This window comes from Chenopodium quinoa, unplaced genomic scaffold (assembly GCF_001683475.1).
Source record: "Chenopodium quinoa cultivar QQ74 unplaced genomic scaffold, ASM168347v1, whole genome shotgun sequence".
In the NCBI taxonomy this organism is placed as follows: Eukaryota; Viridiplantae; Streptophyta; class Magnoliopsida; order Caryophyllales; family Amaranthaceae; genus Chenopodium; species Chenopodium quinoa.
The window spans coordinates 2,129,911-2,201,999 of NW_018742904.1; the positions used below are offsets into that span (position 1 = coordinate 2,129,911).

Consider the following 72,089-nt stretch of genomic DNA (forward strand, 5'->3'; position numbering starts at 1 on the left):
AACGAAACTGCTCCAACTCCTCCTGTTCACGGTCGGCCGTTTGAGTGTCTGCATGCTCACCAATAACAAGCGTCCTCCAGAATGAATGGACCTGATCAACATGTAACGACGCCCTTTCTTCTGTAATAACGCGGTGAATGGTGCATGCGCAAGGTAATCCATGAGTTACTAAAATAGCACACCCACACCGAGCATACACTTCGTCAGCCAAGTCCCTCATCCTGTTCAGCTCAGTGAGAATCAACCCCAAGCAGTAGTGCGACACACGACCATGGAGAATCTTAAATATAAAATGGCTATACATCGTACCATGTCGTCGTCTGGAGTCCTCTAGAGAGTTCCTGATGTCGTTCTTCTGAGTTTCAATTGACTTGTTAAGTCTAGCGAACAGTGTATCCAAAGCAGCGGTCGATGAATCAATCCAGTCCTTGGTAGCTCTATGAGCGCTCTCAACTCTACATGTTGTAATGTTCCCAAAATGAAGTACCTGGTTTGTCCAATATTTGACAAACTTTTCCCTGTGAGGGACCCATTGCTGCATCACATAGTCCACCAGTGTCGGACACCACTGGTACGAATCCCTGAAGTTAGCCAATGCTCGCTCATACGCTTCCTCTGTGGTAGCATGTAGGATCTTCCGCCACTTACCATTCACCAGTCTCTCTGCCATTTCCAAATTCTTCTTGAAAAGGTTGTAGGCTTTCACTTTCACGCAGTTGTTGATGTGCCATGTGCACAATAAGTGGTTCGATTCGGGAAACAGCTCTGCTATGGGGGCAAAGAGACCTCCCTCACAGTCGCTGACGATGGCTGCTGGATGAACATTAGGCCCGATGTAGTTTCTCAGCTTCTCCAACACCCAATAATAACTTGGAGCCGTCTCATCCTTGATGATTGCATGACCAATCAGAAAGTTCTGGTTCGTTGGAGTCATCCCCATGATCTCAACCAGTGGGAACTTGTACTTGTTTGTCTTGTACGTTGAGTCGATCAAAATCACAAATGGCCAAGACTTGATCATATCAGCACAATCAGGATGCACAAGGAAAAGATGAGTCACCTCCGCTGTATCTTCATCAGAATCAAACCAGAACAGGTAACCACGTGATTGTGCCTGGTGTAGCAGCTGCTGTATAGGGTTCCTTCCCTCTGACCGTTCAAACCTGAGTTGCTGTCTGACGTTGTAGACGTGTCTTCGGTTTGGATGGTCTTCTGGAAATTTCTCTAACACAAATGCTAATATTTTAGCAGGCTTGACTTGAGCATCACTCATTTCTTTCACAACTAGTTTCGCAGCAGGACTTAAGCCGCTCAGTTGTCGATGACCCTCTTCATATACTATCATCTCATGGTTGTGATACCCCCATTTAGAGTAACCAATCACTTCCCAACCGTCACGACTCCGTAGTTGTCGAACCTTTACTCTGAACTCACACCCACAACCTTTCCGCTTTGTATCAAACTGAGTGGCTATACGAAAATCTCTTTCTTCTCTTTTGCGATAACGGTCACATCTCAAAATGCGATCCATTCTACCATCCCGTTGAGATTTATGAGTTACTACTACCAAGCAAAATCCACCTGCAATTGCAACCTGTTTTGCCCAATCAATCGCCTGTTGAGCTTCTTCGAATGGACCATCATGTCCAAATATCCCACTGTAATCATTTCCGTCTCCACCATATTCCTGCATCAATTATATATTACAATAAATACATTTAACGGATAATACATTTAATTTCTATATTTACACAGAATTAACACAAAAAAAAGCATAATTATATATAATCAAACTTAATTTTTATAAAAACCCAATTCGAATTTTCAAACTAAATTTAAAAATATACCATTTCGAATTTTCAAACTTAATTTTAAAAAAACCTATTTCGAATTTTCAAAATTAATTTTAAAAAACCCCATTTCGAATTTTTTTAAAAAATCATTTTCGATTTTGTTTTTTTAAAAAAAATTAAATAAAAAACAACAACAAAATCAAAAAAGAAAAAAAAATTAATTTATAAGGGTGGCGTCTGCCAGGGCTGCCACAGCCACTGGACTGGCGCCTGGCAGGGCCACCTCAGCCAGTAGAGTGGCGCCTGGCCAGGACGCCAGTCTGGTGGTCTGGGCGTCTGGGCTGGACGCCACTCTGGTGGTTCTAGCGTCTGGCTTGGACGTCCAGGCTACGGATTGGGCGTCCATCCTAGGCGCCGGAGCCACTTCGACGGTAAACCGTGAATTTTAACGGTGACTTACCTCGTTTTCCGTCGACGACGACGTACCTCCGGCGTCCCCCGCATCTCCGGCCTGCCCTCCGGTCTCCCCCGGCGAGCCAGTACGGCTCCACATTTTTTAAACCGAGATTATTTCAATTTTAGAAAATGGGCATAATGGTCACACCAAATCATATTTGTGGGCTTTATATGGTAATTTGCGGGCGATGTTTAGCGTTTCACAAGCAAAATAACATGTCAAAGTAGGGGACTCTTTAATAAACAAGAAACAGAAGGCAACATCAGGGGATTCCTTTTAAGGGACTGACTAGGCAACAATGAACATGTATAAGACACCAGCCTCATCATTCATCAATTAAGTCCACACAGCCAGCATAGTGTACCCCAAAGAACTACAACACAATGAACATAACCAACAACCCAAGATGCAACCAGATGTACCAACACACACATGCAACCAGCAATTAATCTCCCAGATGTAACATAACCAACAACCCAACATGCTATCAGATCCAGGCCACAGGCCACAAATTCCCACAAAACAGCAGTAAGCTAAATAGCATATCAAAGTAGGGGGCTCTTTAATAAACAAGAAACATAAGGCAACATCAGGGGACTCCTTTTAAGGGACTCACTAGGCAACAATGAACATGCACAAGATCAACACAAAAATACAAATAAACCCTAACATTTAACATAATCAACAACCCAACAATAAACAACAACGAGTCAAAGTTACCCATAACAGCAAACCCTTAGCATCCAGCATAGATCAACACAACCAACAACCCATCATGAAACCACAACCAGTCAAACAATCCCGCAATAAACAGTGAAACCCTAGTTTCAGCCATAGATCAACCGACACAAAAATTAGGACTCTTTTAAAATTTAAAAAATTAAAAAAAAAATTAGGAATAGGAATCGTTACGCAAGGGTCAGTGCTCAGCCTCCTCATCAGAGGACAGCACCACGAGGTCAGACTCCGGCAAATCAGCCAACCCGCGCATACGCCTTAGCGCCACCACCACAGCCTTCCTCTTTCGCCAAAGCTTCGGAGGAGGCCTGGAAACCTTAGATCCGCGCTTGGGGGGGAGGGCGCAACACTGACCTCCACTGAATCAGACTCTAGATCTACATCTGTAACCTCAAAATCAATTTTTTTTTTTGGCATGGGAGTCGCCTTCACCCTCCTCTTTGTTCGTCTTCTCCGCCTCGTCGATATTTTTCAGGACTTCCCCCAAAGCTTTGAAAGTCGTCGGAGAACAGGAACTTGGGCCTTCCTCAGAGTTGTAAAGGCGGCGAGGAAAATCATTGCCCCGGTTGATGTCGTTAATGAGGGACTTGATGAACTTAGCCTCACTCTGTGAATCTGTGCCAATATAGGCGTCAATAAGTGGATCTAGGTCATGTAACGGAATTGTAACGTCTGGATGCCTCTCGAAAGGGGAGGGAAAGGGGGAAGACATAATTGTGGGACTCTGAATTTTTCTGGAAAAAGGCGAAGGAAACGAAGAAGACGAAGAACAGGAACCCTAGAACACGAAGAACATGAAAAGGAAGAAACTGATCTAGGGTTCTATAGAATTCTCTAGATCAGTTTAGAAAAGGTGGTTGGGAAGATGTAGAGTTGTGTCGTTTGGGGGGGGGGGGTAAATTGGAGGGAGTAATTAGGTTAGGTTAATTTAGGTGTGTTAAATTAAGTTAGGGTTATGGGTAATGAGGGGTAAAAGTAAGATGATTAAATTTTTTAAGTGGGGGTAATATAGTAAATTCAAGGGTTTTTATTTACCAAAAATGGAATGAAAAAGGAAAGTTACACATAATAGTGAACGGACTAAAAATGGCAAAAGTTGCACATAAAAAAAAACGGAGGTAGTACTAGAAATTCCATACGAATTCTCAACTAACAATACAAAAGCAAATTAAAATAAAAACAAAGTAAAAAGGTCTGAAAAAAGCTAAAACTAATTTATGAAAATAAACTACTACCTAAAACTAAGAAAACTTGCCTCCCCTCTTACGTAACTACCTAATCCTATTTATAAGAAAGGAAAAGAATTTGTTTTCCAGCCAACTTCTAATCTACTGAAACTAAAGCTGCGTCCAACATCCGCAATCCGTAGGACTTTTTTTTCATCTAAGCCCATTAAAATATAACTGCTAAACACAGCAGTTGCCAAACCTATCGGGTGCTGTGCCGTTCGATCAGGCCTGGTCGACTGGGCAACGTGTTGGGCTGCTTCGATCCTTAGATTTGTAACTTGTACTTTTATATAAATTGGCTCAATTTCCTTCTTCTTGATATCCAAGTATTGGACATTTAAAATTAGCACTCCAAACAAACCGAGCCCCTAATCACCGAATCAAATTTAATTAGCTCAATCTTGGGCTTCAAATATACGGTCAGATCCGACTCCAATATCTTCGTAGTGGTCTAATAAGATCGAAAATTGTCATAACTCTGCAAATTCCTACAAAATAATACCAAGTCTACGAAAACACTAGAAAACGTATATTAGTAATAAAAATAGCTCCGTAGAGCTCAAATAAGCACAAATATGACCATGGGAAGGAGAATAAAATAATACTCCCTCTGATTTTTTTTTAATTGCAACTTTTTCTATTTTAGTCCGATTTTAATTAAATGCAACTTTCTATTTTATTTCTATTTTGGGTAAACAAAAACCCTTAAAATTACTACTTTACCCACTACTTTACCAAGTGGTGGGCCAAACTTTCTCTCTCTACACCCCACTACTTTAAACTATTTTACCCCACTACTTTACCAAGTGGTGGGCCAAACTTTCTCTCTCTACACACTTTAATCAACTTCAATTGACCCCACTTTCACATACCCCTTAACTTTTGCATCGTGAACCGCGTAAGGCCCCAAAGTTGCATTTAAAAAAAAATCGGAGGGAGTATATAAAATAGACTCATCAAGCGACGTTTAACAACCCCTTGCAGGATATCATGAAAGCAATAGAGGATGTCATTTAAGGAATGAGGAAATCATGAATACAATACAGAAAATCAATAAAGTAAAGAAGGAAGTCATTAAAGCAGTATAGGATATCATTATATTAATAAAGGAAATCAATAAAACACTACAAGATATCATTAAAGTAATAGAGGAAATCATAAATTAAATATATAACTAAAGCAATGGAGGAAATAAATAGAACAACAGAAAATACCAAATCCAATTTGTCGAACTTAATTCCTGGAAATCTATCACACCATCTCTTTATGTCATCGATAACCTCTTTGTATAAATGATAAAGATAATTATATCATCATTATCATTATTATTTATTGTTTAGAATATGTAAATCCCTTGATTTACTCCTTATATATGATAGTCAAAGTATATCCCTTATAATTAGCTAACGTACCTAGTCATATATTGTATCTAGTCGTAATTTGGTAGTTCAATGTTCTAATCTTGTACTATATATACTCGTGTATATTCATCAATATAATTAAGCTTTCTAACATACTCTTTCTCATAACTCTATCACTTTGTTGGAAATATTTATTGGTTCAAATGAAGACTTTAGTTTATCCAAGTTCTGCTTTGCATTTAAATAAGCAGCATAATCGGGACCATTACGCAAATCCTCCATTACAGAGTCTGCTTCTTTTACATCCTCACATCTCTTATAACCGCTTCATCTTTTTGTGTTGCCTATCAACTTCATGTTGTTAAACAAAAATATAAAAAAAAATGTGAAAATGTAAAATACATTGTTAAAATTAGTTTAAAACAATATAGTAAATTTACTCACAAAAATACTAAGTGTAAACTAGAATTTTTGGATACGCTTTTGCCCGTCAAGAGAACTGCCACCGTACTGACTCTCAAGTTCGACTTCTTTTAAGTTAAAGAGATAAGCACAACAGTCAACAATGTTACCAGCCACCCAAGTACCTGGGGCCAAAGATAATATATCATGCTTCGTTACGGAAATTTCAGTGAATGTTCTACCAAACTCTGCAAGTGTGTCTGAATCAAGTTCAAAGAAAATATCTTGCTTCTTTTATCTCCCTTCTCCAGTTTCAACTATCTCCAACATACAATTTTCTTCCATAGGATTAAAAAACAAAAATCAAGTAGTTGCTTTCTTCTGGAATAAATTATTTAAAGTCCTGCTTTCTTTCCTGCAATTTCCTAGCCACAGAAAAATCACTGGTGTCTACAGGTATCTCAATTGGTAAAGAATGAATATTAGTGTTCCTCTTTTCAATCCTTCTATCTTTCAATTCCTTCTTCCTTCTACCTCTCTTTTCAAAATCAACAGCAATTCTATTTACAAGTTCTTCACGTTCTGCTTTATCCAAAGGAGTCTCAACACTAACAATAACAACATCCTGAATCAGGTGTTACAGTACTAGTAACAACATGAGCAGAAGAACTTGGTGTACAAACAAAATAGGTTTTGCAGAAGTATAAACAGATTTAGATATTGTAGAAGCAGAAACTTGAAGAATATCACCAACATGAACAACGGGAACAGAAGTTATTGGTGTATGTACAGAAAGAGGTATTGCAGAAACAACAACTTCAGGAGTAGCAAGAACAGAAGCCTTTGGTGGAAGAACAAAACCAGAAGAAGCAGGTAGAAGTGTAGAACAGAACCTTGTGCTGAAGTAGCAGATAACTTCTTTCTCTTATCAATTAACACTTGCAATATTTCACTAGTGCGCCTTAAATTCTTTACCTGTAAAAGATATAATCGAGTAAAAGATAACAGAATAGATGAAATCAAATAATAAATAAAAAGATAGAATCCAGTAAATAGAGGATATTCATACATATAAAGAATATAAAATATCAAGAACATATATAATCAATATACATAATTTCAAAAATAAATAAAATATATTATTATTCTGAAATAAATATCAATTACATAAACAATTCAAAAACACTAGAATATTTTATATTTATGTAAAATATTACAGCATGTTTTTATATTTAAGATACCTTATCAGGGAGGAAGAGAGGTAGCAGGAGGAAGAGTAGTGGTAGGATGATGTTGTGAAGAAACAGGAGGAGGAAGGGGAGGTTCAAAGGTTGATGAAACAAGTTGATTAGTTGGAGGAGGTAGAAAGGATGGTGAAACAGGAGAAGAAGGTTGTCTAGAAATTGGAGGAGGAGAAGGTGTTTCTTGACTATCAATAAGGTTAAAGTTGGGAGATGTAAAATTAACACCTATCTATTTAGATGCAGAATTAAAACCAATTTCTTGAATAACATTCTCATTTGACTCCAAATTTACAGCTGTCAGCAGCAGATTCATCAATTTTCTTTCCCATATCAACCGATGACGACGCTAATGAGCTTGAAATATCACCCTCCAAATTACCTTTAACTGAACCGGTATCCTGTAAATAAAAATCAGGCCGATCCAAATCAATTGATGTCTTGTTCTTATCAACCGTCACAGGATATCCCTTGTTCTTCTCAGCAATCTCTTTTTGTTTCAGAAAATTCTCTTCTACAGAATCATGCATCTGAAAAAACCCTTCATTCATGTCAAATACGAGTCTGGCTGAGAAGCTTCTTGTGATAATTTTTCACCATCTTTCCTAAGGTCCTTAATCAAATAAAGATTAACAGCATCACCAATTTGAATGTTGCGCTGTATAATCAACAATTTCTTTTCAACATCCTGAAAAAGAAACAAAAACAATGGGTTTAGGATATCATTCATAGAATTGAGGATATCATTTAAAAAACATATGATATCAAAATAAGTATACAGGATATAATGAATGAAACTGAGGATATATATAAGAACATAGAAGATATCAAAGTATCAAAACAGGATATGAAACATTAGTTAGTATTATCAAGCCAAACAACAAATAAAGAAATTATTATAACATCTAAGGAAATAAAACAATGGATGTAGGATATCATTAATAAATTGAGGATATCATTGTAAAAACATAAAATATCAAAATAAGTATACAGGATATAATGCATGTAATTGAGGATATAATTAACAATTTAGAGGATATCATTAAATCAATACAGGATATGACAATAAAAATAACATAAATGATAAATAAGACAAAGGATATCATTAACAACATTAAGGATATAATTTATATAATAAAAGATATAAAAAGATTAAAACAATATAAGACATAAATTAAAAACTTACTGGAATATACATAGAACGGATTTATTTATCAGAAGGTAAACCTTTAATAATCTTATATTGTACATACAATTCAAATTCATCTTCACTTAAAACCTAAAGTTCATTATTATATTCAAGACTTAAAGTGACATCCTTCTCAATTTGTCCAAGTTCCTTAGAAGATTGAGCAACCTTAGAAGATTTAGCAAACCCTGTGGTAGAAACAGCAATATATGGTATGGCAATACCAATACCAAATTGAGATGGGCTTTTACTCTGAGCCTTGACTTGAGCATTCAAAGAATCAGAATCTCAGTTGCTTATAAAAGGTAATTTAACTTCTGCATGTTCTCCAAAGTGCACTTTTGCACAAAACCAATAAAAAAAATGCAGGTAAATAGCCACCAATCTGCTTCAAATAATTTCCAAGAGTCTTTTCGTTCAGTTTTTCTCTTCCCAACCAGAAACTTTTGAAAATCCTCAATAAAACTGCACATTTCCCTCATAATATACCCATACCAATCAAAATCTTTGATTTTATTGACATCAATCAAAGATTTAACAACACTAATGTTAAGAGACTTGTCACCATAAGGAGTTAAAAAATTAGTGCATAAACCATAAAGAGTTTCTTCAAATGATCTCCACCATCCTTTAAAGCCTCAAATTTCTCCTTCCAAACTTCCAAATTTACATACTCTTTTTGGCAACAGACTTAGCTCCTGGAGCCTTCTCTTTATTCACAAACTTATCTCCAAAAGACTTCTCCTTATTTCACAGACTTATCTCCAGAAGACTTCTTTTTTGTCCTAGATGTTGAAGGAGCTAGAAAAACAAAAAAGATTACATTAGTTAATATATAGAGGATATTAGTAGCATAATGAAGTATATTAAGAAACCTATCGGAAAATCAATTAAGAACATCATAACAAGGATAAAAAATATACCGAACACAAGAAAGAAATAATAACTACAATAGAGGATATCAGTTAAGAGAATACAAAACATAAATTAAATAATTGAGGATATAATATAACTAGGAGAAATAAAATTAAATAAAAGGCATCAATAATAATTAGGGGATTTTTCCCTACCAATCACCATCTGACAAGTGGACCATTCAGGCTCTGCCAAGTGTCCGCCTACATGGGCCAATGGAAGCCTGCCACGTGTCAGGAGTTGATCTGTCCACCATGGACCAGTTGTGTCACGCCATGTGGCCTCCATATGCCAAATAGGCCAAAGGGCCACCTAGACCCAATTTCCAAGGGAAGCCCAGTCAGCCCTAGGTTAACCCAAACCTAGTGTTTGGCACATTTCCCAAGGTTATAAATACTCTAATTAATCCTCATTAAAGTGATTCAACAATTAATTACTCTCACCTAGAGAAGCCTAAACACATTGATCAATCCTCACTTCGAGGAACCAGATCACCCTTTACTTTCCGCATCTTTTTTACTCCACAAACAAGTACTAACTTGATCGTCGGAGGCGGAACTCCCATCACAAGGAGTCTCCGTTGTTTTGCAGGTACAGACGCACGGATCCAGTCCCGGAATTGTAACTCTCCCGCAGGACATCAAAAAACCCCGAAACATTTTGGCGCCGTCTGTGGGGAGAGTACTTTCGAGATGGCATCAAAGTCTGTACCGAATCCAGAAGAGAGGCGTCCAGTGGACGACCCTCAAGTCTACTCAGACCAAGATACTGAAAATGAGGTCGAGGTTGAAACATACACGGCCTCAGATGGGACCCTAAGGGCCCGACGCACCCGTCACACAGAAAGAAAAGAACGGGTAGATTGCCAAGCTGGACCAAGCAATCCAGCCGGCCCACCGCCTGAGCAACAACAAGCGGCTGAAGGATCCGCTCCCATTACAAGGAACGAACTCATGACTTTCATGAGGGGGTTCAAGGGAGAGATCCAAGAGTTGATTAATAAGAAGACGCCTGCTCCCTCCAAGGAGCAGTCGGCTAGAAAACCTTCTCAGTCAGGAAGAAGGAAGCCTGTACAGGGTCGAGAGGCGACCCCTCACCCTAATTCTAGGAAGTGGGAGCCGCCTGTGATCGACTTAAAAAAGTATCGTTTTCCCTCACCAGGGAAGAGAAAGCCCATTCGTCATGTTCAAGCGGATGGGTCAAAGAAAACTTATGCAGATGCTCGACTGTTGCTAGAGCAAAAGAAGAATGACCGACTGTCAGAGTCGCCCTCTACGTCCGATTTTCAAGACAGTCTTCATAATACCTCCATGAGGTATACTCAATCAAATTATGAGAGTCAGACAGGCGGTATCTACCGTCAGTCTGGATTTCGCAAAGATCAGTCGGTACCGAACATACCATACGTACCGTAACAACAATAATTTTTGCAGCCTCCTTTGTTTGGAGGGCAGGCGGCAAAAAACGTCAAACCGTTGGACTGGCAACTACGGTTGCTAAGACTTGGAGAGCAGCCGACCGCCTTCTCCAAGAAAATTACAGAGGCCGCCCAGCCGGCCAAAGTTAAGAATGTGTTAGTAGGCGCCTACGATGGCACTACTAACCCAGAAGATCATTTAATGGCATTCACCAACCTAATGTACCTCCAAGGGTTGGATGATCCCACTTGGTGCAAGTGCTTCCCGGCCACCCTCAAAGGAATTTCACAACAATGGTTCGGCAACCTGCCGACTGGTTGTGTGAATAATTTCCAGACACTTGCCTACTTGTTCACCTCCAATTTTGCTATGAACATCCCTGCTAAGAAGACGACCCTTGACTTAGGGACCATTCAGCAGGGTGAGAAGGAGGGGCTCCGTTCCTACATCAGGCGGTTTAACCTGATGAGGATTCAAATACAACGGCTGCCGGATGAGGTAGCCTACACTGATTTTTTCAGAGGTCTTAAGGATGGGTCGACCTTCAAGTTTGACTTGGTCCAAAAGAGGGTTGCGACTCTCCAAGAAGAATTGATTGAAGCTGAAGCCTATATACAGGTGACTGATCTCTGCAATACTGGAAAACAGTCGGACGGAAGGAGGTCTGACAAAAAAGAAAGTCGACCAAAGCAGTCGATAAATAAAGATGAGAAAAAGAGAAAAGAAGTCTGGGCGACCGACTCCTCTCAACAGCTGGCCCAGAAAAAGAAGAAAGAGTTCAAACCATACTCTCCCAAGTCTGCGTTTAACAAGGATAGCCAAGCTATCCTCAGAGAAATCAAGAGCCGGATCTCAATTGAGAAGCCGGCCCCCATGAAGGGTTCTGCAAGCAATCAAAACCAGGATAAATTCTATCATTTTCATAAGGATATTGGTCATGAAACCAATGAATGTATTAGCCTCATGCGTTACCTGGACCACCTGGCTGAAAAAGGCGACCTTGATTCCTATGTCAAGAAGTCCAAGGGGAATGCTCCCCCAAAGAACAAGCAGTCGGCCAAGAAGAATCATCGGCCGGCAGACAGTTCTGATATTGATGACGCAGTCGTCTACACTATAGCCGGCGGCTTCTCAGGAGGCGGCCCCACTATTAGGGGAAACAAAGACAATATCAAGCGGTTAGATGTTAATTCCGTTCACCAAGAACGAACCGCCAAGAGTTCATTTCCAGAGATTGTTATCACAGAAGAGGATCTGGGAGGTGTTAAGGGGTCGCATGATGACCCCATTGTCATTGAATGCAAGGTGGCCAACCAAAGAGTTGGCCGCATCCTCATAGATACCGGTAGTTCTTCTGATCTCATCAGTAGCAAGTGCTTGGCAAAGCTCAAGTACAAAACTGACTGCATACATCCGGTATCTCACCCTTTAGTAGGGTTTGGAGGAGGTGTCGTACACCCAGTAGGGCGAGTGGATCTACCCATCCATCTGGGTGAGAAAGGGGAGGGTCGTCACATGGTGGTTCGGTTCTTAATTGTTGAAGAACTGTCGGCCTACAATATGATATTGGGACGACCCACCCTGAACAACTCTAAAGCTGTCTTTATACCTTCTCTTATGCTGCTCAAATTTGAGAAGGATGATGGAACAGTCAGCTCCCTAAGGGGATATCAAAAGATGGCACGAGAGTGTTACCTCTCGGATATCAAACCCACTGTGGCGGCTGCTGGCCCAAGTGGTGAAAGAACTGACCTTGAACTCATCAAGGAGGATGCGCCTGCTCAAATGGCAGGCGGCAAGAAAAGAAAGGCTACCCAATTGGGGGCCGAGAGAAAAGAAAAAAGATAGCAATCACTGGAAAAGGAGCGGTCGGACGAATTCCGCCCTCAGTCGGCTGGCGAGCACACGGATGTTGTCCTGGACGACTCACGTCCTGACCAAACAGTCAAGGTTGGGACGACTGCTCTTGAAGTTTTGGGTGAAGATTTTCACCAACTTTTGAAGGAATTCAAAGATATCTTTGCATTCGAAGTTCATGAAATGTCGGGCATTAGTCCTGACCTGGCTGTACATAAATTAGCTATGGATCCGAAAAAGAAGCCAGTCAGGAAAAAGAACGAAACCATGGTGAAGAAAGAAGTCAAGCGGCTGCTGCCGAGGTTAAAAAGCTACTTGATGCAGGGTTCATTCGGCAATGTAACTTCCCTGACTGGGTTGCAAATGTGGTACTAGTAAAGAAGCCGAATGGTACCTGGCGAATGTGTGTGGACTACACGGATTTGAACAAAGCATGTCCCAAAGATAGCTATCCTTTGCCTAAAATTGACAGTCTGGTCGACTCAACAGCCGGCCATGCTTTAATGAGCTTCATGGACGCCTACTCTGGCTTCCATCAGATTCCTTTGTGGAAGAAAGATCAGGAGAAGACGACTTTCGTCACTAATCAAGGGCTGTATTGCTACACGGTCATGCCGTTTGGTTTAAAGAACGCCCCGGCCACCTTCCAAAGAATGATAAATACGGTCTTCTTTGACCAAATTGGAAGGAATGTCAAGGCATACATAGATGATATGATTGTTAATTCCAAACTTCAGACGGATCATCTAGCGGACCTCCGCGAAACATTCACCACACTCAGGCGGCACCATGTCATGCTCAATCCCAAGAAGTGTGTTTTTTGGGTTGAGTCTGGAAAGTTTCTCGGATTCCTCATTAATCAAAGAGGTATAGAGGCGAACCCTGAGAAAGTGAAAGCGGTCATTGACATGCAGTCGCCTCGCACCGTCCGAGAGGTTCAGAAGTTAACAGGTTGTCTGCCGGCCTTGGGAAGATTTCTCAGCCGGTCAGGCGACAAGTGCTTTTACTTTTTCCAAGCAATAAAGAAGAAGGCAAGGTTTGAATGGGGGCCGGATGCTGAGGCGGCCTTCCAAAAAATGAAAGTTCATCTGCATTCCTTGCCAAGGTTGGTCAGTCCCTTGCCTAAAGAAGTGCTATACATGTATCTCGCAGTGTCTGACCATGCTCTAAGTGCCGTCCTCCTTGCTGAAAGAGACGGCTGCCAGCTCCCGGTCTACTTTGTCAGCCATGTATTGAAAAATGCCGAGTTAAGGTACCCCCTAGTGGAAAAATTTGGTCTTGCTCTCTTCATGGCCGTTAGAAAATTGAAGCCTTATTTCTTGGCACATTCAGTCGTCGTATACACAAATCAGCCAATCAAGCGGCCGCTCACAACCATGGAGTCGTCAGGCCGAATGATCAAATGGGCAATAGAGATTCAGAGCCTTGAAATCACATTCGAGCCAAGAAAAGCATTAAAGGGGCAAGCATTTGCTGATTTTATTGTAGAAATGACTCGGCCCTCTGATTTTCAAATTCCAGACCAAGACTGGAAGGTCTATGTGGACGGGAGCTCCACCTCAAATGGCTGTGGAGCAGGCGTCATATGTCAGTCGCCAGAAGGCGACAAGTATGAGTATGCTCTATGTTTTAACTTCCAAGCCTCGAACAACGAGGCAGAATATGAAGCTTTACTGGCAGGTATCCGCATGTGCAAGGCGGCTGGGGCAAGAAGAATAGACGCCTGATCTGATTCACAATTGATAGTGAGTCGGTATAATGGCAAATACGAAGCAACCCATCCGGCCATGATTAAATATTTGCAGGCGGTACGACAAGCAGTCGAGTCCCTTGAAGAGTTTCACCTAACTCAGGTGCCCAGGTCTGAAAATAACCAAGCGGATGTCCTCTCAAAGTTGGCCTCCTCGACCTCCTGTGATACTCCAAGAACCGTCTTCTGGGAGGTTATGGAGAAAAGAAGTATTGAAGAAGATCCTATTGGAATTCTGGATCGAAGTTCAACCTGGATGGACCCAATCAGGGCATACTTAACAGACGACACCCTGCCAGATGATCATTACCAGGCGGCTTTACTGAAAAAGCGAGCGTCCAGTTTTGAGATACGAAAAGGGGAACTCTTCAAGAAAGGGTACCTTCAACCCCTCTTGAAATGTGTTACCCCAGAAAAAGGACGAGAGGTCTTAGAAGATCTGCACTCTGGATACTGCGCCTCTCATGTAGGCGGTAGATCGCTTGCTCAACGAGCCAGGCGGCAGGGTTACTTTTGACCTACCTTAGAAGCAGACGCCATGGAGATGGTGAAAAAATGTGACAAGTGTCAAAGGTTTGGCAAATTAATACACCGCCCGGCTACTGATCTCATTGCCATCCATAGCCAACTACCGTTTGCTAAGTGGGGTATGGATATCCTTGGTCCCTATACGCCTGCTACAGGCAGTAGGAAATACATACTCGTTGCAGTCGACTACTTCACCAAATGAGTAGAGGCAGAGGCTGTTAAGGGAATCAAGACGAAAGATGTGATCTCATTCATCTGAAAAATTGTCATCACTCGGTTTGGGGTGCCCATGTCTATGGTTTTTTATAATGGTCCCCAATTTGAGACACCTGTTCTCAAAAATTGGCTGGGAGACCAAGGCATCTCACACTGCTTTGCATCAGTCAGCCGACCTCAAGCTAACGGCCAAGTAGAAGCTTTCAATAAGATCATCTCAGATGGACTTAAGAAGAAGATTGAACGAGCAGGCGGTCTATGGGCAGACGAACTACCACATGTTCTCTAGGCCATTAGGACGACTGAAAAAAGGTCGACTGGAGAAACTCCATTCCTCTTAACTTATGGTGCAGAAGTTGTTCTTCCAATTGAACACTACGAGCCGACTCTTCGAGTAATTTTGTATGACGAAGAGGCGAACTAGGAGTCCATGCGCCTAGCATTGGACTCACTTCCAGAAAGAAGGGGCAATGCAGCCCTGCGCCATGAAATCTACCGCCTGAGAATGACAAGGTCATATAACAAAAGAGTGCACAGGCGTCCACTCAAAGTGGGGGACTTTGTACTAAGAAAAATGGAAGCAGTCGGTAGGGCTAACGTGTCAGGCAAATTAACTCTCAACTGGGAAGGACCCTACCGAATCTATGAAGAGGTTCGGGACGGCACCTATTGACTGGAAACACCAGACGGCCAACCTTTGCCTCGGACCAAGAATGTAGATAATCTAAAGAAGTATTATTTTTGAATGATGTAAATTGCCAAGAGCTACTAATAAAAAGTTTTCCATTTTACGTCATCCATTTTATATTATGAGGGGCATGCCGCCTGCTCCATGAGCAACCGGCTACTCTCCGTTTTATTAATCAATTGAGGGGCATGCCAAACTGGTAAAACAGTCGGCTACTCTCCATTTCACTCAAGTATACATTCAATTACGAGGGGCACGCCGCCTGTAGCTATACAGTCGGTTATCCTCCTATACTTAGTTCGCCATGAACTACCTAAGGCCTATGGCCGAATGATCAGACCAGGCGCCCAGCCAACTGATCCAACCTTTAAACTAATACGACTTGTCCCAACATCATAGCAGGCGTCCGGCGACATCCCTCCGGATGAAATTCGTCGCAGAGAGCAGCTCCCTTTTGGGTGGAAAATTGTTCTATAAACTAATTACACGGCACCCATACGACTGTCCCCAAGGACAACCACGTAGCCGTTTTTGAGACAAGGATAACTCTAACACCAAACCAAACCAGCGTTAGCAGTTAACATCCGAGTCGGATAACCGTCTGTATTACTTGGGATAAGTACAGCCGGTGTCTCTTGAGTAAATAGCCAACAAACATTGGTCAATCAAGAGGACCAGCCGACCTCCGCCGCCTGGTGCCTCTACTACTCAAGCATAAAAGGTGACGAATGGGTAACCTCAAAGATTGCCCATAAGTCACTCTCTCATACATAGTCAGGATTCAAAAGGTATGACGAGTCTGCCTGCCTAAAGGCGAACCAGAGCTCTCGTACCTCGACCCTGCTACGATGATTTCTTTTCAAACCAAACACGTTTGAAAATCTGGTTCGTGGGTCGACTGCTTTTTGGTAAGCAAGGACTAAAGTACTATTCCTATCTTAACAAACAGGCGGGCTAGTTAAAAGCTATGTTGCACAGATACCGACACGGACACGGACACGGACACGGGAAAACGGCAATCCTGAAATAGGGGACACGGGTACGGCGTATATCAAGGCATATAATATATCAAAAAAAACGAGAATTTGACAACCTATTCAATAAAACACTAAATAATTAGCCTCAAAACACACAATTTTGTTTAAACAAGTAAATAAACAAAGTGTACAAACATAATCTCATACATATCAAGAAACCATAAAACCAAATACATGTCTTGATAATAGTTTTACAAATCATAAATAAGATAAACATAAGTACTAATAGTTTCATTCTTTACCATCACCAAGTACATCATCAAAAATCATATTTTCCATCTCGGGTTCATCAAGTGAGAGCTCGGCCATCTCGGGTTCATATTTTCCAAAAGTTACATTTCCATTTATAATTTCCTCCACCACCCGATGTTTTATCACCCTTAACCACAAACTTCCACAAGGGTAGGGGTCTTTCATAGACTCAGATGAATTACTACTACCACTGACATTGCATGAAGCAGAGGAACTAGAAGACATTCCTGAGAATTTCAACAAGACAACAATACAATTTCAGTTTTTCATGCTTATATCAAATGCATTAAAGTTTAATTAAACAAGTCCAACAAGTCCAGCAACTAGCCAACTATACAGTATACATCAAAGTATCAAAAATCAAATTTTCAGTTCTTCATTTTCATTACAGTATACAGGATGTATACATGAAGGATCAATTATGCACGCTTGTTCCTGATTCTAATCAAGTTAAAGTTAAATTAATTGAATGTATACATGAAGGAGCAATTGAATTTCAGAAAATTAATTGAATGTATACATGAAGGAGCAATTGAATTTCAGAAAATTAATTGAATGTATACATGAAGGAGCAATCGAAAATTAGAAAATTAATTGAATTTAAAAAAAAAAAAAACAAAGTAGAGAACCTCAGAACCATACCTGGTGGCTGACGCGCGACGGACGACAGGCGACAGACGACAGTGAGCTGGAGACTGGTGGCCTGGTGGGCGGTGGCTGAGGACGAACAACGGTGAGAGAAGGCTAGCAGCCTAGCACGAGCAGCAGGTGACAAGCCTAAACAGCAACGAACGGTGACTCGGTGAGAGACGCAGCTAGCAGATCAGAGACAGACGTTTGAATGTGACAGCGGTTGTGAGACCGACGGCCGGCGGTGACGACTGACGGGCGACGACGACGAGCTACAAAGTACTTAGGGTATGAGTTAGTGAGAGAATGAGAGGATTGAGAGTTTGAGACTTGGGAAGTTGGGAGAGGCAGAGCATGAGTCAGTGAGGGTATTGTATTTCGCGTGTCCAATACAAAACGGGCCGTGTCTTGGGGTGACACAGTCCGTGTCCAAGTATCAAAATTTAAAAAAAAAAAACGGACACGATTTTCTGCGTGTCGGACACGTGTCGCCCCGTGTCCCACCCGTGTCCGTGTCCGACACGCGTGTCGACTCGGACTCTCCTGTCAGGTGGCGTGTCTGTGCATCACAGGTTATAAGCGGCCTAATCCTTTTTAACTTGAAAAAGTTAAACAAAACTAACGTATCGCCTAAAATATGTTGGGGTCCGACTGGGTAAATGGCCGACTGATCGCCTAACCTGGAACCAAGACAACCAGTCGTCCAGGGGCATAGGCAGTCGTTAATTTGTTAATTTGTACCTGTTCGCAATTTTTGGCTTACAAATTTTAAATATGGCCAAAACACAGTCGTCATGACATGCAAACAAATATCAAAGATCCTTTACACTTAGCAAAAAATAAAGCATAAAGCAAAATTCAATGAGCAAAGACGACCAAAAGATGGTCGCCAAATTCATATAAACAGCCGGCCATAAAGACCGGCAAAATATATAGACCCCGGCCCCCTGGCCGGGTAAAGAGATACAAAAATAAACGGCACGCAGGCCAAAGAAGAATTTGAAGATATAAAAGCTTAAGCATTTGGAGGAGCATCGGTATTAACGGCCGCCTGATCGACGTCAAATGTGGGTGCTTGGTCCTTCGAAGCACCCTTCTTAGTTGACTCGCCTTCAGGGGTCGAATCCTTGGTTGCATCCACCTCCATTAGGTTAAGGGCAACCACCACCTCTTCCTCCTCGCTGGCCTCCTGCGCCTCATCCGCCACAGCCGCCGCCTCCATAATCCTTCGATTGTACTCTTCAGTACAAGCGCGAAACTTTTTCTCCCATGAGGCATAATTGGCTTTTGGGAAGAGGCGGGACCAGGTCATTTTTTGGATCTTGGCCATGTCTTCCATCATGGATCAAACCAAGGCCATCTTGTCAGTTTCAGCCTTGGCCGTAAGCTCCTTGGTGATGGCCGCCTCCTGGACCTTCAGCTGCCCTTTGAGATTCTCTACTGATTTCAGCAAAGATTCGTTAAGGTGCGCAGTATGCTTGGGTGGCCCCAGCTCCTCTCGGAGGGTCTTGATGGTGGTCACCAGCTCCGCATTCTTCTTCTTGGCCGCCTCCAACTCAGTGCGGACCGTCAAAGTGGCCTGCGCCTGATAATAAAGAATATCAGTTGTCAAAATTTCATTTTGGGCAATTTGAAACATTGTCTTGTCACAGTCAGAGGCGGCCATGGCTTTAGCAGCCTTTACCTCTTTGTTCTTTGCATTAATTGGCTTGCGGAGGCCGTTTACTCGGAGCAGGGACTATAAAAGAAAAACAGGCGTCAGATACTAAGACAAAAAGCAGGCGTCTTGGAAAACAACGACAAAAATACCAAGTATACCTCAGAGAGGAGACCCATTATGCCATCAAGATCCAGGGTGCCGACTCCACGGACCACGTCCCTCTCCTCAAGAGGGACGACTCTCACCATGGAGTTGGCCATTTCGACCAAGTCCGGTCCTTGCTGGCCGCCTGCATCAAACAGTAAAACATCAGCACAAGGTAGAAAAGAAAAAGGAGCAACGAATCAATAAGACAGGAAGCCGGATTGTACCTCTCGGAGGCCGGCTAGAGTCTTAAGTAATTTTACCCCCAGATTGGGGGGTGACCTGCTGCTTGTCGGTCGCTTGCTTCCTGGAAGAACCAGGAGTGCTCCCAGCCGTTTGCTTCCGGGCTTTAGCATCCGGTTGCTCGGAGGAGGAGGGTTTAGAAGTGCCCGCCTGCAAAATCGATGGATGGTTAATATTAATAAACACAAATGTATAGAAGACAAAGCTTGAAGGGTCAAAGCTCACTTGGGGCGACTCCTTCAAAGGAGGTTCAGTTGAGGGCCTTTGATTTCCCATTATGGCAGCTCTAAGCATGGCTGCCGCCTACCTGGAAGCAGAAATATTGTCCATAGCTTCCGCTGAAAAGATACAACCGAGAGTTAGGAAAGTTATGAGGAATAAATCAACATCTGCTTAAAAAAGAAAAAAGGTGTCGGCTACCTCTCGGGACTCGACTACTCAGGCCACAAGCGGCTAGGAAGTATTCATCATATAGCCACCTGAATTTGGGGATACAGTGTAAAGGCACCTGCTCACGGTTCCCCACTAACAGGGTTGAGTTGTGTCTTCACCTTGAAGAGCCCTCGGTCCAGGATCTCTTCCCTCGCTTTGCGAGGAACAAGCGGCATGCTAGCACCACCTGCAAGGAGGGGAGAATTTCTATTCCATCTGTTGTACCGCTTGTTCAATAGAGGATCAGAGGTTTGGATGAGGTAGAAGGTGTTCCTCCAGTCCTTCCATTTATTTTCCTTCCCTCTCGTCATCAAGTAGCCCTTATGGCTTGTTAGCTGGTACCAGCCGGTACCGCTTGTTTTGGGGGTCCGACTTAAATAGTTCATATGGGTGAACGCCTCAAAGCTTGGCTCCACCCCATGCATTTCACATCCGGCCACATAGCCAAGGATGTTAAACCAAGAGTTCGGGGCTAACTTCCATAGCCCCACCTCGTATCCATCGATATTTTCTGAACAGCCGGATGCAAGGGAAATCGAAGCCCCGCCTTAATAGCTGCCTCATAGCAACCAAAGCAGGCGTCCCCATAACTGATCGTCTCAGGCGATAGATTGGTGTCCAATTTTTCTTTCATGGCACAAATAAATCAAAATCTGGACCCATCTCATGGTCCGATAGAAAGGTGTCCAATTTTTCTTTCATGGCCTTGATGCGGCCCTTTGGGACATGGCAGAAGTAAGGAGTGTTCAACTCCCTGTTAGAGGCGGATGGTTCTGACCATTCGTCCCCCTTCTCGACTGCATGAGAAAGTCTTGACTCACGCAGTCGGGAGTGCCTCTCCTCCGAGTTCAGGGAATGACGACTTGAGGAGCCAGAGCTGGACTCCCTATCAGAAGAGTCCGACTCCTCCCCTCTCCTAGAGGGGGCCGACCCCTCTCCTTCTGTAGGGGTCAATTATCGACTAGCTAAGTCAACAGTGAAATGGGTAGGGAACACCTTGGCTCCCTCCTCTGAGCTCCCAGCGACAGAGCCACTTTGGTTGACTTCAGCATCAGGCGCCTGGTAAGATGTCTCGCTGACCGGCACATAAAAGGAGGAGCCATCAGAGTTGGTGATCCTGGCAGTTCTCTTAATTCGAGCCATCGTGTTCTGCACAGACACAGAGACAGTCGGGCTATGTATATAGGGCAAAGTTTGGTCCGGAAAGGGGCAGGCGGCACTCCTAGTCCTAGATTCAGCCGTCCCCGGTGACCGACTAATCACTACCCTAGGTCGTGCCGGGTGCTTTCGAGGTACCATAGTTCAAAGTAAATAAAAAGAAAAGTAAGAGAACAGACGGTTACCTGAATAATTGAAGAATTGATGAAGTTGTAAAAAGCAGGTATCTGAAAAATCAGCCGGCTTGTCAGATCAGGCGGTAGGCTAGAAATGTCCAAAATGTTAGAGCAAGTTCAAGGATCCGAGTGTTCTCTTTCAAAGATTTCAAGTGTGAAAATAAAACTGAAGTCAGCATGCCCTTATATAGGCAAAAAGAGAAGTCGAAGGGTCACTCCCAAATTCAAAAATGAGCGGGAAAAACCCTCGGCCACTCGCCAAGCGACACCTGTAGCAGGTCGTCGCCTGTTACAGGCCGACACCTGTCACAGATGACATGTGACCAGTCACGTGCCACCTGTGAGGGGTAAATGATTAGGGGATTTTCCCTACCAATCACCATCTGACAAGTGGACCATTCAGGCTCTGCCAAGTGTCCGCCTACATGGGCCAATGGAAGCCTGCCACGTGTTAGGAGTTGATCTGTCCACCATGGACCAGTTGTGTCACGCCACGTGGCCTCCGTATGCCAAATAGGCCAAACGGCCACCTAGGCCCAATTTCCAAGGGAAGCCCAGTCAGCCCTTGGTTAATCTAAACCTAGTGTTTGGCACATTTCCCAAGGTTATAAATACTCTAATTAATCCTCATTAAAGGGGATTCAGCAATTAATTACTCTCACCTAGAGAAGCCTAAACACATTGATCACTCCTCACTTCGAGGAACCAGATCACCCTTTACTTTCCGCATCTTTTTTACTCCACAAACAAGTACTAACTTGATCGTCGGAGGCGGAACTCCCATCACAAGGAGTCTCCGTTGTTTTGCAGGTACAGGCGCACGGATCCAGTCCCGGAATTGTAACTCTCTCGCAGGACATCAAAAAACCCCGAAACAAATACCTTTGTCACCAAGTTTTTCAGGTTTCAAAGCAGCTGTTCCAGATAGAATATTAAATTTCTTCTTCTATGGCTTGATAACTTCAGCTTTCTCAGCATCATCTAAACCAAAAAGTCCCTCCATTCCTTGATTATGTCCTTATCTGGATTTTTAGCATGCTTCATTTTTGACAATTCAATAGACAACTTATTATAATATCCTTTATCATTAACATAATAAAAGACCAATAAAGGATATAATTAAAACAATGGAGAAAATCATTTATTAAATAGAGGACATCATCAAGAGAACAGAGGACAGTGTACATAGGATTAGATACAGGACATCATCAAGGGAATAGAGGACATCATCAAAAGAATAGAGGACATCATCAAGAGAATAGAGGACATCATTTATTACATAGAGGACATCACCCAGAGAATAAAGGACATCAATCAAAGCATTAAAGGATATCATGTATAGTAGCAGAGGATATCATGTACAGCAATAGAGGACATCATCAAAGCAATATAGGCAAAACAATATAAAATAAAATCATTACAAAGTGAGACATCAGTAAAACAACAGAGTATATTATATGCATAATACAGGATATAATAAAATGAATACATGACATCTACTAAAACAAAAATAAGGTACTTTAGCATAATGATAATCAGGATACAAAATATGATATCAAAGAATACATATTAGCAAACAAGCGTTTATATCCTCAATAATAAAATACGATTATCTATTCAGGCAGAGACATAACAAACCTAGTTTCGGTGTTTAACTTTCTCTTCGACGTTTTCTTCGAAGATTTTGCCAATCAACAATCAAATTTTCAACACAAATTATGAAACACAAGTTGTAATTGAACTAGAAAATTAACCTAAATAACGTAAAGTAACACAGAAATGAAATTCAACAATAATAATCAACAATCGAAGAAGAAGATTGGAATAAAACATAAAATAACTTCATCAATAATAACTTCATCAACAATCATCATCAATAATAACTTCATCAACAGAAAAATCAAAGAGCACTTTAGCAAATTAAACAAAAAACTGAAAAACCTAAATGAAAACAGAAAATTCAAAAACAAAAATGTTCAAATGTATACCTAGAAGTAGAATTAGACTTAGGAGAAACATTATCATCGGAAGATAACGAAGGTTGAGTTGCATTCTTCGACCTCATCGTTGTTGATTTACGACGATAATAAGTACAACTAAAATCTTTCATAAAACAACAATAATCAAGAAATAGAAAAGGAAACAAAGATGACGAAGAGTAAGTAAGAATGCAGAGAAGCAAAGTATGAGTGAAGAGAGAAGAAGAAAAATGGAGGAAAACTTGAAATTAAAAATGAACAAATGGCGGTTTATTTTGGAAAAAGAAAAAACAGGAAGAATAAACGTTGAAAGAATAAGTTGGGTTGGAGTGATAGGTGACGCATTTTTGGGATGGACAAATGTGTTTAAAAACAGGCCGGGCCAACAAAATTGCTTTAAAAAAAAGTCGGGCCAACAAAACTACTGGACTGACGAAAGGGTTGGTCAGGCTTGACTGACCCTATAGTTTGTGTTTTTTTGTATCCTTACCATTGTTCACGTATTATTCCGTAACAAGTTTAAAATTACGGTTTTCTCACCATATACCCGTGAGTTTTTAGTTTATTCACTATATACCCCTAAATTTTTTAAATTTATCATATACCTCCGAGTTTTCACAAAAATACACCATATACCCTTGATGACTAATGATTAGGGGTATTAATTCGGTCTTCCAGTTCGTTTTGACCTCGGTTTGAATCAGTTTCGGTTTGAAGCGGTTCGGGTTGAAATGGTTTTATTTAGCTAGCGGGTCGGTTCGGATCGGTTTTGATTAATAACGATTCAGTTCGGTTTCGGTTTATTTTGGTGTAGTTGGAGTTCGGTTTGGATCAACGACGGTTCGGTTTATAAACGGTTTGGTTCATTATCGGGTCGGTTTAAAACGAGCCACTTCAGGGGCGGGTTTACCCGAGTCAACCGTGGTTCGGTTTATAAACGGTTTGGTTCATTATCGGACCGGTTTGAAACGAGGCGGTTCAGAGGGCGGGTCTACTCGGGTCAACGACGGTTCGCTTTATAAACGGTTCGGGTTATTATCGGATCGGTTTGAAACGGGGTGGTTCAGGGGCGGGTTTATCCGGGTCAATGTCGGTTCGGGTTATAAACGGTTCGAGTCATTATCGGATCGGTTTGAAACGGGTCGGTTCAGGGTCGTCTTTACCCGGGTCGGTTTGGTTCATACCGGTGTGGGTCATTATCAAATGGTTTGAAATGGGTCGGTTTAGAGGCGGGTTTACCCGGTTCAATGTCGGTTTGGTTCATATCGGATTATATACAATTACACAAATCCTTAATTATTCAATTATTCTATATCATGTTAATATGTTATATTTCAAGTTTGGTTATACTCTTGTTGCTGTTTATTATATATTAATATATTATCATATTAGTATATTAGTTTATTACAAATTTATAAGTTATTAATGTATTATTGTTTCATTATCAATTATTATCAGGCTATCAGCTTCTTGTCTGATTGTTTTAGAGATTGTGTCATGACCATGATTTGTTGAGTTGCTACTTTCAATACAAGAAATCGATTCACACATCGGATTATACACAATTACAAAAATCCTCATTTGTTCTATATCATGTTATTATGTTATGCTTTAAGTTTGGTTACACTCTTGCTGTTGTTTATTAGATACGGAGTATTAGTTTATTACAAATTTATAAGGTATTAATGTATTATCATTTCATTATCAAATATTATCAAGCTATCAGCTTCTTGTTTTGATTGTTTTAAATATCGCGTCATGACCATGATTTGATGAATTGATACTTTGAATACGATAAATCAATAATTGAGGAAATATAAATAAGTATTTAATTAGATCATCATGAAGTGTTTTAAGAGTTAATAATCAGATATGTTTATCGATTATCTGTACATAACTACATACCAATGATAGTATGATACCAATGGTACCTTACATTATTATTTATTACATATAAAGATATACATATACTGATACACATTAACTATGTCATATTGAATCAATTTCAATTTTCAAACATTTGCGTTTTTTAAAATTTATACGTTACATAAGGTTAAAAAGGTTAAATGGATTAGTTTGTTAGTTTACTAGATGGAAGCCCGTGCGATGCACGGTTTTTTATACATAAATCTCATGAAAAAGATTTTTTTCTTAATTAAACCCTATAATTTTTTTATTATTTTGCTTGTTAGAAAACGGATAATTTGTTTTATTTTTATGCAACTTATAATGCAACCTTAATTTACTAATATTAGTTATATGAAAATTATAAGTATGATAGATATTAGAATAAAATCATAATCCTGTTCGTATTTTTTTAACCTGTGATTCGTTTGTATAACGAAAACACGTTGTTCCACTATACATATATAGTTATAGAATTACTATTTTTCTTTCACAAACAATAACTTAGACCACCATTATTCTTTTACTCCGTATCAACTTTATACAATGAAAAATTAATAAAGTAAACCCAAAACTATAGGGTTAAAATAAAGACGGTGGGAGTTATAGTAAAAGATATGACTTTATAATTTTTAAATAGTTAAATGAAATATATATATACTACCAAGAGTGTTGCATTACTAAAATTAATCTAATTGAATAAAATTAAATCTTTATAATGAAATTTCATTATCATATGTCTTAATAATAGAGTTATATGTATACACTACTACAATGACTTTTACAATAATAATATAGATATTCTACCAGAAACTATAATACACAAAAAATAAAAATTATCAGAGACTTCTCTTACAATCTTTAATTTTTTTTCCCTACTATTGTAACATTATAGTTGACTTAGGGTCTGTTCTAACTTACTGAACTGAGCTGAGGTGAACTGAACTGATTGAAGCTGAACTGAACTGAATATTTTATGAACAGAACTGAGAATAAGCTGAAGAGAACAGACCCTTACTTTTCCAATAATTTCTTTCAATTGGCGCATGGACATAATCCCTTCAAACACAGAATAATTAATATTAAGTTACAATTAAGTTGTTTAACAAAATTTAATACGATAAGTAACATAATTAGATTAGATACAATAAAACAAAACATACATCTTATAAAATAATGAATAACAATCAATTTATTTTGTTTACCATCAAAAAGCCTTGATATACTTACATTATTTCCAATATTTTTTGTTAATCAACGAATACCTGAAAAAAATTCACACCGTGAAAAAGTGTAGATAAATAATATTCACATGTTTGTGTTTTTGGTATAGTATATATATATATATATATATATATATATATATATATATATATATATATATATATTGTCTATTTACAATTGAATAAAAAATCAAAATTATATTTTTGAGAGGATGTATACAAATCTTTAATATCATCCTATCTTATATATTTGTGGAGTAGCAAATAAATCTCTTATAAAATTTTTATCTAATCATGAAATGGGTTGCTAGATAAGATAAAAATTGAACATTATTGTTTTTATTTATTTTTTATTTTTTAAGAATATTGATAAAGACTAAACATTATTGTTATTTTTTTTTTTTGAAGAATATTGATTTTTTTGAAATTTTTTTGAAGAATATTAGTTAATTATTAATAATTGATATTTCTTTTAATTTTTTTTTTAAAAAAATTGATTGAACGTTTTCTTAAAAAAAAATGAACATATATTTTCCTTTTTCAAATATTTAATTTTAAAGTGTTTGTATATAATAATTGTATAATTTATAGTTTTTTTTAATTTAAATCCTAATATCAAAAGATCAACTTTTAAAAACGATAATTTTTAGTTTTAAAATAATTTAAATAATAAATCATTATTCGTCGTTTTTACCTACGTGGAAAAATTTTTAAACTTCATTCATCACTTTTGCTTATGTGGCGAGTGAATTTTTTAATTCTAAAATAAAATACAAATCTAACTTTTAATTGGTTAAAATAATACCGTGCGATGCACGAATTGTCATACATATATCTCAAGAAAATATATTTTCCTATATACTCTAAGGGTTTTTTTTTATTAATTAATTATTTGATTTATTTTACAATTTAATAATTTCAGAAAAAAAAAATAATTTAATTAAAATGATATTGCCAATTACAAAAGTAAATATTATATTAATGTAATTTATAATGCCACTTAATTTATTGTTGTTTTGTATTTTATTCGTTGTTGTTGGTTATATGACAATAATATGATATCTTTGAAAAAAAAATGTAAATATGATATTTCATTGATTACATATTAGCATAAAATCTTTAATGTGAAAAGATAATAATTTATTATTTTTAAAATAATTTAAATCCTAAATCATTATTCGTAGAACAAAATCAAAAATAGAAATAAAATTATAATAATCAATTTTGAAAAAAATTGTAGAACAAAGTTGACTTTAATTAAGCCATGAACGTAATCACCCTGTGATTAAAAATAAAAAATTAAATTAATTTTATGACTTAATTAAGCTACCTAAATCACAAAAAATTTGTTTTAATCATAAAATTAATTGATAAAAACTAAAAGGTTTATTTAAAGATTTAATAAATGTAAACGATTTATAAAGATATAATACCTTCTCATCCAATAAGATTATCAAGCGAGAAACTCGTACTTTGATATTCCAAAATTTTTTGCTCGAATTTAATTTTGTGATTAAATTAGATCTGCATGTAAAAACAAAATTCAGTAAACAAAACATAAACATATAATCATTAAGTAACCCAAATAAACACAATTTAATCAATAACCACAAATATACATTTAAACATGGGTTTTTAAAATTAGGCTAAGAATTACCCAGCCATTGATGACCTAATAAAACTGACACAAATTAATGACACAAAATTTGCTTGGTTTGGTTTTGTATTGATACGAAATTTTGTTGGTGTGATATGATACATCAATTTATAATGGTTAATATCACAAATTTTAATTTAATTATAATTAAGAAATAATTTTTATTTCTTATCATAAACACTATCAAAATTTATCTTATAGTAGTAGGAATATAAATCCTATATCTAAAGATGATTAGTTTAAAAGATAACTTTTAGTTTTTTAAATAAATTAGATCCTAATAAATGAATATTCGTTGTTTTTACTTACGTGGCAAAACTCTTAAATCTCATTCGTCACTTTTACTCAGGTGGAAAACGAATTTATTAATTCTAAAATAAAATAGAAATCTAATTTTTAATTGGTTGAAATAATTCCTTTGCTTATGTGGCGCGCCGAATACTCTTAAAAAAATGTCTACTTTATTTATATATATTAAATTTAGATTATTACTCACACTCAAACAACCTGAAACGAAACCATTATACAGTACAACTAAACCTAGAGTATATGGTTCAGCGGCGCCTCTTCTTCTTCCCTCTCAATCTCTCAAGTCATTCCCGTTGGATTGTCTGTTCATCTATTTTGTGATTGTTCGTTCATCTAGCTTCAAACCAACAGCGACCATTTCAACCTTCAAACTCTTATCCCCAGTATTGTGGCCTTTTCCTGGAAAGTTTTTAGGTACGTGTCTGCAATTTGTTTTTTTTTTTTTTTTCATTTTTTTTCCGATTTTGGGTGGTGGGGGGTGGGTAAGGGTGGTTGTGGGTGGTACGTTGGGTGGTTAGTGGTGGGTTTTTTTGTTTCGTTTCCGATTTATGGTGGTGGGGCCGGCAGCGAAGCCACGTGTAGTCATAGTGGGTCACGGGACCACCACGCAAGATGTGGGTTCAAATCCCATTACTCACAATTTCTTTTTTTTTTGTTTTATAACCTCACTTTCAATTTTCGAGATTTAGAAATTAAAACTTAGAAGTCAGAACATTTCCCCCAAATTGTAATACCTTAAGTCTCTAACTCCCCTAAATCGGAATCCCCAGACCCCAGCCGCAGCCCCGCCGCCGTTCACCGGCCGGTTTTAAGCTCCGTACTCCGTCACTCCGTGTTCTCGCTGTCGCCGGTATAAGGTTCGTCCGTCAGGCGTCAGTCCGTGGCTCATACTTTGTGGAAATTCGCGTTTTTTTGAGGTTAGTTTTAATTTACATAATTACATTGCAATAAGATTATAGATTGATTAGATTCTATATCAGATTATCAGTACTTTGATGTATGTTGCAGACTTGCAGTTTAAATGTTTAATTATCAAAATTATCAGATTATCTGTATGAATTGTTTTTTTTTTTTTTTTTTTTTTTGGGTGGAATTTCTTGATTTTATATTGTGGGTGTTGCAGGAGAGCTGATAAATCATAAATGTGATAATTTGATTGTTTTCTGTATTATTTACTGGGCTCTGATTTAGCCGATTTAGAGCTTGAATGTTGTGATTTGTGAATGTGAGTTGGGGCCGGATATTTGACTATTTGAGCCCTATTATAGATTTATAGTATTATTTCTGTTTAATTGATAAATGATAATAGTTGTCCAACCTTCTTATTAGCTATTGAGAATGGTGATTTTGTTGTTCTGGGTTTGAAATTTAGTGGGGAATCGCTAATTTGGAGATTTGGGGTTGAAGGGTGGACTGAAATTGGGGTTAATGGGCGTTCTTTTGATGATTATTATTAGTTTTAATAACTTTGAGAGAACCCTTCTTGTATGATTTATCTAATTCAACCTTTAACTTTTTTATGTATTTTTTTTTTCATTATACAAGTTTTGACTATTTTTTGATACTTTATGCGGTCGATAGACGATGATGGGACAACCTATTAATCAAATCCCGGATCCGCTACTACTGGGGGTGGGTGACGGTGGTTGTGGGCGTTGGGTGGGTTAGTGGTGGGTTTTTTTGTTTTTTTTTTTTCGATTTATGGTGGTGGCTGGTGGGGGTGGGTGAGGGTGGTTGTGGGAGTTGGGTGGGTTAGTGGTGGGCTAATACCTTTTGGGGAAGTGCTGTTTAAATTATTAGTTTCTACACTTTTTTGATGTTGTTTGTGCTTCATTCGCATAATATGTTAGCCTGAATTTCTTTTACTGGTTTGTGGTTGTAACATGATGAAATGAGCTGATGCATGTATTGTATATTTGTATTGAGTTCTTTGTATTACCTACTTATTCAGTTTATTGTTCTGGCCAAAAGTTATATACACTGATGTGGATTTGCTCAGAGCTTTACATGCCGATTTTCATCAGAAATTACAAGATACCTTATAATCACTTAAAACACTGAACACATAAAGGAAATAACAAATACAGTAGCCTGACTTCTCTTCTCACACGCCTTCTTTTTCCTGTTTATCATCCTTATCTCCAGTCTAAGCAAGACCTATAGAGAATATCTCTGCTTCAAATGTAAACATATTGACCTCCTTAACAAAAGAGTGGAGTAGAGGGGATGATTAGGATGCTACTGCTTAAGAGAGTAATAGGGGAACATTATGGCAGCAAAATCCCAGGTAGTAAGTTGGGGTAAACCATAGAACTTCCCCAATCCCCACACACTGCTAAACTCACAGGAAAGGAAGATGTTGCATAAAGCCAGCCAGTATGTGAAACTCAAAGCAGCACAACACAGGAGAAAATAGTGAGTTAAAGTGCAAGACTAATACCCCAGATAGCCTGCCATGAGGGACATACCCCAAACCGTGCTCTCTCTCCCTTTCTTGTAGGGGCTGATATCATCTCCTGCCTGTATTCAACAGCAACAGAAAGGGTCATGACTCCCACAAAAAAGATTGGGGGAGGGGGGAGCGGTACTACCCAATCGTGATTGCCAATGATAGGACAACTTTCAACTAATACAGTTAAAGATTAATACTTCCTCCATTTTTTTTTAATTGTACCATTTTCCTTTTTGGAAAGTTGCATATTAATTGCACCATTTCCTTATTTGTTTTTTTTTTTTTAACTTTTTGGTTGTGTTCACACACATACCCAACTTACCCTTGTTCACATGTGATAAAAAACATTATTACCCCACCTTTTCTCTCTTTCGTCTATTTTTATCACATGGGCACTTTTGACATATTCCATCTTTTACATTTTTTCTTAAATTTTGTGCTCATACCAAGTGGTGCAATTAAAAAAAAATATGAAAGTATAAAGCAAGCATTTCCTTCTACAAGACATATTTATATTGAATATGAGCATTAGCACGCTACCACTACATGATTAGATGCTAACGCCTAAAATTCCAAGAAGAAATAATAGGGAAATAATCTATAAAGAATACTCAAGCTATAATGAACCACAAAACACCATTTCAAATGCATGAAGATGATCACAACAGCACTAACAATCACAATCTCAAGCTGCACAAAAATTTAAACAAAACCATAATACTAACCGGATACAGAATAAACACAGAACATCCAACAGTTACAAGGACAGCCCACAAATAATCGAGTCCCTTGTATCTTTTCTGCATGATTATAGAACCCCAAATCTGCAAATGCAAGGAAAGAGAGTGGATCAAACATCTAGCAAAGAAAGCTAATAAATAAGATATGCAGAAATATTGATAGCTTTGGCCCTTTAGATATTTTTTAAACAGGCTATTAACATTAGTCATTTTCCACCCTTCGAAATGGAAAGTGGCAAATTTAATAAGAGCATGTTAAATACGGGTCTAGGCCACACCTGCAACTAAGAGCAACTAAGAGAGAGAGTCCACTTTACAAGATCAAAGGAAGTTCCATCCCAAAAACAGAAAAGAAAAGAAGAAGAAAAAAAATTGCAGGTCACTAAAATTAACATGTTTAAAATTAAGGGCCTGAGAGAAAACACGGAGGTTGGTTTAAACTTACCATGACTGGTATCATTTTGGCACATTTTGCAAGAGTCTGGACGGGAAAACTGACATATTCAAGGGCCTGAAAGAAAACAAGAAGGTTGGTTTAAACTCCGATCCCAAACTTCCAGCATTAACAGATTGACCATGGTTTTCATCAAATTCACTTCTATCTCAGGAACATTTACTTACTTCATACTGGCATGTTGTGGTTAGAATATTAGTTACAGACACCAAGCAGTACTTGTAAACAGGGGCAACAGGATCCAAAGCTTTCTTACTCGCCTACAGAAACAAATCGACGAAACGCAAGAGTCAAAACCACGACACAATTAACGCATAATTTCATAAACAACACAAATACGTCAGCATTAGTTTATATGCAATGTCAAGTATATTAAAGCCAAATCAGTCACAACATATCTAGACGAATTCAATAACGTTTTTACCACTAAAGAAGCAGCGGATACAGCTGAGGTTGTAAGACGATTGCAGAAGACTAGAAATAGTGAGAATGTGAAAAATTCTTTGTTTTGCCCATAAGGAACTCTCATGAGCTTTTCCTGCAAGATCACAAAATCTTCAGCTCATTACACCACATAAATAAGCAAAACGTAACATTCTTCAACTCAATTACTAGTATTAAATACAATAAGCATATAATTCAACATTCATCACACCAAATGTTGCCTTCAAATCTTCAATCTTAATCATATCGCCGCAATTTTTGATGATTTCACATCAAAAACCGCTAATTTCTGCACAAATTAATCGTATTTCCACTATTCTGTACAGCTTAAATTTCACTAAACATCAGTTGCAAAGTTGATACAAATCAACAAATAAACTCATTTTAAATGTTCCACTATTATTACTGAGCTCGCAACTTATTATCATCCGTTTCAGTTAATCAACATTATTCAAAATAACATTAAAAACTGTGGGAAAATCGACACAGATAACAACAAAGTCATTACAGACAAAAATAAATGACAACAAAGACGAAAATCATCAAGTTTGATTGTTTTACAAATTAATCGGCCATAATTAGGGTTTAAATTACCTCTAAAACACCATAGATGACGAGAGTAACCATGATTCCGTCGACTGCAAAAGCTCCTTTTAATAGCTTGTTATCTTTCACAGCTACCACGGGAGAATCCATTGTTATGATATTTCTGTAAAATTAATCAATTCATCTTCAAAACAATCTCAAGCAATTTCGAAAACGAAGAAAATTTAACTCGATTTAGATCAGAGAAATTGAAAAACTTCGATTTTTGGCCAAAAATTTAAACCCTAAATCCCTAATTAGAAAATTTGTACGGGGTAATAAATAAACAATTAACCCTTTTCGAAGAAGAATCCCAGCTAAGAAAAAAAAATGTCTGTTTGTTTGCCACGTAGGATTTCAATTGACCAACGTGGACTCCAGATCGTTTTTTTTAGTTGGTACAATTTGGTTGCGTGTAGGGGTGAGCATTACCGGGTCCCCGGTATATTTCAGAGGATCCGGTCTCGGAACCGGTTGTACCGGGTAGCTAAATCTTAGACTTGGTCTCGAAATCGGTTGTACTGGGTAGTCAAATTTCGGAACTTGTTCCCGAAATGTTCGGAACTGGTTCCAAGACCGGTTACCCGGTTCTTTAACGGAGATACAAGTCAACAACTCAATGAACAAAGTTCCGAAAACAAAATAAGAGCATGTCCAATGTAATTTCAACAATAACCAAAGTAACATTTCAAGTGCAATTAATAGCAATCAATCCTCCACAAGAAAAGTCCCAACATGCAACAATATATTAAAATCAAATTAATCACAAAAATCATAACAAATATATGAAAAAAAAAATCATATACCTAAGAGAACCACCGGGAGAATTGACAAAAAGGCGAATATCCTTATCATACAACCAGAATTACGAGCTTGACGCTAGTTTTTCGAGTGTTACTCAGCGATGTTCTTTCAGGCAAGGGGGTGGGGATGTGAGTTTTCAGCAGGGAAGGGGACAAAGTGTGCGGCGGAGGAGGTAGGGTTAGCGGCGAAGGGAGAGGGTGAAGGGGGGAGAGAATACGGGGAGGGATAGGAAGAAGAAGAAGAGGAGGTTGAAGAAGTGTTGGTGAAGGAGATTGAATCCACTGAATGCCATTGATTTTGAGAGGAAAGGGAGGAGAGAGAAAGAGAGTGGATGCTTGGATGGGTTTAAGATCAGAGATTTAGAGTGGAGGAAGAGGAAAATAAGAAAATAAGGTTGAAGATGTGATTATTATGGTTTTAATTTATTGTTGCATGTTGGGATTTTTCTTGTGGAGGATTGATTACTGTTAATTGCACTTGAAATGTTGCTTTGGTTATTGTTGAAATTACATTAGACATACTCTTGTTTTGTTTTCGGAACTTTGTTCATTAAGTTGTTGACTTGTATCTCTGTTAAAGAACCGGGTACCCGGTCTTGGAACCAGTTCCGAACATTTCTGGAACAAGTTCCGAAATTTGACTACCCAGTACAACCGATTTCGAGACCTAGTTTAAGATTTAGCTACCCGGTACAACCGGTTCCGAGACCGGATCGGTAATGCTCAACCCTTCACGCAACCAAATTGTACCAACTAAGAAAACGATCTGGGGTCCACGTTGGTCAATTGAAATCCTACGTGGCAAACAAACAGGATTTTTTTTTCTCAGCTGGGTTTCTTCTTTGAAAAGGGTTAACTGTTTATTTATTAACCCATACAAATTTTCTAATTAGGGATTTAGGGTTTAAATTTTTGGCCAAAAATCGAAGTTTTTCAATTTCTTGGATCTAAATCGAGTTAAATTTTCTTCGTTTTCGAAATTGTTGGAGATTGTTTTGAAGATGAATTGATTAATTTTACAGAAATATCATAACAATGGATTCTCCCGTGGTAGCTGTGAAAGATAACAAGCTACTAAAAGGAGCTTTTGCAGTCGGCGGAATCATGGTTACTCTCGTCATCTATGGTGTTTTACAGGTAATTTAAACCCTAATTATGGCCGATTAATTTGTAAAACAATCAAACTTGATGATTTTCGTCTTTGTTGTTATTAATTTTTGTCTGTAATGACTTTGTTGTTATCTGTGTCGATTTTCCCACAATTTTTAATGTTATTTTGAATAATGTTGATTAACTGAAACGAATGATAATAAGTTGCGAGCTCCATTTAAAATGAGTTTATTTGTTGATTTGTATCAACTTTGCAACTGATGTTTAGTGAAATTTAAGCTGTAAAGAACAGTGGAAATACGATTAATTTGTGCAGAAATTAGCGGTTTTTGATGTGAAATCATCAAAAATTGCAGCGATATGATTAAGATTGAAGATTTGAAGGCAACATTTGGTGTGATGAATGTTGAATTATATGCTTATTGTATTTAATACTAGTAATTGAGTTGAAGAATGTTACGTTTTGCTTATTTATGTGGTGTAATGAGCTGAAGATTTTGTGATCTTGCAGGAAAAGCTCATGAGAGTTCCTTATGGGCAAAACAAAGAATTTTTCACATTCTCACTATTTCTAGTCTTCTGCAATCGTCTTACAACCTCAGCTGTATCCGCTGCTTCTTTAGTGGTAAAAACGTTATTGAATTCGTCTAGATATGTTGTGACTGATTTGGCTTTAATATACTTGACATTGCATATAAACTAATGCTGACGTATTTGTGTTGTTTATGAAATTATGCGTTAATTGTGTCGTGGTTTTGACTCTTGCGTTTCGTCGATTTGTTTCTGTAGGCGAGTAAGAAAGCTTTGGATCCTGTTGCCCCTGTTTACAAGTACTGCTTGGTGTCTGTAACTAATATTCTAACCACAACATGCCAGTATGAAGTAAGTAAATGTTCCTGAGATAGAAGTGAATTTGATGAAAACCATGGTCAATCTGTTAATGCTGGAAGTTTGGGATCGGAGTTTAAACCAACCTTCTTGTTTTCTTTCAGGCCCTTAAATATGTCAGTTTTCCCGTCCAGACTCTTGCAAAATGTGCCAAAATGATACCAGTCATGGTAAGTTTAAACCAACCTCCGTGTTTTCTCTCAGGCCCTTAATTTTAAACATGTTAATTTTAGTGACCTGCAATTTTTTTTTCTTCTTCTTTTCTTTTCTGTTTTTGGGATGGAACTTCCTTTGATCTTGTAAAGTGGACTCTCTCTCTTAGTTGCTCTTAGTTGCAGGTGTGGCCTAGACCCGTATTTAACATGCTCTTATTAAATTTGCCACTTTCCATTTCGAAGGGTGGAAAATGACTAATGTTAATAGCCTGTTTAAAAAATATCTAAAGGGCCAAAGCTATCAATATTTCTGCATATCTTATTTATTAGCTTTCTTTGCTAGATGTTTGATCCACTCTCTTTCCTTGCATTTGCAGATTTGGGGTTCTATAATCATGCAGAAAAGATACAAGGGACTCGATTATTTGTGGGCTGTCCTTGTAACTGTTGGATGTTCTGTGTTTATTCTGTATCCGGTTAGTATTATGGTTTTGTTTAAATTTTTGTGCAGCTTGAGATTGTGATTGTTAGTGCTGTTGTGATCATCTTCATGCATTTGAAATGGTGTTTTGTGGTTCATCATAGCTTGAGTATTCTTTATAGATTATTTCCCTATTATTTCTTCTTGGAATTTTAGGCGTTAGCATCTAATCATGTAGTGGTAGTGTGCTAATGCTCATATTCAATATAAATATGTCTTGTAGAAGGAAATGCTTGCTTTATACTTTCATATTTTTTTTTAATTGCACCACTTGGTATGAGCACAAAATTTAAGAAAAAATGTAAAAGATGGAATATGTCAAAAGTGCCCATGTGATAAAAATAGACGAAAGAGAGAAAAGGTGGGGTAATAATGTTTTTTATCACATGTGAACAAGGGTAAGTTGGGTATGTGTGTGAACACAACCAAAAAGTTAAAAAAAAAAAAACAAATAAGGAAATGGTGCAATTAATATGCAACTTTCCAAAAAGGAAAATGGTACAATTAAAAAAAAACGGAGGAAGTATTAATCTTTAACTGTATTAGTTGAAAGTTGTCCTATCATTGGCAATCACGATTGGGTAGTACCGCTCCCCCTCCCCCAATCTTTTTTGTGGGAGTCATGACCCTTTCTGTTGCTGTTGAATACAGGCAGGAGATGATATCAGCCCCTACAAGAAAGGGAGAGAGAGCACGGTTTGGGGTATGTCCCTCATGGCAGGCTATCTGGGGTATTAGTCTTGCACTTTAACTCACTATTTTCTCCTGTGTTGTGCTGCTTTGAGTTTCACATACTGGCTGGCTTTATGCAACATCTTCCTTTCCTGTGAGTTTAGCAGTGTGTGGGGATTGGGGAAGTTCTATGGTTTACCCCAACTTACTACCTGGGATTTTGCTGCCATAATGTTCCCCTATTACTCTCTTAAGCAGTAGCATCCTAATCATCCCCTCTACTCCACTCTTTTGTTGAGGAGGTCAATATGTTTACACTTGAAGCAGAGATATTCTCTATAGGTCTTGCTTAGACTGGAATACGAATAAAGTGAGGGAGATACAATGCTGAATTTTAAATGATATCATTTGCATCCTATATTTGAAAAAGGATAGCGTGTCAGAGTACTCTTTTTCTTTGCACTTGATCTGGGAATTAGCAACTATACAAGGCACTCTATTTCACCCTATGTGTCTGTGGACTTGTTTCGATCTTTGACAATTTGAGACATCTTGGGATTGTCATAACATTTTGATTATGTACTAATTTCCCTATCCTGATATAAAGTCTTATTTATTTGGTGAAATAGCATACTTTGCATTCTTCTTTCCTGACTTCAATGTCTCAACTAGCTTAAACGTCATAAATGTCATTGTTTCCTTGTGGTGCAGATTTGATGGCTTTACAAGCACATTCCAAGATAAATTATTCAAAGGTTACAATATGGAAATACACAACCAAATATTTTATACAACATTGTGCTCCTGTGTGCTAAGTTTGACCGGTAGGTATTTCATGCATTCCCATTTTGTCTATTGGTGCTATTCTGATGTGTGGGGATGGATATTCTTATTGAGTTTACATATGATGCATGCCATGTTACTGGTTCGCCTGACTTGTGTTGAAATTACTGAAACCAAAATCTTTAATACCTTTGATGTGTTTGCTTTGGGTTGGATTGATTTTATAAACACAATTACCTATGGAATGTGGACTTTTGCACATATTTTGATGAATTTGCTCTTTTGCTTGGCAGGACTTGTATTACAGGGGCAACTTCTAGCAGCTATAGATTTTATTCATAGACACAATGATTGTTTATACGATATTGTATTGCTTTCTATTGTAAGATTCATATCTTTTCTCTTAATCTATTATTCTAACAGTTCATATGCCAATCTTGGGAAACTCAATTTGCAACATGTCTTAATCTTCAATTTTCCATGTAAGTTGGTGGTGCATCATAGTAGCTTATATTGGAGCTTGTACAGGTAGCTACTGCTAGTCAGTTCTTCATTTCTTATACAATTCGGACCTTTGGTGCTCTCACTTTTGCGACCATAATGACTACAAGACAGGTGAGTTTTGCTCTACATTTTTCGTTTTTGTTTCTTTGTTATTGCTGCTACAATGAGTAACTTGCTGAAACAAGTGTCCTCTATAAATGCAGCTTATCAGCATCCTACTCTCATGCCTGTGGTTTGCTCATCCTTTAAGCCCATTACAATGGCTTGGAGCAGTAAGACATTTGACCTTTTGGTATTTTTGTCCAAAATTGCAGTGATATTGTTTAATAATGCATTATCCTCCGCCAGGTTATTGTATTCGGTTCACTATATGCGAAAAGCTTCTTGAGGGACAACACCCAAAAATCCCCCCCTCCAACAGACGAGCAAGATAAAGAATTGGCTCCACTAAAGGGCAACCCATAATTTGAAAGCAATTTTTTCCATCGTCGTAGTTTTGCCCCATGTTGAGGCTGCTAAGTGACCCCATTTTCTTAGACGTGATGTTGTAGAAGGGGATTTTGGCGATAACGGATAGATAATATTATAGTCTAGGGATTTTTATAGTGAAAACGGATAGTTAGTTTAATAGTCGTAGGGAACATGACCGGGTTGATAATTTGGCTTTTCTCTCCTATATTTTCAAACGGAAAGCTGAATAGGTTACGTTATTGTTAAGCAAGTCGGCAGTTCAGCATGTATTACATTGTAAAACTTATTAAAAAAAAAATTATTTTTGGCAATTCAGCTAATTTATGTGAAATATTCCAATACACTAAGTGTATATGTTAATCTTGATCTAACCTTGTGAGTTAGCATATTATCACGTGTTGACTATGCCATAGTCCTGCATTGTGAATCACTCGACAAGTGCCCTCAACTCAGGATTTTCCACAGCGGCACATCATGCCTTCAAAATGCTCTTCTTAACACACCTCCAAGGCTCCAAGCTCCAAGCAATGCCCCTTGAATGAACTAAGCTAGCCTCAGTGTCTGTGGTATGTGTGGATCCATGCAATGATGTACGAATGAAGGTTGAGTTGGAAGAGTACACAGGGGAATGCTTACTTGTGTTGAACTCTTTAATTAAAATCTACAAATGATACTTGACGAGGGTTTTAGTCTTGGGTATGTCTTCCATGGTATTTTTTTGTTTACCAAAGTAGACTAGTAATATTTAATTTCCTAAGTACATATAATCAAAAAGATGTTTTAAATTAATCTCGGGTTTTTTTCTTTGCATTTTATTCACCTGAGACCGAGGTATTTTAAATTTTTAATTGAGTTTAAGTATTCCTTATTATCCCTTATCTCTTAGGAAATCATGTTGGTTATTTACATTGTTATATAGACTAGAAAAAACAAGAAAAAAAACATGTATAAATTCTCATTGAACATTTAAAACAGAACCCATCAATGCCATCATGGTATTTTTTTTGTTTACAAAAGTAGACTAGTGATCTTTAATTTCCTAAGTACATATAATCAAAAAGATGTTTTAAATTAATCTTGGGTTTTTTTCTCTTCGTATTTTATTCAGTTGAGACCGAGGTATTTTAATTGAGTTTAAGTAATCCCTCTACGAGATTTCTATTATTCGATTCAGCTTGAAAAGAAAGATCAAGCCTATAAGAGCTCTTTTTATTATCCCTTGTCACTTAGAAAATCATGTTGGACATATACATTGTTATATAGAGTAAAAAAAACATGAAAGAACATGTATAAATTCTCATTGAACATTCAAAACAGAACCCATAATTAAATAAAATATCAAGCATCCTATATGCGAAATTCGCTTATTCAAATATGGTATCAATTTCTGGTAATTTAACTAAGCATTCATTATCTTAAAGTTGGAGGAGGGAAGAAAATTTCATCAGAAGTCCTTGTTGAGCGGAATTGCTGCTCGATCTCAGTAGGCACCTTGAAGGCGGCTTCCAGCACTTGTGGCGATAATGCCTTCCAGACTGAAATCTTCCCTGCTAAACAGGACTGCAAACACCGCGAAAAAGTATGTTAGAAGATCAATCTTTAGTCTTAATAACAAAAACCAAATACACCAATACATAACAAAGGAGTAGAGATGATAGAAAACCAAATATAGCTCAATTTTACTTCTTGAATTAATTAGTGATGAGCACATACAAATTATTTTGATTAATCTTCCTTAATTATCTAATTTGATATACAAAATTGCACTATTACTACCTTGGTGCATAAATAACACTAATAAACCTTTCTTGATTCAAGCTCAAGTAAATGAGTGAGTTTAAATAATAAACTAATTTGTTTGACTCAACTCCAATAATTAAATAGGTGAGAAATAAATCATGAACCATTCTCAATAATTCTAACTTTTACTCTATTCAATAATCATAAGCATTTCCTCAATTTAAACTAATTTCCTAAACTTCGTGCCAAAAGAAGTATAATGCTAAAAAAATGGAGTCACGTTGAATCTAATGAACATTTACACTTCATAGTTGAATGATTATTAAATCAAAATGTATCCAAAAAAGTCAATATGTATTCAGAAAATGTAAATGTATATATAACGTATAATGCCTTTATTTCAATCCTTTAATAGAAGACCATTCGCCTTCTCAAAATTTACATCTTAGACACCACACTTTTAAACCTTTACAGGTAAAATAAAAATAAAACATCAACAATTTCTCAATCATAACATTTTCCTTTTTTTTTTTAATGGAAAATAAAACCAAAACGACACACTGCAAACAGACAATAACATATCACGAAGTACAAAAGTATAATCCAATTATCAGCACTCAGGTGTAAGGGTATGATCTCTCTTAGAATCCTTGCAATAATCATAAACCAAGAAGTTTCTTTGGGCCCACTTCATCGCCGCGACTTGTTGTGGGCTGAGGTTATTGGGCCCAGAAGGTGACATTTTTGGAAGACGACATGATCCTTTAGGCCCACCAAATTCACAGCCCGCAATCTTGAACTTTCGGTATTGGCCCACAAACGGTTGATAATTGTAATTTGCTTTGATTTTACCATCTTCAGTGGCCCAAGATGAAGCATCCCAAATTGATCCATACATGTACATGGGCCTTTGTGGAAACGTGGCATCACTTTTTCTAGGGTACCTTCTTATAGGCACATCATCCACTAAGAATCTGCAACGTGGCCCATTAAATATCATTAATTTCCGCATTATTGTATAATAAAATAATATTAATAATAATACACTTTGACCGGCACATAGTTTTAAGCAAGTTAATTGACTTAATTAAAATAAGAGGTAAGTGGGGTAGTTAGAGTATTAAAAAATTATAAAAGAAAATTAGTAGGATTAGTAATTTATTGAAAATAATGAATGTGAGAGGAAAGAAGTAATAAAAATTCATAGTGGGTATTTCCAAGAAAAAAAAAAAGGAGTAGTAGGTTCAGCTGGGAGCTATGATAGGAGAGAGATATAATATTAAAATGTAGTTTTTTGTCAAAAAAAAAAAGTGTAACACTTATTAAAACACAACCGCATTTGGTAATTGTAACACTTATTAAAACACAAAGGGAGTAATAAGGATCTCGCTACAGAACGCTACGAGGTGTTAGATAACCCTTTAAAATAGTTCTTTAAATGATATTAATTTGGGCATAAATGTCAAAATCACGCGTCAATCGATGTAATTAATGTTTATTTCAACATAATATTCTATTTTTAGTTATCTTATCCAACGTTTTAAGCGTTCGTTAGCTTTTGCCTGATAATAATAGTAATAATAATAATAATACTTGTATTGATTTTTGATAATATAGGACAAATGTGATTATGCCATTTGTCATAGATATCAAAACTTTGATTTGTGACATCCTTATAATTATGGCCCGTTTATTATTTGGCTTAATTGGTCACTTTATAACATTCCTTTCATGTTTAGATAGGGCAATTCCATCCCTACATTTTACATCAAAGGGACCATTTAAGATACTTAGCTTAGGTTTCTATTTTGATGTGCTTTTGTAAATTTTCATGATGTTACATCATTTTCATCTGGAGGAGGTGGTGGAGGTGGATACCCTGATTAGGACCGTAGTCGACGGGTTGAGTTTTCATATTAGCAGAAAGGTAAGGGGAGGTGTTAGTGGCGGACCCAGGAATTTCCGATTGGTGAGTCACAATCGATAACCAAATATGTAAACAAATTTTTTTACCAAAATTCCCAGGAAAAAATATTTACAAAGATCATCCAAATAGAAAATTGACAAGATTACAATACTAACTAACAATTAACAAGCTTAAAATTGACAAAACTAAAATTAACAAACTAATAATTAACAAGCTAATAATTGACAACATGACAAGCTTAGCTCTCTAATAATTAACAAACTAATAATTGACAAGATTAAAATCTGTACAAGCATTAGGTTCACATTTCATCAAAAACCCAACAACATTAACAAAAGGTTCAAAGTTAGTATTTTTTTTAAAAAAATAACTTAGAAAATAATTTTTTTTTTTTTTTAAAAGAAATTTTTTAAAAGAAACTTAAAAAAAAAATTGGGCCCTGGTGATTTGACCCACTAGGCACAAGGCCAAGTCCGCCAATGGGAGGTGTTAGTAATGGAATAGGCATCTCGGTAGAAGTAGATGTGCACGAGTTTGAGGCGATAGAATTATACATACTAGTATCTTTATACTATCTCCATTTTTTATTATGTGCAACTTTGAGGAATATTTGTGAGACATAAAATATTCCAAAGTTGCACATAAAAAAAAACGGAGGTAGTATATATTTTGCAATAAAAGAAACCATAAATCGTAATAGTAATACAATAAAGTTCCTTAAAAAACAACAAAAAAAGGAATACGATAAAGTTAAAATTCTACTGTAGCTTATTTTAAAATGGAAATTTCATTTGTAATCACATGTTAGAAGCTTTTCTCTTACATGATGGATGTTAATAAAAGAAAACTTCTATGAATGTTATCAACTTGTTTTTATTGGTTAGCTTAATTGTGGTTGTATTAAAAATCTTAATTGGTTGTCAAACTCATATGTGATATTGTACCATAATTTTCCATTGGAAGAGTGTTGGAGTATACAAATATAGTCTACTAATTATTCATTTATTTGTCTGATAAAGCAAAGATCTTAAAAATTAACGAATCATTCAATTAAATTACTTTTTATTTCTCCACCAATAATAATAAGCCAAGCACTAGCTTAGCCATCTGTGATCAATAATCATTATTAACATCATTATCTTAATTTTAAATTGTTATTGATTGAACGTGATCTTTCCCAGAATAGTATCCACAATTATTGTTCATACATGACTTCATAATTACTCTTTCCTAAATCTTAAAACAATGCGAGTAAACAAAATTTTAAAATTTTATTTCACGACTTAATTTATATATATATTTTTTATTTTAACCATCAATTCTAATACGTAATATCTTAAATATGTTCTAGAAAAGCTTTTTTTTATTAAATTCAGGTCATCGCAAAAATAATAGGTCACATATGATCTAAATTAATTATTTATAAGGTATTCAACTAAAATATCAAAGCCATCCTTTACTCTTTTTCTCCACAATATATACCATTCCAATAGTTTTCCATTGAATTCTTTCTACCATATCGATGCTTGTTCCGTGTGAAAATTAAAATTACATATATGTATTGTAATTTTGAATGTACTTACTAGAATTATAGTGCATTCTATTAAACTTATTTTGACTCATTTCGAATAAAATAAATTATAATTAATTCTCAATAGTTTAATTCAGAACTACAACACACTAATAATTTTACTTTAAAATAAGTTCTACATAATATAAACTAAATAAGACTTGACAAAATAAAGTATTAAATTCGTTCAAAGAAATCAAATTAGTCAAAGAAATTGAATGTTGAACATTAAATTAATCAACTGCCTTGATGCAAATAGAAATTTGGCCACTTTTTAGTAAAGGTACCAATAATTGAACCTAAAATAGTACGGCCAAATATTTATATAATTGGTTGTCAACTTCCACTATTAATTCCGACAAAGGTAATCTACTAGTATATTAAGTTATGGCGTACTACTCTTCCTTAAGTTTTTACTAATGTCAATGTTTTGGTGTGGTGTCGGTTCATCTTTTTTTCAAGGGTATACTTCTTGTCCCCCTCTTTTTTACAATATTGTACGTCCAATGGTCCATTCCCTTATTATGGGATCTTAATTAAGCTCCATGATTTATGGTTGTGACCATTGAGGGGAACTAGGGCCGGGGGGTCGTTTTTGGGGTTGGTCGCCTATGGAATCATTGCGTTACAGTATACTATCATTTTACTCGTAAATAGATTAATAGCATATTATAAATGAGCACCGATTCTCAGATTGAAAAGATGAGTCATTTTCCTTTTATTATTTCTTGCATCGTTCTTCACCTCTGTATTAATCCTCGATAAATCATTTATTTTTATCACTTTTGTGTATGACAAAATAGCGATGTGTCTCTCCTAAAATCCCTCTTATACATCAATCTTAGCTTATATAGTATGTACAACCTTTATACGCTTCCCCTAATTTTTCTAGCGAGGCCTAGTTTATGCGGTTACACTATTATGGACTTATTAACCTCTAGTTAGGATATCCCATCAATCTCTATAAATCTTTTCTATCAATAATTAATTATGGCATGAATAAATCTAAAATAGATACACCTTGCTGTTAGCTTATGAAAAATACGTCATGTTAACAAAAGGAAAATCCCACTTTTTTCACGTCCATATTGCAATCATACAAACTAACTTACAAAAATAATGAAATAAAAAAAACAAATTAAATTTTAATTGATTAAAAAGGGCAATACTAATTTTACAGGACGAAACATCCTTGTTATTGTTAAAGATCGATCATAGGACAAAATTTGCCCCTTTAGCTCTCGAGTAAGCTATACTATTTTAAGGTTATGTATAATTATTGAGAAGAAATTTGCCACGTATAAAATTGCATTGATGATAAAACCGACAAATAATAATGTATTGATATTTTTTTTTAAATGCCATAGCCATATGTATGTGATATAAATTTTTTAAGGATTAATACCATTTTTTAATCCCAACTTTGACCAATTTAATTTTATTAATCCCAACTTTGGATTATTCCTCAATAATCCCAACTTTGATATGACCTTTCATTCCTCAAACCCAAAAACTGGGAACCGGCTAAGGAAGGGAATGTTGAGTCAACAAACCTCAATATTGACTTTGATCACCAATTCCCTCCTAAAATGATGTCCAGTCAGCATCTCCTTCCAACTACTCCTTCCTGGCAAAATTAAAATCCCGCCATTAATACTCTGCAACTTTCACTTTCCCCCCAATTACGACCCATTGTACTTCTCTGAGAATCCCAAAAATCGCAGCGGGAAGGCGAAATTGTTGTCTAGGGCTTCCATTTGAGGAAGCAGCTCAGTTGATGAATGCAAAGCAGGGGACGCAAGAAGGAAGTAGAGGTAACCCTGAATTCGTAACTTTTTGGTCATTCTTTTGTTTAGTCAAGCAATTTCGACATACAATAATGGTTTATACTTGTGTGAATTCTTGTTTATGAATCGAAAAATGCCATAAACATCAAAACTTGGAATTAGGGTTTCTTTATGTGAATTCTTGTTTATGAATCGAAAATGCCATAAAAATCAAAACTTGGAATTAGGGTTTCTTTGATGTGAATTCCGCGGCTTTTTGTGTTTCTGTGTTGGTATAATGGTTGATTTATGTTGCGTTGTCTGTAGTTAGTAGTGTACTACTGTTTCGAAATTGAATTTTGATAGTGAAATTGTAGGTTGAACATGAATACTAATTTTAACAAGATCAGCTTGAAGTTCTGGCATTCTAGGGCTTTTACTATAAAGTCTGATGTTGAATTGGTGTATGAGGGAGGGAAGGGTAAAACAAAGCAAGTTGACCCAGATGGGTTATGTGTGTGGGACATTGTACAGATGGGGACTGAGTGTTGTGGTGGGAAACATGTTGAAGCTGTGTTATATTTGATTCCTGGACTAAGTATGAGTAATGGTTTGAGGAGGATTAATGGTGATGAAGATGTGAGGGAGGTGACAAAATTAGGTGCTAAATACAGAGTTGTGGAGATGTATGTATACCATGGTGCTGAGTCACCAGTGCTGGACCCCACAGACCCACCTGATGTCCAAACACATTTTCAACTATTACCCCTAGAAGAAGAATCTGATGAGTGTGATTCCTCTAAGTCCCAGGAAAAAAAAATAAGGGGACCACCTAAAGGTAGTTTGACTCTAGGTCCAAAAGAAAAAGCTCCCACCCCCTCACATTTAATAGATAAAGGTAATCCCACATTGAAAAAGAAAGTTTCCAGCTCACCTAAAGTTAAATTTGTCTCTAAGTCAGCCCAGCTCCCTCCTTCCAGTACTTCTAATCCAGATCTAGGTTTAGGGAACCCTCTTCTTTCACAACATTCATCCCAAACACAACCTCCTATATATGAAGATTACAATTGGGTTGATGACAGACCTAAGTCTCCAATTCCCTTACATGAGTTAGTAGGAGGTGACACTGATATTAGTGAGGACACAGACCCTCCATATGATCCTAAGACTGATAAAGGGAAGGGAGTTGCAGTAGCTAGTGAGAGGAGGGTGTTTGGTGATGTGTATACTGATGAGGATAGTGATGAGGACAACTATGACCCTAAGACTGATAAAGGGAAGGGAGTTGCAGTAGCTAGTGAGAGGAGGGTGTATGGTGATGTGTACACTGATGAGGATAGTGATGAGGACAGCTATGATGTAGAGAAACCTGGTCCTGGAGCTGAAGAAGAATTGGATGTGGGGTTGGAGCAGTTAGATCCAGAGGTTGAGAAAGAATATGAAGATGCAATTTTTAATGAGACATTACAGACAGATTCTAATGTGAGTGATGAGGAGTACAACACAGCTAGAGAGAGGGTTAAAGCTTGTAGTACACAGTTAATTCAAGCTGCATCTAAAGTTATACATGAAGTAGCTGAGGGGAAACTAAGTGTCCAAGATCCAGTGACTGAAGGTGAAAATTTCAGTGAATATGAGGACTCTGATGAGGAGATGCATACACCACCTGGGAGTGAAGATGAGGGAGGTGATGGTTTGAGGAAGAGAAGATCTGCACTGCTTGTAAGCCCAAATATAGATTTCAGTCAATTCAAGTGGAAAGTGGGTTTAAGATTAGCCAAAAGGGAAGATTTCAGGGAGGCAATTGCCAAATATGCTGTGTTACAGGGTAAAAACTTAACTTTTGTTGTTGGGAACAAGAAGAGACACCAGAGGGTAGGAGTGAAATGCAGTAAAGGGTGTCCTTTCTATATTTATGCATCTTGAAATTCAAGAAAGGCATCCTTGATTGTGAAGAGGGTGAGTGGAGAGCATACCTGCCAGAGGCACATGAAGAAGAACAGGCAGTTGAAAGCTACCTGGGTTGCAAAACAATTCCTTGAAGTATTCAAAAGCAGACCACATTGGCCTGCAAAGGAAATAGTGGAGTGCATTAAAAGAGCTTTCAAGATCATTGTGAATAAGGTGTTTGCTTATAGAGTGAAATATGCTGCCCACACTCTCCTACATGGTTCAATGCATGACCGCTACCAAAAAGTGGGAGCTTATCTTGCATCATTGCAAACAAGCAGCCCTGGCAGTACATCTGAGCTAGTGACTGTACAACAGAAGAATGGTCCACCTGTGTTTCAAAGATTTTTCATGTGCTTTGAGGGGTTGTCCAAGGGATGGATAGATGGTTGTAGGAAGGTGTTGGGTGTTGATGCAAGCTTTCTGAAGACCTTTCTAGGTGGTCAATTGCTTTGTGCTGTTGGAAGGGATGCCAATGACCAAATGTTCCCAGTGGCGTGGGCTGTTGCTGAGGGTGAGAATAATCTGAGTGGGAATGGTTTTTTGTGCAACTACAGAAAGTGTTGGAGTTGGGAGATGGTGAAGGTGTTGCAGTCTTGTTTGATGAGCACCAGATATGAGCACTCTGACTTTTATTCACTCTAAGCACAAATGTATTTCCAAATAATTTTTATAGCTTATTACTTATTGCACTTACTTTGATGTTAGGATATTGTGAATGCCGTGTCCTCTGTTCTGCCCAAAGCAGAACACAGGCATTGTGCCAGGCATATATTTGCCAACTGGCACAAGACGTATAGAGGAGATGAGCTTAAGTTGCCATTCTCGAAGATTGCTAAGTGTTACAACAAGGCAGATTATGATGATGCATTGAACGAGCTCACTGTAATCAATCCTGAAGCAGCTGAGGCATTCAAAGCCTATAATCCTAGCTTATTCTACAGAGCTTTCTTGGGTACTTCAACGAAGACTGATGCAATAACCAGCAATATTGCAGAAACTTTCAATGGCTATATAATAAATGCAAGAACAAAGCACCTGTTGTACATGTTAGAAGAAATCTGAACATGCTTGATGCAGAGGCTACTCAAAAAAAGGCAAGGGATGGAGAAATGGTCAGGAGTTCTGTGCCCAAGAATTCAGGCAAAATTGGACAAGGAGAAACACAAGGCCACATACTGTGATGTGCAGCCTTCCATAGACCAATTGTTCAATGTCACCCATGACCTGGACCAGCTTGTTGTTAATTTGCAAGAAAAAACTTGCAGCTGTAGGAAGTGGGAAATGGTTGGCATTCCCTGCTGCCATGCAGTTGCTTGCATCTTCTTTATGAACAAAGAAGCAGAAGACTATGTGGAAAGGTATTACACAAGGGAAGCATATCTACAGGCTTATGCAGGTATACACTAACTCTTCTCCTCTGTGAGACTAATTTACCAACTTCTACTACTAGTTTACCTGATGATGTTTCTATAAATTGACTGGGACAGGTTCAATTCCACCCCTTGAAGGTGAGAGGTTTTGGCCAAAGGTGCAATGTCCCCTGGACCCACCACCAATTAAAATTGGTCTAGGGAGGCCAAGGAAAAATAGAATTAGGGACCCTTTTGAGAACCCTAAAAAACCTGGCTGTTTGACCAAGTCTGGTGTTGAGATGACCTATTCCTTGTGCAAACACAAGGGACACAAAAAAAGAAGATGTCCTAACAAGGATACAATACCACCCCCTGTTGAACCACCTACAAAAAGGCCTAGGGGCAGGCCTAGAAATGATGGCCAACCACCTCACAGCAATGTGCCTGAAAACCCTCAAACTCAGCTCACAATATCTGCATCAGCTCTACACCATTCATTCACTGCCCAGCCTGCACAGCTTGGGAGAGGTGGCAGAGCTATAAGAGGAGGGTTAGGATCAAGAGGAGGTGCTTAGAGTTCTGCTACATCTGCAGCTTCTTCAGGTGGGAGAGGAACAGCTCAGAACCCTATAGGGAGAGGAAGAGGCCAAGCTGAGAGCTCTGCAGGGAGAGGAAGAGGTGGTAGGTACAGTGGTGGTAGGGGAAGATAGAGAATTCCAAGAGGAGTGGGTGTGTACATTACTGAGGATGGGAGTATACAATCCAATGTATGTGTTTAAAAATTGCAAATTGGTTTTGTTATCTCTATTATTTCATTCAACTATTCTAACTTAGCCTACTTTTTCATGTGATAGGTGCGTGGCCAATCCAACAGGAGAGGAGGACTGACACCCAGGCCAAGCCATGACCAAAGTTTGAATTTCATAATCCCAAGTTAGCAATCAACCCTCCATCAGCCTACTAAGTAAAAAGCTTTTCATGGCAAAGATAGTTTAGTTAGCAAACTCCTCCTTTTATGTAGTAGTTCCAGACTAATTACTATTAGCTTAGGTTGAAGTGGATATTGTTTCACTTCAGAATTAGGGCAGAATTTCCTTTTGTGTATGAAACTATTTGCTGCAGCCCTGATATTTTGGAATTTTCAACTTATATGTTGGGTTGGTACATAATGTACCTATTTTGCCAATGACTTTGCATGATTATTTATTTATTCCCAAAAAAAATTACAAACATGTTGTTCAGGAAAAAACCATACTTCATTTCATTTCATTTCAAAAGGTACACACCATAAATCCTACTTTAAGTACAACACCATTATGGCAAAAAAAACCCAGGAAAATAAAAGGTCCATAAACAAATTAGTCTCATTCCTTGAACATTTCATGAGCTCAGTCCTCATGTCACATACCTCTTCTTTCAGTTGCTGCACCACCTCCATTTTTTCCCGTTGTCTTTGCATTATCTTCAATCTGTCTTCAAGGAATTTGTTCTGCATCTTCAATTCTGCAATTGTAGTGTCCCTTTCAAATATATCTAATTGCAGATCATCCCCATTAGTCAGTCAACCCACTTCATAAAATTGCAATTGGTATTCTGCACCAAAAAAATACCCCTTTTAATCAAAACCCTAATTACAATTGGGATATAATTTTGCCAAAAAAATATAGATAAATTTGGACTAATTAGGACTAATTAAACCTTAAATAACTACATTTTAACCATTACCGTCCATTTTGGGCATCCATAAAATCTGGATCCAATGTTATGCCCCTTCTTCACAGTTCGCACAACGGCGTCCAAACCACAACTGCATATCGTCGTGGTGTACAAACCTCCTCGCGAGTTTGAAGAAGACCCAGAGGAACAAACTGGTACACTTCTACCTCCAGCCATTGCTAATGGTGAACTATGAGAGAAGAAAAAAGGAGAGGATGCTGAAAAAGAAAGAAAACAGAGAGGATGGGGGAGTTAAAGAGATAAGCACAACAGTTAACAATGTTACCAGCCACCCAAATACCTGGGGCCAAAGATAATATATCATGCTTCGTTACGGAAATTTCAGTGAATGTTCTACCAAACTCTGCAAGTGTGTCTGAATCAAGTTCAAAGAAAATATCTTGTTTCTTTTATCTCCCTTCTTCAGTTTCAACTATCTCCAACATACAATTTTCTTCCATAGGATTAAAAAACAAAAATCAAGTAGCTGCTTTCTTCTGGAATAAATTATTTAAAGTCCTGCTTTCTTTCCTGCAATTTCCTAGCCACAAAAAAATCACTGGTGTCTACAGGTATCTCAATTGGTAAAGAATGAATATTAGTGCTCCTCTTTTCAATCCTTCTATCTTTCAATTCCTTCTTCCTTCTACCTCTCTTTTCAGAATCAACAACAATTCTATTTACAAGTTCTTCACGTTCTGCTTTATCCAAAGGAGTCTCAACACTAACAATAACAACATCCTGAATCAGGTGTTACAGTACTAGTAACAACATGAGCAGAAGAACTTGGTGTACAAACAAAAATAGGTTTTGCAGAAGTATAAACAGATTTAGATATTGTAGAAGCAGAAACTTGAGGAATATCACCAACATGAACAACGGGAACATAAGTTATTGGTGTATGTACAGAAAGAGGTATTGCAGAAACAACAACTTCAGGAGTAGCAAGAACAGAAGCCTTTGGTGGAAGAACAAAACCAGAAGAAGCAGGTAGAAGTGTAGAACAGAACCTTGTGCTGAAGTAGCAGATAACTTCTTTCTCTTATCAATTAACACTTGCAATATTTCACTAGTGCGCCTTAAATTCTTTACCTGTAAAAGATATAATCGAGTAAAAGATAACAGAATAGATGAAATCAAATAATAAATAAAAAGAAAGAATCCAGTAAATAGAGGATATTCATACATATAAAGAATATAAAATATCAAGAACATATATAATCAATATACATAATTTCAAAAATAAATAAAATATATTATTATTCTGAAATAAATATCAATTACATAAACAATTCAAAAACACTAGAATATTTTATATTTATGTAAAATATTACAGCATGTTTTTATATTTAAGATACCTTATCATGGAGGAAGAGAGGTAGCAGGAGGAAGAGTAGTGGTAGGATGATGTTGTGAAGAAACAGGAGGAGGAAGGGGAGGTTCAAAGGTTGATGAAACAAGTGGATTAGTTGGAGGAGGTAGAAAGGATGGTGAAACAGGAGAAGAGATTGTCTAGAAATTGGAGGAGGAGAAGGTGCTTCTTGACTATCAATAAGGTTAAAGTTGGGAGATGTAAAATTAACACCTATCTATTTAGATGCAGAATTAACACCAACTTCTTGAATAACATTCTCATTTGACTCCAAATTCTCATTTGACTCCAAATATACCCATACCAATCAAAATCTTTGATTTTATTGACATCAATCAAAGATTTAACAACACTAATGTTAAGAGACTTGTCACCATAAGGTGTTAAAAAATTAGTCCATAAACCATAAAGAGTCTCTTCAAATGATCTCCACCATCCTTTAAAGCCTCAAATTTCTCCTTCCAAACTTCCAAATTTACATACTCTTTTTGGCAACAGACTTAGCTCCTAGAGCCTTCTCTTCATTCACAAACTTATCTCCAAAAGACTTCTCCTTATTTCACAGACATATCTCCAGAAGACTTCTTTTCTGTCCTAGATGTTGAAGGAGCTAGAAAAACAAAAAAGATTACATTAGTTAATATATAGAGGATATCAGTAGCATAATGAAGTATATTAAGAAACCTATCGGAAAATCAATTAAGAACATCATAACAAGGATAAAAAATATACAGAACACAAGAAAGAAATAATAACTACAATAGAGGATATCAGTTAAGAGAATATAGGACATAAATTAAATAATTGAGGATATAATATAACTAGGAGAAATATAATTAAGAAAAATAAAAGACATCAATACCTTTGTCACCAAGTTTTTCACGTTTCAAAGCAGCTGTTCCAGATAGAAAATTAAATTTCTTCTTCTATGGCTTGATAACTTCAGCTTTCTCAGCATCATCTAAACCAAAAAGTCCCTCCATTCCTTGATTATGTCCTATCTGGATTTTCAACATGCTTCATTTTTGACAATTCAATAGACAAATTATTATAATATCCTTTATCATTAACATAATAAAAGACCAATAAAGGATATAATTAAAACAATGGAGAAAATCATTTATTAAATAGAGGACATCATCAAGAGAATAGAGGACAGTGTACAAAGGATTAGATACAGGACATCATCAAGGGAATAGAGGACATCATCAAGAGCGTAGAGGACATCATATATTAGAAAAAGCACAATATACAAATTAAAGAATTAAATACAGGACATCATCAAAAGAATAGAGGACATCATCAAGAGAATAGAGGACATCATTTATTACATAGAGGACATCATCAAGAGAATAAAGGACATCAATCAAAGAATTAAAGGATATCATGTATAGTAGCATAGGATATCATGTACATCAATAGAGGACATCATCAAAGCAATATAGGATATTATCAAAACAATATAAAATAAAATCATTACAAAGTGAGACATCAGTAAAATAACAGAGTATATTATATGCATAATACAGGATATAATAAAAAATACATGATATCTACTAAAACAAAAATAAGGTACTTTAGCATAATGATAATCAGGATACAAAATATGATATCAAAGAATACATATTAGCAAACAAGCGTTTATATCCTCAATAATAAAATACGAATTATCTATTCAGGCAGAGACATAACAAACCTAGTTTCGGTGTTTAACTTTCTCTTCGACGTTTTGTTCGAAGATTTTCTGCCAATCAACAATCAAATTTTCAACACAAATTATGAAACACAAGTTGTAATTGAACTAGAAAATGGAAAATTAACCTAAATAACGTAAAGTAACATAGAAATGAAATTCAACAATAATAATCAACAATCGAAGAAGAAGATTGGAATAAAACATAAAATAACTTCATCAATAATAACTTCATCAACAATCATCATCAATAATAACTTCATCAACAGAAAAATCAAAGAGCACTTTAGCAAATTAAACAAAAAACTGAAAAACCTAAATGAAAACAGAAAATTCAAAAACAAAAATGTTCAAATGTATACCTAGAAGTAGAATTAGACTTAGGAGAAACATTATCATCGGAAGATAACGAAGGTTGAGTTGCATTCTTCGACCTCATCGTTGTTGATTTACGACGATAATAAGTACGACTAAAATCTTTCATAAAACAGCAATAATCAAGAAATAGAAAAGGAAACAAAGATGACGAACAGTAAGTAAGAATGCAGAGAAGCAAAGTATGAGTGAAGAGAAGAAGAAGAAAAATGGAGGAAAACTTGAAATTAAAAATGAACAAATGGCGGTTTATTTTGGAAAAAGAAAAAACAGGAAGAATAAACGTTGAGAGAATAAGTATGCTTGGAGTGATAGGTGACACATTTTTGGGATGGACAAATGTATTTAAAAACAGGTCGGGCCAACAAAATTGCTTTAAAAAAAAAGTCGGGCCAACAAAACTGCTGGACTGACGAAAGGGTTGGTCAGGCTTGACTGACCCTATAGTTTGTGTTTTTTTGTGTCCTTACCCTTGTTCACGTATTACTACGTAACAAGTTTAAAATTACGGTTTTCTCACCATATATTCATGAGTTTTTTGTTTATTCACCATATACCCCTAACTTTTTTAAATTCATCTTATACCTCCGAGTTTTCATAAAAATACACCATATACCCTTGATGACTAATGATTAGGGGTGTCAATTCGGTCTTCCAGTTCGTTTTAACCTCGGTTTGAATCGGTTTTGGTTTAAAGCGGTTCGGGTTGAAATGGTTTTATTTAGCTAGCGGGTCGGTTCGGATTGGTTTTGATTAATAACGATTCAGTTCGGTTTCGGTTTATTTTCGGTTCGGATCGGTTTCGGTTTTGATCCGAACCAAATGTTGCCTTCAAATCTTCAATCTTAATCATATCACCGCAATTTTTGATGATTTCACATCAAAAACCGCTAATTTCTGCACAAATTAATCGTATTTCCACTATTCTTTACAGCTTAAATTTCACTGAACATCAGTTGCAAAGTTGATACAAATCAACAAATAAACTCATTTAAAATGTTCTACTATTATTACTGAGCTCGCAACTTATTATCATCTGTTTCAGTTAATCAACATTATTCAAAATAACATTAAAAACTGTGGGAAAATCGACACAGAAAACAACAAAGTCATTACAGACAAAAATAAATAACAATAAAGACGAAAATCATCAAGTTTGATTGTTTTACAAATTAATCAGTCATAATTAGGGTTTAAATTACCTGTAAAACACCATAGATGACGAGAGTAACCATGATTCCGCCGACTGTAAAAGCTCCTTTTAATAGCTTGTTATCTTTCACAGCTACCACTGGAGACTCCATTGTTATGATATTTCTGTAAAATTAATCAATTCATCTTCAAAACAATCTCCAGAAATTTCGAAAACGAGGAAAATTTAACTCGATTTAGATCCAAGAAATTGAAAAAACTTTGATTTTTGGCCCAAAATTTAAACCCTAAATCTCTAATTAGAAAATTTGTACGGAGTAATAAATAAACAGTTAACCCTTTTCGAAGAAGAAACCCAGCTGAGAAAAAAAAATGTCTGTTTGTTTGTGACGTAGGATTTCAATTGACCAACGTGGACCCCAGATCGTTTTTTTTAGTTGGTACAATTTTGTTGCGTGTAGGGGTGAGCATTACCGGGTACCCGGTATATTTCCGAGGATCCGGTCCCGGTCCCGGAACCGGTTGTACCGGGTAGCTAAATCTTAGACTTGGTCTCGAAATCGGTTGTACCGGGTAGTCAAATTTCGGAACTTGTTCCGGAAATGTTCGGAACTGGTTCCAAGACCGGGTACCTGGTTCTTTAACGGAGATACAAGTCAACAACTCAATGAACAAAGTTCCAAAAACAAAACAAGAGCATGTCCAATGTAATTTCAACAATAACCAAAGCAACATTTCAAGTGCAATTAACAACAATCAATCCTCCACAATAAAAATCCCAACATGCAACAATAAATTAAAACCATAATAATCACAAAATTATAACAAATATATGAAAAAAATCATATACCTAAGAGAACCACCAGAAGAATTGACAAAAAGGCAAATATCTTTATCATACTACCAGATTTACGATGCTTGACGCTAGTTCTTCGAGTGCTACTCAGCGAGGTTCTTTCAGGTGACTAGGCGAGGGGGTGGGGATGTAGATAGGTTGCTTTAATACTTAGGGTCTTTCTCGCTAATTGCCCCTTTGATTCTTATCGCGCTCTCCATTACTTAGGGTCTTTCTCGCTAATTGCCCCTTTGATTCTTATCGCGCTCTCCATTACTGAATGTGTGAGTGTTTTAATTGAGAGTACAAATTAATACATGATTACGCTAGGTTTCGAAGCATAGTGAAGAATTTAAGCAACCATTGCACATAAATGATCATGAACTGAATTAGGGGAAATTAATACATTTAACTCACTTCCACACAATCATACATGATAATTATCCCAACTAAATTAATTCACTCCTGCGCAACCAACCTAGCGTAATCATGGATTAATTTTTACTCTCAATTAAATCACTCGCACATTCAGTAATGGAGAGCGCGATAAGAATCAAAGGGGCAATTAGCGAGAAAGACCCTAAGTATTAAAGTCACCATCTATATATAGGTAATACCTATATATAGAGTATGAACTTCAAATTTTCGTGATAATACCTAATTAGACAAAAGAGTATGAACTTCAAAGTTTCGACAAAATAGGTAATAGTTTCAACAAAATAATACCTATGTATTAAAGTCACCATGTATATATAGGTAATACCTTTATATAGGTAATACCTATATATAGGTAATAACAAAATTAGACAAAAGAGTATGAACTTCAAAGTTTCGAAATAATACCTAATGCCAATTGCTAATTTTCGCAATTTTTGTTTCGAAACTGAAGAAATGTAGGTTATAGAACTTGAATTGTGCTTATATAGAGTAATTAAGCAGTTGAAAATTGCGGTTATGTTGGTTTTTCGAAGATTTTGGGCAGTTGAAATTGGCGGAGGAGAGAGAGAGAAAGAGAAAAAATGGCGCCTGAAATTTTCGTGCCTCATTCAATTTGTCTGAATTAATTTGGGCCATTAGATCACGCCTCTGCTCTCAGATTTGACGGTCCAGATTAGTTCCTAGTTCCTATTATAGGGTTGGTTCTCATTATAACCTGGTCTAATATATATATATATATATATATATATATATATATATATATATATATATATATATATATACTTTAATACTTAGGGTCTTTCTCGCTAATTGCCCCTTTGATTCTTATCGCGCTCTCCATTACTGAATGTGCGAGTGATTTAATTGAGAGTACAAATTAATCCATGATTACGCTAGGTTGGTTGCGCAGGAGTGAATTAATTTAGTTGGGATAATTATCATGTTTGATTGTGTGGAAGTGAGTTAAATGTATTAATTTCCCCTAATTCAGTTCATGATCATTTATGTCCAATGGTTGCTTAAATTCTTCACTATGCTTCGAAGCCTCCCACCCCTAACGCTTTATCCTTATTGTAAATCGTTCTATAGTTGTGAGGTTGCATTGGTCTTCTTTTTCCATTTGTCTTTGGCCTGGCCTTGTTTATTGCTTTAATTGAAATGAATCTTTGTCCCTTAGTCCTTGTGGTTAGACTTTAAACTTTCCGCTAGACTTGTTTATAGGTTACTTTAAAATGTATAAATATTATTTGATTGAGGAGATAGTAAAGACCTATTTTCCTGCCCTTATCAATAGTACTTGTTATTACCACCTTAAAATTCATATCTATATATTTCAATAACAATTATGATAAAAACACATTTCACCCCTTCCTTGTCTTAATATAAAAGAGGATATATACATTGTATCAATAAATGATACTATAATACTGCTATCAAATGCATTATTTAGGTAGTTATAGCATTAGTTCAAAGTTTAACCTTAAAACCAAAGTCTTCAAGTATAGCATGTCTATCGCCATCTTGACCTATGTGAACCTTAAAGAAATCTTTATACTTAAAAGCCTTAAATAGTGGAGGATTGAATTATGCTTGAATAAGCTCCTTTGCTGGCTCCACAATGCATTCATATGATGGATTAATGAAGAACGCAACGCTTGTTCGCACCTTAGTGGCATTTCTCACTCTATGCAACGTAGCTTTTAACTCCCCATTACTTCCAACCTACACCAAATTGTACATCAATTATTGTCAATAATAAGTTACATAATTCATACAGTAAGCTCGTGCATAATAATCTACTTTATTTTTTTTTTAATGAATGTTTATTTTTTATTTCAATTACATGATTTAAGCAACATATCTCGCAAAATCAAAGATTTCGATAAAGAAATTCAAGTGAAAGAGTGCATATATGAAACTTTACCTCAAGTTGATTGCCAACAAAGACGATAAATGCATCAGGAGCGGTATTAACACTCAACCATTGGCCATCCGTAAAGAGTTCAAGGCCAAGAACATCGAGAGGCACAACTTGAAGAATGGTTCTAAGGTTGGGATCTGTATGCTTAGCTAATCCAAGAGTTAAACTTGGATTAGGGCATGATGGGTAATGATTGACAGTCAAGATATTATCTGCACTTAGATCACTTGCAAAGTATGCTTTTTCTAGCCCAATTCCCTCTGATATGCACTCCAAAATCCTTGCACCTAGATCATTCAATTTTGTGACATATGCCCCTACTATCTCCCTGAAAACATTTAAGCACTCATGTAATTCATTAATAATTCTTTCATTAGCGTTCATCAACTTTACTTGCATAATTTAAAAAAACATACTCTGTATTATAATATTTAATCATGTGTTAATGTTTTTTGTTAATAGTAATACGCAATTAAAAACAATAATGCTAAAAAATGATTTTGAAAAACTTTGAAAAGGAAAGGACAATTTCAATTTTGCTACCACCAAAAGGCAGACACCTCAGTTTTGTTACCCCTCCAAATTTTTTTTTATTATACTACCACCTAAATCACAGTTATTAAAAATTGCTACTACTTAACGGAATGGGTTAGGATTCTGTTACTTTAATAAAAAATAAAAAAAAGTAAATTAAATTAAATTAAATAATAATAAAATAAAACAATAACCCAGATTCCCGGCAGCCGCCCTACCACCCTCCCCCTACCCCATTCCGGCCACCAACTCCCTTCCCTTCCCGATTCCGGCCATCCCCTCCATTCCCCACCCCGTTTTCGGCCACCCCATCCCTTTTCCTCCCCGATTTCGTCCACCCTCCCTCCCCCTAGCCCACCACCGAAACCACCTCCCTACCTAGCCATCGCCAAAAGCCCACCCCTTCCTCAGTCCCAAAATCCCACCACCTCCCCTTCTCCAGCCCGAAACCTCACCCAAAAACCGCATCTCTGACCCATAAACACCAGCCCGAAACCAAATGGATTTTAGGGTTTCGCTTATGGTGGTTTAGGGGTGGTGTTTATGGGTTAGGGGTGCCGGTTTTTGGGTGGGGGAAGGAGAGGTGGGGTCGATTCAGGGTGGGGGAAGGGGAGGGGGGCCGATTCCGGTGGGGGGGATGGGGAGGGAGGGTGTTTTCCGATTTCGGGTGGTGTTGGGGCAGCGAGAAAGGGATAAGGGAGGGGGGGTGGGTTGCGTTGGTGGGGAAAGGGATTGGGGTGGGTCGCCGGCGCCGGCCAAAGCGTTGGGCGCCGGTCGCCGGCAGGGGGGGTGGTGGGCTGCAAAGGTGGAGGAAAGGGAGGGGGGAGGGTGGCTGGGTTTTTCTTTTTTTTTTTTAAAAAAAAACATTTTAATTTTTTTTATTATTTTTTTTTATTGAATAAACTTAACGGAATTCTTAGTGGTAGCAATTTTTAACAACTGTGATTTAGGTGGTAGTATAATAAAAAAAAAAAAAATTGAAGAGGTAGCAAAACTGAGGTGCATGCCTTTTGGTGGTAGCAAAATTGAAATTGTCCAAAAGGAAAGGATGATTGTAAATAATGAAAATGTTAATTGCCTATAATTTTTGGGATTTTGAGGCCAAAACTTAATACACTCCTCCAAAGGACTACAATGGTGCTTCAAAACATCCCTCCAATAGTGAAACTTTTCATTGTTAAAGTTGTAGCTGCTTGAGTACATTCTGCAATACTGATTTAAGTCCTCTTTCATGTTAATTTTTAATTTTTTTTTGAAGGTAACTCAAATACTCCCTTGAACACTTCCAATGCTTCATTCATCATATCTTTTGAAACTCCATGATTTATCACCTACTCCCAAGGGAAAAAAAGGGCAATGAAAATTATTTTTGCTACATATAATTAGCCCAAAAACTATCAATAGCTTGATAATATCTTATTATCAAAATCATAGTATGAACCTGGAATAAACCAAAGTCTTGGATAGCCTTCATAATATGCTTGGCTGAATTCTCTTCTTGAAGATCAAAAATGGGAACATTAACTTTTCCGGAAATAGCTAAAAGACAAAAAATATAAGTTAGACTAGGACAACACTTATACATGTACAAAAGGTGTATGAGTTTATATAATAAAATAAGGTTTCCCTGAATCACACAAAGGTCACTAACAAGTTGCTTGATTGACTGACTTTTATGTACTAAAATTTGGAGTGACTAAATAAGTTTCATATTATATTTTTATAATGTACAAAACCTACTCATTTGTTCATTAAAGAATTGTAATAAAGCAATGAACAAACTTACGTGGTCTCCTTTCGAGAGGAAATACATAGTTTTCCACAATTTTTGCATTTGTTATAGTGCAGTCTAAGAGAAGGTTTGCCATTAGTACTCTATAGGTGGATTATTGAAATTGTTTGTACAATGATGCATCTATAAGTATATGACACTCAAGTATTTATAACATGTACATACCTAAAGGAATATGCATGTATCTCCATTATCAAATTAAAAGACACTTCAAAAATAAAAGGTGTGAAAAGATAAATTCTATCGATCCTATTTGATACTAACAAAATCCATATCTATATAGATTTCTTTCATAATTGTATTTAATATTGTTGTATGATTGTGAATCCTCATTGATACTGATTTTTTTTCTTAGACAAATATTGGGATATATACAATCTTTCTTGATACTTAGTAATATATTAAAAAGAAGCATTCTTAAGAGAGTTTTTATAGCACGTGACACCCTCCTCTTAGGCAAAGACTTCAAATTTTTGTCAACACTTAAATTTAAAACATGAAGATTGTTATTACTAAAAATTAAGCATGTAATCATTCAAATGAACAAGTAGAATTTAACTACCAGTCCTATAATATTATTAAATCATTGATTAATATTTTTAAATGAAGGTGATAAACTCTTAGAAATATAAAACTATTTTTCTAAAAGTGTTAGACAAGTAGTTATATCTCCGACGCTTTTATTGTAATATTAAGTATTTTGTAATAAACTTTTTTTTTTTCTCACTTCATTTCAAATAATTTTAATATAAAATACTCCATTTGTCTCATAATAATTGATTGGTTGGGACTTTTTTTTTCACTATTTATACACTTTCTTTGACCACTGTTTTTTTGTAAGTAACATTTAAATTAATTTTATCAAGCCTGTGGTGTTAAATAGGTATTAATTAAAAGTTTCATATAAAATCAACTTTTCAAAATTTTCTTACTAATATTTAATTATATATATATATATATATATATATATATATATATATATATATATATATATGTATATGTATATGTATATGTATATATATATGTAAGGTCTTGTGCATTGACATCTATATCAAGTTTGATTGTATCAATTATTCTAAAACAAAGGGAGTATTATTTATTCCAAAACTTTTAAGAGTTTTTTCTTCAAATATATTACGCAATTACTTAGCATCTTACGACGTCAAATTTTCATAATTGACAAAAAATTACTAATGTTGAATATGGCGGATTTCTTATGACATTGTCTAGGTGTTGATTAAGTTTGAAAATTAAATTAAAACGGTGAATTAAGAGTTTGATTTCTAGACAAGATTTTTGGGTGAAATGAAATAAAAAGATTGAAGGATAAATCTTTTTGCCTACTGCTTCAATTTTTCATAAATACCACAACATTTGGTCTTTTACATTAATTTACAAAGTAGCCAGCTCGTTAAATAAAATATCAATTGTCGCTACCACTCCCCTCGTGAATTCATCATCGATCACAGGCTCGCACTTCTAAGGTAGATGCGAATATTTGTTAGCAAACTACAAAATTCAACATCACAAATCATCTCCTTATTTAACATATTATTATCATATGCAAACTAATGTCGTGGTCGAAGCGGCAAAAACATTAAGGTCATAATTACTAAAATGATTGAGAACTATCACGATTGGCCTAACAAATTACATTTTGCTTAACAGGAGCATGAGACCACCATCAGAACTCTAGCAAGCACAATACTTTCTCTCTTTTGTATGGTATAAAAGTTGTCCAACCTACTAAGCTCGAGCTTCCTTTGTTGAGGATATCTCTCTAAAACAAATTACCTTAAACTAACTAAATGGGTTAAGGCAAGCTAAGGTATTATGAGCTGAAATTTCTCGATGAATGAACGCCTTAGGCAATCCATCATGTGCAAGTCTACCAAGTAACACTAAGTTGCTTGGCATCAACAAGAAAGTTCATGGTAGAAACATGAAAGAGAGAAACCCCATCTTATAAGATATTCGCAAAAAAGTTGACCTAGGGCAATTTGAGTCCTAATTGGCATGGTCCCTATATTGTCAAAAAGATCTTATCAAGTGGCGTAAGCTCACCGACACTTGCGAGATTAAATACAAACCTAGATTAGTTTTAAAAGTTTTGCGTATGATCCTGACCATATATAATTCCAAACAATAGCACTATAATTCGGAGCTAAGTTTTGCCTATTCCTTAACAAGATACGTAAGTGTATTGTAGGTTCCATAGGAATTGGCCTAACTTAGCGTGTGTGAATAATAAGCTTGACAATCATATGAATCTATGAAATTACATTGCATTGATAGGTACAACGGCATAACGGGGTGTTGCTAACAATTTTTCAGAAACTTGCAAACCATTAATGTATATCATTAGCGGAAAAAAAGGCAACCACAATAGGGACAAATTGAAAGGTAATAATGATGTAATCCATGAAGATAACATTATCCAATTCATAATCTATGATATTGTTAACTTCATGTATTCACGAAACACATGAGGGATTTAAGCTAAGAATGATGGTACGATATTGAATGATAATACAATTCAGCCCCTATTAGCTTCTACTCAGTTCTTATTGTGACATGTATAGATTGCTTGGTTTGAAATCATGTCGGGTTAATATCGGGTCAAAAAAGATCAAATCTAATTGCGTATCGATTGAGTCAATTTTGGGTCGGGTTGAGTATATAGCGGGTCAAATCATTGTCATATTAAGTTTAGGGTCAAATTTGGGTTGAGTTTAGGTCAGGTCAAATCAATGTCTAGTTAAGTTCCGATTGGGTCAAATTCGGATTTGAGTTAACTTTAAAACGGTTACAAATCAGTTTGGGTCCTGATTTTCTTTGGTTAAATCAGGTCGATTATATTTAAATAGATGAATTTTTTCGAGTCGGTCTGCTAGTATGAAGTATGATACAAAGTACATACTAAACTAATAGTTCTTTGTTCCTACACCCGGGTGTACCATGCCCTGCTCCAAAAAGAAGCAAAAAGAACATGAATAAATATAGAAAAGAAAAAGTCATTGTTTTGTAAAGAACATGTATATTATTTAGCAGAAGTTATTAAATATGGTAAAAGTTAAATTTAAAAAAAATTACCATGCATTTAATGCTAAATCCTTTTTAAAAAAAATTCAGTATCCGCGTAATAATTTTATCTCTTTAAAATTAGTTTCTCCCAAAAAATAATGTAAGATTTTATTTTCAAATTTGTCTCCCAAATATCTAAAATTAAGTTGGTATTTATAGATCAAAAATTGGGAGAAGATATAATTTGGAACTCGGATTAAGGAAAATAGCATACTGTCCGAAACCTATGAAAGTATACTTTCCAAAAATATCAAAATTAGATTAATATTTTTCATTTTTTTTACAATTTAAGATATGGATGAAATAGTGCAAGGGGTGGACCAGGTTTAGTATTTGGCTCATATCTTGTTCGTTTTAAATCGGAATTGGGCATGATAGATCATTGAAAATCGTATTTCAAGGGACATCAAGCCTTAGAGGGTTTTCATAAATATTTAGAAGCACTTAAATTAAATTAGCTCGGTTTTGGGCTGCAGTAACGAGAATAGGAAATCGGCCTAAGGTTTGTGGATTTTGGATAAGAAAAAGATTTGGGATATTAAAAAGGATAAAATGGATAACGAAATGATATTGGAATAGGGTAAAAGGACTATTCAAGTAATTCTTAGATCCGTTACGCGAACCAGACCAAATAAGGTAGTGAAGGTTGTTTCATCATTGGGCTTTATTTTGCGAGAAATTTGTAGGATTCTACAAAAGGCCTGCCCCAATTTCTCTTATTGAGAAACAAAATTTGTTTCTCAATATGGCACAATAGTAAATAAAACCAAATATTTTAATATTTTAGATTTTTTTGCCGTATTTTTAATTTTTTTTTATATTCTTCTTCCCCTCCTTCATCTTTGTTGCAAATCACCATTGAAGCTAGTTTCCTCCACCATCTTCTTATACTTTCCTCCCTCATTGATATAGATTGCGAACCATCTTTTCGCCACCATAATTTCGCCATCAGCTTCGTTGCCAAATTAAATAAAAACCCTGAGAAAAAAAAAAGAGAAATAAGGGTATGGTTAACCCCAAAAGGAAGGATTGTCATCCTCCTCCATTAAAGATATTTGCGAGCAAGCTGCTACTACTCCATTGATGTTGTTCATCCACCATTAAAGTCATTGTAAAGCTTTAGCCTACTTCTCCAGTTCTTCATTTTCTTAGGCAAATTTAACCCTAATTAATTGCTTGAAATTACGAATATACACTCTTGAGATACATCTCTTGTTAATTGATAAGAGAAATTTGTATTTACGCTTCTACAAATGTACAGCTAATTATTGGAGATTTTGATTTTAATAATCCAACGTTTAGCCAATTCAAGCTTTATACCTCATTCTTTTTAATTAGGCTAAAGTGACCAGTTACCTAATAAAGAACAGGTTATTTAAAAAAAATTTGTTAAACAAAAAAGAAAAATACATTTCTCTCTCCTCCTTCCCTTCCCTGCTTAGTTCAGCACCGCCCACCACCCATTACCCCTTCCCTTTCCTTGCTCAGTTCCCCCATTACCCTCCCAAAGAGGGGATTGAAGCTATAATTTCATCTCAATCCAATTAACAAACAAATCTCAAGAGTTCAACAATAAAGCTAAGAAAACCCAACTAAAATCCCTATTTCTCTTGCTCCTACGCCCAAAACCGTGGCTTCGTCGTTGCCACTACCACCACCACTGCCGCAAAACCACCACCCTTGTACCTTACTGTAGGCGTCATTCGAAGCACGTCTACCTAAGCATGTTGTGAATATGCTTGGCACTCATAGGAAGTGGGAATTGACATACGATTAGGGACACGATTAGGGACAAATCAAAGTGGGGAGCCGCCAACAAGTTTTTAAGGAACTTGTAAACCATTCACAGATCATTTAAGGAACCACAAATAAGGGACAACAATAGGCAACAACGAATGACTCGTGAAGGTTACACCCCATTCATAATCTATGAGATTACTAACTCCATATGGTTCGGAACCACGAAAGGAGGATTGGGGATGATGGTACAAAGTGAGTCATGGAGTCGCATTCGCCTGTTTTGGCCTCTACTCGATTCTTATAGTGAAAAGTGATTCATGCGATTTCAAAGGCATACAAACAAAGATTCAATTTTCTCCAAACTATATTAGGCTAAATTGGTTGAATATTAATGCAAAGCATAATTCTAAAATATTATGATTACTTGATTAAACAACAAGATTAAAAAGGATCCTAACCGGTTGTACAAATTATCTTATTAGTCGTTATATTCAATCACATATTTCATTTTAAACATGGAATATGGTGATCAACAATAACAGTAGAATAAACAATAATATTGGAAGCAATTTAACCATAATAACGTTAGTCAAATCAAAGTATAATAATAAACCTAATCCTGATACTAGCAATAAGGATAATAATAATAGTAATTAAGTGAATTAATTACTCACGTTCCATGCTTCTTTAAATTTCTACATCATGAATTAATACATTAGTAACTTCAAAGAATAATAAATAAAATTGAAATAAGATTAAAGGAAAATAGAGTTGATTTGGTCCAAACCCTCAATCGGTTTTACCTTTTCACGCCTTGGTTTAAGTATGAAATTTCAGGTGTTGTATGGACTCCTTGGAGTGCTTAGGGAAGGAATGGCGTAATTAGGAGAATAGGTTTGAGGCTTAGAATGTGAGAGAGAGAAAGAGATGAGAATGTGTGTTGGTGCCCCGAAACTATGAAATCAGCATCGTATTTATAGAGGAAATGCGAAGGGTGAGGTACGGAACCCTAAAAACGAGGCGCCACAAAGGAATAAAGCACCGCGGGTCAAAATAATTGCCATGGCATGGCAACATATGCCATGGCACGGCAATCTCTCCCTTGTCACGGTATTTTTACTGTGGCGCGGTAATTTCCAATTTTTACGTGTTTTTTAAAACTTTGATAACTTTTGATCTGTAAATTGGAAAAAGGAATATAATATATCATTGGAAAGATATTCAAGTATAATTTCCAACCCAATTAGAATCTGGTCAAAATATTTTGTATATTTTGAGATATGGCCGTTTTAGTGCAAGGGTGTCAGTTTTGGGCCGAGTTTTAGTGTTTTGCTCATATCTTCTTCGGTTAAATCGGAATTGGGCTTATGATATACCGTTGGAAAGATTATTTCAAAGATTATCTAAAAAACTAATATTTTAAATCAAAATTATAGGGCTATAAAATCAGTTTAGCTCGGTTTTATGATGTGGACGCAAAAAGAGGAAAATAAGTTATTGTTTGGGGAAATGGGCTAAGAATTGGGTTGGTTTATGAAATTTATTAGATTGAATATGAATTTAAGCACTTCAAAGATTAAATACTTAACCCGACCAATAATGGCAGTGAAAAGTTGTTCATCGTCGGGATTAGTTTTGGGGAGACATTTTTAGATGTCTACACTTACTGACCACCTGCCTCCCCTTCAACACCCACCTCTGACCATCGTAGCCTTGTGTTGTTCCTTACCCATGAAATCACATTCCTCTGCTTCCCCTCTTTCTCTCTCCTTTATTTTTTTTCTCTTACGCATTGCCCTAACCACCAGTGCCACCCACGTGAACCGCCACCATATTGACCACCCAAACTGTCCCTTCTACATATCCATACCCCCTTAAAAACCACGCCTAAAACCTGAGTCCACCCACTTGAAAAAACCATAAATGATGGCTAGGGTTTTGTGGGTTTTGTGGGTAAGGAATTTTGTGGGAGGGAGTTTCGTAGGTTAGGATGGTTAGTTCAAAGGGGGCGGAGTTAGGTTTTGGGTGTGGGTTGGGGTTTGTTGGGGTGGTCGTTTTTTTTACTGCCATTTTCGTCCTTTTTGATTAGGGGATTTTTATCCACCAATCACCGTCTGACAAGTGGACCAACCAGGTTCCGCCACGTGTCCTTCACGAAGGCCAACAGGAGCTTGCCACGTGTCAATCACAGATACGTCCTCCACGGACCACTTAAGACACGCCACGTGTCCACCCATGCCAAATGGGACAACCGGCCATCAAGGCCCATTTCAGTCTAGAGGCCCGATCAGCCCTAGGTTTACCTTAAACCTAGAGAGTTGCACGCTTCCCAAGGCTATAAATACTCGATTAATCCTCATTAATCACACAACCGAATAATTAAGAGATCAAGCAGAGAAGAACAGACTTATTAACAACCGGCTAATCTCGCTAACAACGCAGATTACCAACACTAAGCACTCTCACCTAGAGAGATCTGATTACTTTAATTTCTGTATTGATTACTCCTTAATCAGGTACTAACTTGACCGTCGGAGGCGGAGCTCTCAGGAGTCTCCGTTATTTTGCAGGTACAGGCGTCCGGTTCCAGTCTCGGAATTGTAACTCTCCCGCAGGACATCAGAAAACCCCGAAACATTTGGCGCCGTCTGTGGGGAGAGTACTTCAGAGATGGCATCCAAGTCTGTACCGATTCCAGAAGAGAGGCGTCCCCTAGACGACCCTCAAGTTCAGTCGGACCATGATACCGAAAGTGAATTTGAAGTTGAAACTCATACAGCTCCAGACGGGACCCTAAGGGCCCGCCGTACCCGTCATACTGAAATAAGGGAACGGGAGTATCTTCAAACAGGAAGCGAGCCAGCAGGCGCACCGCTTGCTCGGCAACAGCCGACTGATGGGTCTGCTCCCATCACAAGGAACGAACTCATGACCTTCATGAGGGGCTTCAAGGGAGAGATCCAAGAGTTGATCAACAAAAAACCGCCTGCTTCAGTCAAAGAGCAGTCGGCCAAAAAACCTTCCACTTCACTAAAGAGGAAGCCAGTTCAAGGGCGAGAGGCGACTCCCCATCCTAAATCTAAGAAGCGGGAGCCGTCTGCTCTTGATTTCACAAAACTCCGTTATCCTACGGGAAATAGGAAACCGGTTCGTCATATTCAGGCGGACGGGTCAAAGCAAACGTTCACAGATGCTCGGCACCTGCTAGAGCAGAAGAAGAGTGACCGATTATCAGAGTCGGCTTCTACTTCAAATTTTCAGGACAGTTTGCGAAATGCCTCGATGAGGCCAACTCAGTCGTACCATGAGAGTCAGTCAGGCGGCACCTCCCGTCAGTCCGGCTTTCATAGTGCGCAGGCGGTACCAAACTTGCCATTTGTGCCGCAACAACAATATTTTATGCAGCCACCTCCATTTGGTGGACCTGCAGCAAAAAACGTCCAACCTATGGACTGGCAGCTACGGCTGCTTAGACTTGGTGAACAGCCGTCGGCCTTCTCCAAGGAAATTACTGAAGCCGCTCAGCCGGCCAAAGTAAAAAATGTTTTAGTAGGCGCCTATGATGGCACTACTAACCCGGAAGACCATCTGATGGCATTCACCAACCTGATGTACCTTCAAGGGTTGGATGATCCCACTTGGTGCAAGTGTTTCCCAGCGACTCTCAAGGGAATTGCACAGCAATGGTTCGGCAACCTGCCGACTGGTTGTGTAAACAGCTTCAGGACGCTTGCTTACTTATTTGCCTCCAACTTCGCAATGAACATCCCTGCGAAGAAAACGACCCTTGATTTGGGAACAATTCAGCAGGGTGAAAAGGAGGGGCTTCGTTCCTACATCAGGCGGTTCAACCTGATGAGAATACAGATTCAAGGGTTACCGGATGAGGTAGCTTATACTGACTTTTTTAGAGGTCTCAAAGACGGGTCTACCTTCAAATTTGATTTAGTTCGAAAAAGGGTGGCGACTCTTCAAGAGGCCTTGATTGAAGCAGAAGCCTATATACAGGCGACTGATCTGTGTACGATGAAACAGTCGGACGGGAAGAGGTTCGACAATAGAGAGGGACGACAGAAACAGTCGTCCAACAAAGATGAAAAAAGAAAAGGGGTCTGGGCGGCTGATTCCTCTAAACAGCCGGCCCAGAAAAAGAAAAAAGAATTCAAACCATACTCCCCAAAGTATGTGTTTAACAAGGATAACCAGTTTATCCTAAAAGAAATAAAGGGACGGCTCTCAATTGAGAAGCCGCTCCCCATGAAGGGTTCTGCGAGCAACCGGAACCAAGACAAAATCTGCGCTTATCATGATGACATTGGTCATCACACCAATGACTGCATCAGTCTCATGCGGTACCTAGACCGCTTGGCTGATCAAGGTGATCTTGACACTTATGTCAAGAAATCTACGGGGAATACTTCCTCAAAAAAGCAGTCGGCCAAAAAGAACCAACAGGCCGACAGTACCGATACAGATGATGCAGTCGTCTACACCATTGCAGGCGGCTTCTCAGGAGGCGGTCCCACTATAAGGGGCAACAAAGATAATATAAGGCGGTTAGATGTAAATTCCGTTCACCAAGAACGACCGTCCAAATATACCTTTCCTGAGATTGTCATCACTGAAGAGGATCTAGGAGGAATAAGAGGGCCGCATGACGACCCTCTCGTCATTGAATGTAAAGTGGCCAACCAGAGAGTTGGCCGAATCCTCATAGATACCGGGAGTTCTTCAGATCTCATCAGCAGCAAATGTCTGTCAAAACTAAAATATCAGACGGACTGCATACATCCGGCCTCCCACCCTTTAATAGGTTTTGGAGGAGGAGTCGTCCACCCACTGGGACGAGTAGATCTACCCATCCGCCTGGGCGAAAAAGGGGAAGGACGACACATGGTAGTCCGGTTCCTAGTGGTAGAGGAACTCTCGGCCTACAACATGATTCTGGGTCGACCAACCCTGAATAATTCCAAGGCTGTTATAATCCCGTCACTTATGCTGCTTAAGTTTGAAAGGGACAATGGAACAGTCGGCTCCCTAAGGGGAGATCAGAGGATGGCCCGAGAGTGCTATCTCTCGGATGTCAAGCCCACTGTTATGGCCACTGGGTCAAGTGGAGAAAAAACAGACCTTGACAATGTCAAGGAAAGTGCGCCTGTTCAAGAAACAGGCGACAAAAAGAGAAAGGCACCCCAGACTGAGTCCGCAAAAAAAGCAAGAAAATAGCAATCATTGGCAGAGGACCGGCCGGATGAGTTCCGCCCTCAGCCGGCTGGTGAGCATGAGGACCTGATATTAGACGACTCCAATCCTGACCGAACAGTCAAAGTAGGGACGACTGCTCTGAGAAACCTTGGTGACGACTTTCACAACCTGTTGAAAGAATACAAGGACATCTTTGCATTTGAAGTCCATGAAATGCCAGGCATTAGTCCTGATCTGGCAGTACACAAACTCGCTGTGGATCCGAAAAAGAAGCCGGTACGACAAAAGAAACGGAACCATGGTGAAGAAAGAGGTCAGGCGGCAGCCGCCGAAGTCAAAAAATTACTTGATGCAGGGTTCATTCGGCAATGTTACTTCCCAGATTGGGTTGCAAATGTGGTACTTGTTAAAAAGCCGAATGGCACCTGGCGAATGTGTGTAGACTACACAGACTTGAACAAGGCGTGCCCCAAAGACAGTTACCCTCTGCCTAAAATTGATAACCTGGTCGACTCAACAGCCGGCCATGCCTTGATGAGTTTTATGGACGCCTATTCTGGTTTTCATCAAATTCCTTTGTGGAAGAAAGATCAGGAGAAGACGGCCTTCGTCACTGATCAGGGATTATACTGTTACACGGTCATGCCGTTTGGTCTTAAGAATGCCCCGGCTACCTTCCAACGAATGATAAACACAGTGTTCTTTGATCAGATTGGGAGAAACGTCGAGGCATACATTGATGATATGATTGTCAAGACTAAACTTCAGAAAGATCATCTGACGGACCTCCGAGAA

General features: G+C 37.3%; 2 protein-coding genes and 1 pseudogene across 3 annotated transcripts; 1 reads left to right on the top strand and 2 right to left on the bottom strand.

Moving 5' to 3' along the window:
• The first annotated feature begins 28,762 nt into the window (after nucleotides 1–28,762).
• On the top strand, nucleotides 28,763–39,435 carry LOC110727364 (UDP-galactose/UDP-glucose transporter 5B-like). 2 transcript variants are annotated; one of them, XM_021906929.1, is made up of 13 exons: nucleotides 28,763–29,001; nucleotides 29,358–29,504; nucleotides 35,088–35,202; nucleotides 35,687–35,800; nucleotides 35,965–36,057; nucleotides 36,168–36,233; nucleotides 36,596–36,694; nucleotides 37,351–37,430; nucleotides 38,083–38,195; nucleotides 38,448–38,536; nucleotides 38,683–38,769; nucleotides 38,862–38,930; nucleotides 39,007–39,435. In XM_021906929.1, the coding sequence occupies exons 3-13, from the start codon at nucleotides 35,101–35,103 to the stop codon at nucleotides 39,121–39,123; spliced, it is 1,029 nt and encodes a 342-aa protein (XP_021762621.1). In that variant the 5' UTR covers nucleotides 28,763–29,001; nucleotides 29,358–29,504; nucleotides 35,088–35,100; the 3' UTR covers nucleotides 39,124–39,435. The 2 variants fall into 2 exon arrangements, with proteins under 2 accessions (XP_021762621.1, XP_021762620.1); XM_021906928.1 differs by lacking the exon at nucleotides 28,763–29,001 and having other exon boundaries at nucleotides 29,045–29,504.
• LOC110727412 (UDP-galactose/UDP-glucose transporter 5B-like) lies at nucleotides 30,731–55,897 on the bottom strand. The gene is made up of 6 exons (XM_021906974.1): nucleotides 55,796–55,897; nucleotides 32,658–32,771; nucleotides 32,401–32,493; nucleotides 32,225–32,290; nucleotides 31,765–31,863; nucleotides 30,731–31,107 (listed from the first exon to the last, which is right to left on the bottom strand). The coding sequence occupies exons 1-6, from the start codon at nucleotides 55,895–55,897 to the stop codon at nucleotides 31,021–31,023; spliced, it is 561 nt and encodes a 186-aa protein (XP_021762666.1). The 3' UTR covers nucleotides 30,731–31,020.
• A 2,498-nt stretch (nucleotides 55,898–58,395) lies between these two features.
• On the bottom strand, nucleotides 58,396–61,341 carry LOC110727300 (annotated as a pseudogene).
• Nucleotides 61,342–72,089: the final 10,748 nt, after the last annotated feature.

What these genes read in the sequence shown, in the direction of transcription:
- LOC110727412 (XM_021906974.1), bottom strand. Translation starts at nt 55,897, where the DNA reads ATGGAGTCTCCAGTGGTAGCTGTGAAAGATAACAAGCTATTAAAAGGA. An exon ending in TCATCTATGGTGTTTTACAG is followed by an intron (nt 32,772 to 55,795) that starts GTAATTTAAACC and finishes GTGATCTTGCAG; the next exon opens with GAAAAGCTCATGAGAGTTCC. An exon ending in TATCCGCTGCTTCTTTAGTG is followed by an intron (nt 32,494 to 32,657) that starts GTAAAAACGTTA and finishes TTGTTTCTGTAG; the next exon opens with GCGAGTAAGAAAGCTTTGGA.
- LOC110727364 (XM_021906929.1), top strand. Translation starts at nt 35,101, where the DNA reads ATGGATTCTCCCGTGGTAGCTGTGAAAGATAACAAGCTACTAAAAGGA. An exon ending in CTGTGTTTATTCTGTATCCG is followed by an intron (nt 36,695 to 37,350) that starts GTTAGTATTATG and finishes TGTTGAATACAG; the next exon opens with GCAGGAGATGATATCAGCCC. An exon ending in CATTACAATGGCTTGGAGCA is followed by an intron (nt 38,931 to 39,006) that starts GTAAGACATTTG and finishes ATCCTCCGCCAG; the next exon opens with GTTATTGTATTCGGTTCACT.